This window comes from Carex rostrata, chromosome 4 (assembly GCF_964058835.1).
Source record: "Carex rostrata chromosome 4, lpCarRost1.2, whole genome shotgun sequence".
Taxonomy (NCBI): Eukaryota; Viridiplantae; Streptophyta; class Magnoliopsida; order Poales; family Cyperaceae; genus Carex; species Carex rostrata.
This window is the reverse complement of record NC_135921.1, coordinates 2,625,053-2,686,014: the sequence shown is the minus strand read 5'-3', so window position 1 is coordinate 2,686,014 and position 60,962 is coordinate 2,625,053. Positions and strand designations below refer to the sequence as shown.

The 60,962-nt window shown below is 32.7% G+C and overlaps 3 protein-coding genes across 6 annotated transcripts; all 3 read right to left on the bottom strand.

Annotated features, from left to right (window-relative positions):
• Positions 1-7,537: 7,537 nt before the first annotated feature.
• On the bottom strand, positions 7,538-9,867 carry LOC144552683 (ribosomal protein S5 domain protein). 4 transcript variants are annotated; one of them, XM_078300678.1, is made up of 7 exons: positions 9,548-9,867; positions 9,394-9,435; positions 9,174-9,289; positions 8,848-8,953; positions 8,719-8,772; positions 8,424-8,621; positions 7,538-7,850 (listed from the first exon to the last, which is right to left on the bottom strand). In XM_078300678.1, exons 1-6 carry the CDS (start codon positions 9,842-9,844, stop codon positions 8,463-8,465), a joined length of 774 nt encoding a protein of 257 aa, XP_078156804.1. In that variant the 5' UTR covers positions 9,845-9,867; the 3' UTR covers positions 7,538-7,850; positions 8,424-8,462. The 4 variants fall into 4 exon arrangements, with proteins under 4 accessions (XP_078156804.1, XP_078156806.1, XP_078156803.1 ...); XM_078300680.1 differs by having other exon boundaries at positions 7,538-7,785; XM_078300677.1 differs by having other exon boundaries at positions 7,538-7,583.
• A 22,045-nt stretch (positions 9,868-31,912) lies between these two features.
• On the bottom strand, positions 31,913-33,587 carry LOC144552964 (Putative AT-hook DNA-binding family protein). Its single transcript, XM_078301014.1, has one exon. It carries the CDS (start codon positions 33,146-33,148, stop codon positions 32,141-32,143), a length of 1,008 nt encoding a protein of 335 aa, XP_078157140.1. The 5' UTR covers positions 33,149-33,587; the 3' UTR covers positions 31,913-32,140.
• Positions 33,588-52,219: 18,632 nt separating this feature from the next.
• LOC144552682 (ubiquitin carboxyl-terminal hydrolase 17-like) lies at positions 52,220-57,667 on the bottom strand. Its single transcript, XM_078300676.1, has 11 exons — positions 56,968-57,667; positions 55,783-56,554; positions 54,852-54,940; positions 54,675-54,760; positions 54,412-54,577; positions 54,126-54,246; positions 53,879-54,036; positions 53,671-53,755; positions 53,305-53,517; positions 53,058-53,119; positions 52,220-52,913 (listed from the first exon to the last, which is right to left on the bottom strand). Exons 1-11 carry the CDS (start codon positions 57,354-57,356, stop codon positions 52,322-52,324), a joined length of 2,733 nt encoding a protein of 910 aa, XP_078156802.1. The 5' UTR covers positions 57,357-57,667; the 3' UTR covers positions 52,220-52,321.
• Between the last annotated feature and the right edge of the window lie 3,295 nt (positions 57,668-60,962).

Genomic DNA, 60,962 nt, shown 5'->3' with positions numbered 1-60,962 from the left:
TGTTACTATTTTCTAAAATCTTAATTACTTGTAGCAGAAATATATCATATATGGTTCAAAAATCAAAACTGAAATTCTAAATTTTGTGGGGAGTTGATCAAACTATTAGGAAGTTAGCAGAACACCTATTTTGTTTTGACTTCTAGACTAAGAACCTCTTAACATCCAAAATTAAATATTGTTATCTGTTCACATATAATTTGGTAGTTGTAGAATAACGTTGTCAACTTTAATTTCGTTTCAATTTTTCTATTTATTTATTGTTTTCTACCTGATAGTTGTTATTATTTGGCGCCACCAGGTGTCTTCTATCTGTTCTTGTTTTCAACATCCTGTTATTTCTGGTATAATTGAACAAATTTAGTTGAGCAACCTAAAAACCATTGCACCTCCTCCTTTAAACCCCATACTATAAATATTACTATTTCTCACTAACAATTCACACAGCACCACATAAAACTGAATTTGAAATATACTAGTTCGCAAATTTAGTATTCTGATTCTATCTTCAATTGCACTCATGGCTTTTCAAGCTTGGTCAATCCTGGCTTTGGTTTTATTAGCTTTAACAGCCATTAATGGAAGTTTTGCAGCGCGCCATCTTTCAGACACGACCGAAGGTGCAATGCCAACAACACCGAAGCAAACTATTACAGGTATTCCAACAACTTTGCCATCAATGCCTTCTATTCCAAAGGTCCCTATTCCTAGTACTATCCCCACTACACTGCCGCCTATTCCTGCCATGGCAGGCATTCCTAAAATTCCAAAGACAATTCCCACAACTGTACCAACCACTATTCCAACTACATTGCCTCAGATGCCTTCAATCCCAGCCATTCCATCTATTCCCACAAAAATACCCAAAGTACCCTTCCAGGTGCCGTCTATTCCGGTCCCACCTACCTCTACCAGTCCGTGAAAGATCATGATTCATGCACATGCAAGAGAGACTTCATATGGTGTTGGTATATATCTGTTTGGTGTTATATTTCGTACATATTTATGTTTCCTATTGTGGATTATAGTGTGATTAATTTCGTTCAATTTTTTGTTATTTCATTGTTGATATTAAAAAAAAAAAAAAGTAATTTGATTTCAGTCTGGTGTCTCGCTTATTTAAGTTGGCATTTTTTTATTATTCTTGGAATCAAATAAACTAGATAAGTTATAGGATGCTGATAAAATAAATCAGGAAAAAAAAATGTTACATACTTAACAGAAAGTTCAATTTTCGCATAGATAACAAAAAGAAGAGCGTAGCCAGCTTTAGTCTATATAAATTAGAACAGAATGCTTCAAAGAATGCATAAAGAGTACCACTAATGACGCTAAAAAAAACAAAAGAAAGTAAGTGCGAACTTAATTCAGACATAATTTTATATGCACAAAATGAAAATTTAGATTGTAAATGTTCCTTTCAATTAGAAATTCAACCTAGCATAGGAGTACCACAGTACCACTAATGACGTTCAAAAATGCCTATTTTCTGGGAAGCATGTATATTTTCTGGTTACATGTCTCCTTTTCATAACTACTAACAGAAACGAAGGGTTTAGAAATCAAAACTAAGGTCCCAAAGTAAACAAATTAGGCCACTATAGCATATTAACTGTCGAGTGAAATTTTCTCTATTTTATTTTCCAAAATATTTGATTTCAAATGTTAATTTTGTAAATGTTATTGTAGCTATAGGTCCTTTGAATGACATCAAAACACAATACCGTAAACGGGAATATCAAATTTTCTTTTCTCAGCAACAACCACTTTAATTCAAACCATCTAAAAAAATAAACTAAATTGAGCAAATTGAGGGAGCTTACCAAATGGAAGAGAACATAACCAACCAACATTTTTCCTTAATTGGCACAAGATCAGCCAACCCAAAGACCCCAACAAAAGGGTGTCAGAAATGCATTCCATAAATTCACACCAGTTCTTCATCACTTCATTTAATACAAATGCAAACAAACCTTAATAAAACTCTTCAAAATTAAGAATTTTTCTCTAATCTAGTGGCAAAGGCACATGGCTTCTATGTGAGAGATCATGGGCTCGAAACTCATAAAGTGAGGAAATCCTCTATATTAATACATAAGGGTTTGAAATGTATTGGGTGGCTTGACCTCCAATTCATATTTCAACAAAAAAAAAAAATCCTTTAAAATTGAACAAAAATTCATAACTCTTGACATTTACCAATGGTTACCCACTTACCCATGCCAAGTTTGCACTAGTTATTCTCCTGCCCCACTTATCCAGGAAGCAGCGCGTAGAATTACTGAAACATCAGATTCACCGGATGTTGTTCCAGCAACTCCAACTGCTGGCACAACATTCCCATCAATTCTAATACTGATCCAAAAATCCCTGGATTGCCACCTATGCCTAGAATCCCATAAACACAATACCTCTTTTAGGTTAGAGAGAGATGCTTATGTGATTCGCGAGGCTCTAGTGCCATGTATGCTTGTGCACCTTATATGTGTGTGCATTAGCAATTTATTCATAATAATGTGATTTACCATAAATATAGTATTTGATTTTTTAAGTTGTTCACTTGTGATTCTTGCTATCTTTTACATAAATATTCATCCCCCCCCGCGTTAGAATCTGTATCCTCTACGGTATTGCAGAGGATCACCCTCACTTTACGATTTGAGATTAAATCTCAACTGGTTTGGGATTCGGATCGCAATATTTTTGTGCTTTGCGATTCATGCCAAGTTAAAATGAATGGTTGAGATCTAGTAATTGTAAAAGATTCCCTTATCAGGTATTGGAGAGGAGAGGATGTGAATTCCCCGCGTTACACCTTATTTGTTAGATAATATTAGTATCAACAAACTTAGCATATTTGTTTTATAAACATAAAATCTATAGAATCAGCATACAATTATCCACATAGTGAAGGAACATTTTATTTTTTGAAAGTCAACTCGCAGAGGCTGCCGGGAGTGTTTCATTGCAATAAAAACGGGGTTCAAATACATCCTCTTACACACATATCTTCAAAGAAGATCTAAAAAAGCACAAAAAACACAACAGAACCCTGAAACTACATAAACAACTAGCTAATTTCCATTCGTACCAGTGACCCTTGTCCCAGTTACAGTACTGGTACAGATACCGGTACCAGTGGTGAAGGAACATTTTAAATAGGAAAAATATGTAATAAACAGAAAGTTTCAGTGAAATTGAAGTTCTTTATACAAAATGCTGCTCTTTGACGTCAAAAAAGGTGAGTATACAATTCCAAAGAGAATTACTTGAGAATAGTCGATCAACCTCTTATTATCTGTCAATGGCTGTACCAGCAATGTCAATTACTCCAAAAAAAAATGCAGTTATGAGAAACACCCAAAACTGGAGAGGCTGGTGTGGATTATGTCGCATAATTATCCTTTAAAGAACTCTATTTTTCGACCGCAACTAGAGTTGATTGCATCCTCCAAGTATATGCTTTCTCTAATCCGAATCAAATTTGAATAATTCGAAATTGTAAAATGATAGACCTCTATGTATTCACAAGTACTTTCAGAACATGTATATAGTATTTCAAATCAGGTTGAGATATGCAATATGTGGTTATATTAAAGCCTAATTAAATTATAAAAAAATACATTAAATTAAGGAGGTTCAGAGAAGACCACCTGTTCTGTTTGTTTTGACTTTATTCACTTGGAAACCTCGTCACATCCAAAATTGAACAAGTAATCTGTTCAATAATGTTAGCTGGTAGTTGTTAGAAAAAAAAAAAAATACATTCTCAATTAGAAGTGCATTTTTTCTATTTATTTATATCTTAGTTTCCTTGTAGTTGTCCTTGGATATGCCATTGCGTCACTTCAATCTTTTTTTTCCTCTTCAATCTGACGTGTGATGTATCTGAAATTTTGGTTTACCATCCCACAGACATTTGGTTGATCAACCTAAGAATAGTTGCACCTCATCCTATAAATGTCACCGTTTCCCCATTGCCAATTCACACAACTCACTATTTCATATATTAAATACAATTCTGGAATTTAGTACTCTCTCTTCGATTGATTGCACTCATGACTTTTCAAGTTAGGTCAATTCTAGCTTTGGCTTTAGCTTTAACAGCCATTAATGGAAGTTTTGCTGCTCGTCATCTTTTAGACACGACCGAAGCAGCAGCGGCGCCTGAGGTAGCACCAGCATCACCAAAACCGACTATTCCAGCTATTCCAACCACTTTACCACCAATGCCTTCTATTCCGAAGGTCACTATTCCTAGTACAATTCCCACTACACTCCCGCCAATTCCTGCCATTCCAACTACAATTCCCACATCTATACCAACCAGTATTCCAACTACATTACCTCCTATGCCTTCCATCCCAAGCATTCCTTCTATTCCCAAGGTGCCTTACCAGGTCGCACCTATTCTGGCCCCGCCAAGTGACACCACTAGTCCATGAAAGATGAGTATTAATTATGTGTGTGCATGTATATTTGAGAAAGTGATGGTGTAGCTAAAAATATTCTTGCTAGTTTGTGGCTTTATATTTGCTTGGTGTTGTATGTGCTATGTTCATGTATATGTTGAGTACTTTTGTCGATTATACTGTGAATTACATTGTTTCTTTCTATGTTATTTCATTTTTGCAATGAAAAGTGCTGATTTTGATTCAGGCTGAATAAAGTAATTAATAAAGTAGGAGCTGATGATGCGGAGAGGGTTTAGGGTGGGGTCTAAGGCGGAGCCAGACTTTCTGACTATGCGAGTCAATCGTGAATGGAGAACAATCATATAAAATTTTTATGCTACGAATGGTCAATTTACAGTATCTGTAGCATTTTACTCTATATTATATAACTGTGTATAAATACAAAAATTTAAACAAAAAATGAAGGTCAATTGACCCCCATTAGCTCTTACTCCCTCTGCCTCTGGGCGGGAGGGTTTTTACCCTAAGGCACAATGGGTTTTTTGGTATGGCACCAAATATTCGTGATTTTGTTTTTGGGGTTGGGGGGAATACTTTCAGCAACCGGTAATAGTATCGGCCGCGGATGTCCTGATTTGTTGTAGTGTATGCTAACATATATGGCCACATTTAATCATTAGAGAGAATGTTGCAATTGTATTTTCGGAGATGAGCCCAGATCGTTACATGATCTTGTGTATCAAGTGCGGATTGAATATATTCTAAATTTCTTTTGTTCCAATTTCTCTTTTAGTTTGGTAATCTGATTTTTTATTTTAATTAACTTATAAGGTTGGAGCAGTACCCTGTCTTATTTGCCGATTTGAAACAAGTAAAAACTACAAGCAATAGGGCAATGAGTCAAGCCGGCTCGCGAATCAATGAGTTGAGCGGCTCAATATTTCATAACGAATTGAACTCGAAACTAAAAAAAACCCGAACTCAACTCGACTGGCTTTTGAAAGAAAAAAACTCGGCTCGGCTCGGCTCATGTAAACACTTGGCTCGAGAAATAATAACTGCAAATGATATCTTTCAAATTTCCCAAAGAAAACAGAACATAACATAAGCTTTGATTGTCCCACAAAAAATAAAAAATTTAATTTGTTGTCAATCTTTTGATCGCCATCACAATAAATTAATGTATTTGGTATTATTCATTTATCAAACTATCCAGAACAAGTTAATTATATATGTTTACTTGTTACAATTTCCTAAAATCTTAATTACTTGTAGCAGAAATATATCATATATGGTTCAAAAATCAAAACTGAAATTCTAAATTTTGTAAGGAATTGATCAAACTATTAGGAAGTTAGCAGAACACCTATTTTGTTGTGACTTCTTGACTAAGAACCTCTTAACATCCAAAATTAAACATTGTTATCTGTTCACATATAATTTGGTAGTTGTAGAATAACGTTAACTTAAATTTCGTTTCAATTTTTCTATTTATTTATTGTTTTCTACCTTATAGTTGTTATTATTCGGTGCCACCAGGTGTCTTCTATCTGTTCTTGCTTTCAATATCCTGTTATTTCTGGTATAATTGAACAAATTTAGTTGAGCAACCTAAAATCCATTGCACCTCCTCCTTTAAACCCCATACTATAAATATCACTACTTCTCGCTAACAATTCACACAGCACCACATAGAAACTGAATTTGAAATATACTTGATATCAAATTTAGTATTCTGATTCTCTCTTAAAATTACACTCATGGCTTTTCAAGCTTGGTCAATCCTGTCTTTGGTTTTTGCTTTAACAGCCATTAATGGAAGTTTTGCAGCACGCCGTCTTTCAGACACGACCAAAGGTGCAATGCCAACAACACCAAAGCAAACTATTACGGGTATTCCAACAACTTTGCCATCAATGCCTTCTATTCCAAAGGTCCCTATTCCTAGTACTATCCCCACTACACTGCCGCCTATTCCTGCCATGGCAGGCATTCCTAAAATTCCAACTACAATTCCCACAACTGTACCATCCACTATTCCAACTACATTGCCTCCTATGCCTTCCATTCCAGGCATTCCTTCTATTCCCACAACAATACCAAAAGTACCCTTCCAGGTGCCATCTATTCCAGTTCCACCTACCGCTACCAGTCCGTGAAAGAACATGATTCATGCACATGCAAAAGAGACTTCATATGGTGTTGGTATATATCTGTTTGGTGTTATATTTCGTACATATTTATGTTTCCTATTGTGGATTATAGTGTGATTTATTTCGTTTGAATTTTTATTATTTCATTGTTGATATTAAAAAAAAAATTAATTTGGTTTCAGGATGGTGTCTCGCTTATTTAAGTTGGCATTTTTTTTTTCTTGGAATCAAATAAACTAGACAAATTATAGGATGCTGATCAAATAAATCAGAAAAAAAAAAATGATACATACTTAACACAGTTCAATTTTCGCATAGATAACAAAAAGAAGAGGCGTAGCCAGCTTTAGTCTAAATAGATTAGAACAGAATGCATAAAGAGTACCACTAACGATGTTTAAAAAAAAACATAAACAAAAAATGAAAGTGCGAACTTAATTCAGACATAATTTTATATGCACAAAAAGAAAATTTAGATTGTAAATGTTCCTTTCAATTAGAAATTCAACCTAGTATAGGAGTACCACAGTACCACTAATGACGTTAAAAAATGCCTATTTCCTGGGTAGCATGTATATTTTCTGGTTACATATCTCCATGTCATGACTACTAACAGAAACAAAGGGTTTAGAAAATCAAAACTAAGGTTCTAAAGTAAACAAATTAGGCCACTCTAGCATATTCATTGTCGAGTGAAACTTTATTCAAAATATTTGATTTCAAATGTTAATTTTGTAAATGTTACTGAAGGTCCTTTGAATGACATCAAAACATAATACCGTAATGAGAGCAGCGCTGGTAAAACCATTTATCCCACTATATCCCTACTTTAAATTGCAAACACCCCATTTGAATAAACAGGACTAAATTGAGCATATTAAGGAAGCTTACCAAATGGAAGAAAAGATAACCAACCAACATTTTTCCTTAATTGGCACAAGATCAACCATCCCAAAGACCCCAACAAAAGGGCGTCAGAAATGCATTCCATAAATTCACACCAGTTCTTCACCACCTCATTTAAAACATACGCAAACAAACCTTATTAAAATTCCTTTCAAATTGAGCCAAAATTCATAACTCTTGACATTTAGCAATGGTTACCCATGCCAAGTTTGCTAGTTATTCTCCTGGCCCACTTATCTAACGGTGGAAATGAAGCGGCGCACCGAATTACTGAAAATCAGATTCACCGGATGTTGTTCCAGCAACCCCAACTGCTGGCACAACATTTCCATCAATTTTAATACTATTCCAAAAATCTCTGGATTTCCATTTATGCCTACAATCCCATAAAATACCTCTTTTAGGTTAGAGAGAGATGCTTATGCGATTCATGAGGCTCTAGTGTCATGTATGCTTGAGATTGTGCACCTTATATGTGTGTGTGCATTTAGCAATTTATTCATAACAATGTGATTTACAATAAATATGGTATTTGATTTTTTAAGTTGTTCACTTGTGATTCTTACACTCTTTTACATAAATATCCACACACACACACACCCCCGCCCCCCAAACCCCAATCACGGTACACCTTTTTTTGTTAGATAATATTAGTATCAACAAACTTAACATATTTGTTGTACAAACATGAAATCTACAGAATTAGCATACAATTATCCACATAGTGAAGGAACGTTTTAAATAGAAGAAATATGTACTAAACAGAAAGTTTTAGTGTAATTGAAGTTCTTTATACACAATGCTGCTCTTTGATAGCCAAAAAACGGTGAGTATACAATCCCAAAGAAAATTACTTGAGAATAGTCAATCAACCTCTGATTATCTGTCAATGGCTGTACCAGCAATTTCAATTACTCTAAAAAAAAAAAAACAATGATGAGAAACTAACCCCAAAACTGGAGAGGCTGGTATGGATTATGTCACATAATTATCCTTTAAAAAACTCTATTTTTCGACTGCAACTGGAGTTGATTGCATCCTCCAAATTCTTCACTTTCTCATAATCCACCTTGAATGTAACCATTGTCGTACCATCATTGCCAGTATCATAGTCTTGTTTAATATCCTCGGCATGAAAATGTTGGAGCTGTTACCAAAAAGGCCAATGCCACTGAATTTAAGTCAATATTGCAAAAAAAATCAGATAATAAGCAATAGTATTACCACAAAGAACTTATTTTCACCTGATGATAAATTGTTCCCACTAGTTCAAATGGTACCTCCATGCCAACTCGAACCTGAAATAAACAATAAATTTATATATAATATAAACAAAAAAGAAGGAATTATAGTTACAAGGTTCAAGCAAGTACCTTGGGTTTAACAAAACAAGTTGGAGCTCCTTTCAAGCACTCCAAAGCAACACCTCCATAGGCTCTGACAAGACCTCCAGTTCCAAGTTTTATACCTCCAAAATATCTATAATAAAGCATGAAATCTTAAAACATCAACTGAATATAAACTCAGATTGTAATTGTATGCATAGTTGCTGGTGTAATAACTCAGTCTCTTGTTTCTGGAAGGGAAGCTACTAAATAGCTCTAATGGTGTTACAGAAGATAATTATTTAAATAAAATAGCTTTAATTTATAAACAGAGAGAGAGAGAGATGTAAACTACATATCATATGAGAAATTACCTAATTACTACTACCATCACCATATCAAGCCCAGAGGAAACAATTGCCGAGTAAATCGGTTTTCCAGCAGTACCAGAGGGCTCGCCATCATCGTTAGACCGGTACTGCTCTCCGAGCTACCAAAAGAGAAATTGAAAGCTGGCATCACAAATTCTTTGGTTCTTGATTTATATAGAATTGAGGAAAGGAATTTGAAAGAAAGCATAGATTAGACAGGTACCTTGTATGCCCAACAATTATGAGTGGCACGGGGATCCCTAACCTGAGTTAACATAAATCTTAAAATCAGATATTCATAATCATCATCAAAGACATACACATAACTGCTGACAGCTACACTATACTCTCTGAAAAGGGGGCAAAAAAATGAGAACCTGAGAAAGGAAAGACATGGCGGAGTGCTCGTCAGAGACGGGAGAAGCGATGGCAATGAATTTGCTCTTCTTTATCTCGCGTTCGAAGGTAGCTCGCTCGGCCAGCGTAGTGTACGGATCGGGCGAGGACGCGCCGGAGGAAGACGACGACATAGAGCGCGCGCTGGTCCCTCCTCCGTAGCCGCAGCCGCTAGGAGATGGTAAGTGTGAATGGAAGAAGTTGATCGGCGATTTGGAGGCGGAGTGTTGTAGGAGAGAGGAGAGGGCGAGGCGAGGCGGGATTCGTACCGCTGCCATTTGGGGCTCGATCCGCCATGAAATACAAGCGGAACTAGAAAATAAAGAGGTGCTGTGTTATTTGTTTTTTATCGTATCCATCAGTGGTGGTTTGGGCTTCTCCGCCTCTTCATTATTTTTGGGCCAATAGTATAGGCCCACGTTATCAGAATCGGACATTGACCCAATAAAAATCCGGATCAACTGTTTACTGGTCGAATCGAATCTAATCGAATCGGTAGATCAATCGGTCGTGACATTCACAGTCAATTTCTCTAAATAAAAAATAATAATAATCAGATTTGTTTTACAACTGCTATAGCTGATTTTAATGCTAGATCAAGATATCCAGTTTTATAAAGCAAGAAATAATGTTATAAATATTCAGCCTGTATATATATCACCACTCACCAGTGGCGTTAAGGAAGAGTCGACTGAGTTGAATAAAATCGATTTAAATTCAAATAAAATAAAATAAAAATATATATGAAAACCTTCTCTAGTGTTGTAAAACCCATTTCTCATGACCCTTGGCCTTGGGCACTAAAAACATAATAAAATAATTAAAAATCCCAAAAGCTTTGGCCACAGACATCTTCGATTCGTCACTCTCCTCTATCTCCATACAAACTTTTGAAATAGCCAATTTACCCATCAAAATATCATAATATTCAATATCCCCATACAAATTTAATATTCTTTTCTTTATTCCCATTTAATTATTTTAAAAACTAAATTGACCGCAATGCCCTCTAATTTTGAATGGAGATGTCCATTAATCTCCTCTTCCTCCCTCTTCCCTTCCTCTATATATATACTTCACGCTTCTATTAACTCATCAGTATCTCCAAAAAAAAAAAATTGAGAATGTTTGTTTGAGAAAAACAAGTTGATAAACAGGCTGCACGTATTCTCCAAGCAAAGTAGCCACGTACTTTCAACATTCTATGCACCTCCGAAAGCAAAATTTTGTCTTGAAAACAGTTCAAGAAATTACTCTTCACAATAATATACTAAAAAAAGTTGATGACATAAAATAACAAATTAAAGCCAAGGAGGGAGATCCGAACAGTCACCCCCTTGATAAATTAATTAAATTATATGTCTAATTAAAAAGAGTCATACTGAAGTCTGTGTTGTTGAAGAAGACATTTGGCGTCAGAGATCGTAAACAAAATGAAAACTGCAGGGGATAAAAAATACAAGCTACTTTCACGCTATAGCTTCAGGTACAAAGAATGCAAACACATACTATATACCTTTCATTGAGTACCAAGGCACTCAATTTTCGGATCAAAGAGCCAAAACTGATGTATTTTTTCAAATTTATGTGAAACTAATGGGTGCTGAGTCAAAGGAGGTACCTCAAATATTTTGGTCAAATTTATACCAGTCACAACAAGGTTTAGAGGATATTGGCAGGAACATTACAAGTTAAGAAATTAAGGAAGTGATTAACCAAATGCCGAACAATATAAGAGTCAAGAAATTAATGATAGAATTTCTCAAGAACTATGTAGATATAATCTTACAAGACATAGATGTTGTCTTTCAGATTGTCACTAATCAAAAAATAATGGACACTTCCATTTAAAATTAGACAGCGTGGAGTACAGGAAGGAAGGGAGAAAGGATGGAAGAGAAGAATAATGGACACCTCCATTTAAAATTAGAGGGCATTGTGGTCAATTTAGTTTTTAGAAAAAATTAATGGGAATAAATGAAAGAATATTAAATTTGTATGGGGATATTGGATATTATGGTATTTTGATGGATATATAAATTGGCTATTTCAAAAGTCCGTATGGGCACACTGGAAATTTTTCCTAAATTTATTACAATGGTTCGGATCATATCCATTTCTTTCTGAATCTGTATCCTCTGCGTTAACTCAAAAGGGAATCTTTTGAGTAAATAAATCTCAACCGTTCGATCTGTTTTAAGATTCATGCGGACTAGATCTGCACCAATATTAAAAGGCCCCTTATATTATAAGCAGTAGCCGGATTGGCTCCGTTTAAAATCAAACGGTTGAGATTCATTAACTCAAAATCTTTTTGAGTTAACGCAGAGGATACGGATTCAGAAAGAAATAGATATGATCCGAACCGTTATAATAAATTTTAAATCTGGTGTAGCAGATGAGGAGAGGAGAGTGATGAAATAGTCACAAGTAACTCGCACTATGGGATGTAAATTCTAGATGTTATTCTATCTTAAATAGTCATAAGTACTTTTGGGCAGAGACGGAGGGAGTAAGAGCTAATGGGGGTCAATTGACCTCCATTTTTTTTTTTTTTAAATTATATTTATACACAGTTTTCTTTATAATCTAGAGTAAAATGATATGAATACTATAAATTGACTCTCATTCGCAGCATAAAAAATTTATATGATTGACCCCATTCACGATTGATCCTCATAGTCAGAAAATCTGCTTTTGGGATGTAAATTCTATCTTAAATATTCATAACTCAGCATTTTGGGATTCGATTACCATACCGAACATATACCTTCAGACCACAGATACTAAACCGATACTCAGACCAAGGAACCGATCAAATCTGTGTGGAACTTTTGAGGATTGAATTGGTTAAGTAATATCAATTTTAATGACTATTTTGGTTAAAAGAAATTTACATTAATTCAAATTGTCAATATAAACTAAAAAAATATTAAAGCAGGTCATGTTTTTCGTATTAGACAGCTTAAATTTGTGTGAACCTATTTGTTTACGTATATGTGGTGAGAAGGAAAGAAACTATTTGGATCTGATCACTTTCTGTAGGTCAAAATTAGCTTTCACATATAGTTGTAGTTAAAATATTAAAAAATGATTTGTACACTAAGATAAGGAAGGAAATCAATATTATAGGGGTTAAATATTGTTGAAGATGTTATTTTTTTTTTTCTTTTTTTTTTTTGCATATTTTTGGTAGAGCTAACATGCTTGTGATGAACTAAAAAAAGTGGTCATGGTCAAAGAATTGTAGAAACAATAATATTATTAATATTAGTATCTGAAAATGATAGAGAATCATGCCAGAAAAGCAATACCAAAAAAATATCAATTTTATATTAAATTTAAAGAAAATAGCAATGTTATTTTTAAATTAGTATTAGAACAGGTTCGCCCACTTCTTTCCTATTGGTTTTGTTGAGAAAAATAAGATTATGAAGATTTATTCTCATGAGATGTTAGCTGGTTAGAATTTTGATTACCAATATCAAAATATGGGTTTTGGTGAGAAAAATAAGGTTATGAAAATTTATTTTCGTGAGATTTTCGCTGGTTTGAATTTTCATTTCCAATACCAAAAGAATTTTGCTCCATCTCATACTCTATATTTTATTTCATGGAAAAAAAAAGGGCTCTCTATATTTTTTTTTTTCAGAGTTGCCTCTTTGTAGATTTTCTTTCTTTCTTGTAAAATAATGCGCACAGTTAAAAAAAAATGTCTCCCAAGTTTTGTTACTTATTTAAATTTAAATTGAGTTGGCTAAGTCCCTTTTTGTGATTTTAATAGTAGTCAATAAATACTAAATTCAATTTTAGAGTCAACCCTCTAATTTAACTTGCATAAATACATAAATAAAATAAAATTAGTTAAACAAGCATAAAGAATTGATCCCATTTTTAACAACCATTGTAAAAATAATATTTTTATCCATTATAACATCATTTTAGTTTTGCAACTGGTGGATATCTAGTCGCACACAAAATAAAAATATGTAAATATAATTATTTATTACATGAAACATCAATTAAATAATAAATGGTATCAATGTGAACTTCATTATAAATTAATTATAAATAACTTTCATACATCTCACTATAAAAATATCATTTGACATAAAATAATATAATGTAAATTGACATCTAAACTTCTGACAGGTGATAATGACAATATATACAAGTTGCATTTCTATTGACCAAAATGATATTTATATGGCTATTGCCATAGGACTTGGGCATGTAGGATTGGCAAAATAGCAAAGGTTGTGAGCTAATAGACAAAATAGCTAAGAGGTAGCTCTTTCTCTAAATAGTCAATCATTCTACTTTAAAAGTTTAAAAACAAAAAACAAAAAACAAAACAAAACTGATCACTCTACATCTACAAGTACACCTAATCTTTTTTTGTAATATTTATCTTTATTTTTTTCCAAATCACTATACAACAAAATTACCCTACTTAATTTTTTTTTGTAGATATTAGCTATTTTGTATTATTGGCATATTCTTGTAAAAGTACCAGGACTTGGCTACGGTGCTATGGGTAGCTAAGAGGCCTCCCGTGCTACGGCTCAATATTCGACTTTTTAAAATTCTAACGGTCGATCCGAACCGTTCATCTTGTTCTCCATATTAATATGTGTTTGGAGACCAAATTTTACATTTTTTGGAAATTTTTTACTATTTTTTTAGATTTATTGAAAATTGCTGTTTTTCAGACAAATCTGGACCATAAAAAACAGCGATATTCAATAAATCTAAAAAAATATTAAAAAATTTTCAAAAAATGTAAAATTTGGTCTCCAAACACATATTAATATGGATAACAAGATGAACGGTTCAGATCGACCGTTAGGATTTTGAAAAGTCGAATATTGAGCCGTAGCACGGGAGGCCTCTTAGCTACCCATAACATATTAGCCAAATCCAAAAGTACCAACTGATTGATTATGCCAACCAACCTACGGAGCATCCATTCTATTTTCTCAGCTCTACACACATGCACACAAATTAAATAAAAGGATGAATGATAATGTTAAATTTAGGGAGGAAAAATAAAGAAGACTCTAATCTTTTACTGATTCTAAGCAAGCTTTTGAGCTCATCTTCTGTATAGCAGTTGCCACTGTTTGCCCATGGGAATACAAAGATTTATTGGTTAAAAGGAAAAGCTGATTAGAAACGTATTTTAACAATAATTATAATAATCTTTTGATTATGCAACTAGATTTTTTTCTTATATTATATCAGTCCTTGTTTAAACTTTAATTGCATCTTCAACCTTAAAACTATCATCCTTGGTAATTGCCACACAACTAATTCAGTGGTAACATATAATTATATATATACATTATTTCAGGATACACGCAAATAGAGAATTTTACAACATAATATATATATGTAAAAACGAAAATTCATGAGATTATCAACTTTATCTTGCCCTGTGAAAACGTGATTGTATTGTTCACTGTAAAAGATTTCATATAAACAGGGTCAGATCTAGAATTTTCGTGAGAGAGGGGCAGCAAAATAACTAATTAATTAAGTTTGAATAGTTAATCAGATTCAAACACATTAGCTAATCGGGCATTATATAAAAAATAATGTTCTAATTTTTAATTTCTAATGATCTGACTTCTAATTTTCAATACTCTGACTTCTAGTCCTAATTACCAATTAAAATTAAATAAAATATCAAAATTTTAATCTTAAATTTAACATTAATTACAAATTAAAAATTCAGAGAGGGGCAAATAAAATTTCAGATGAGAACAAAATTGATCCAAATCTGTAAATTTGTATAAACTTTTAAAATTCAGTAAGACACAGTTGACCCCTCCTGAATTAAGCTGGTCCCGCCTCTGAATATAGACCAAAATAATATACTAAGTAATGATAAGGACAAAGGTGACACTGTTGATATTCTTCTTTTTTTCTTTTGGTTTGAATTATTATAACCACTTCATATTAAAAACGGATGAGATGAAGTACACTAGGTAGTCTTGTGTTGTCATAATTAATTCTAGCCTATATAATATAAACGGCTAAGCATATGAAAAAAATCATACTTCTTCTAAAAACTCCATAAGAATTATGTCATTCTAAAGCTTTCAATTAGATAAAATAACGAGAGAGAATTAATGAGAGCTTAAGCTTTGTTTAGATATATTACGTAGATACTAGTATCATACCCGTGCGTTGCAACGGGGACATATTATAAGAAACAAATATATCAATGAAAATAATAATTATCTAAAAATTAAAACACATGTTAATAGAAAATTTATATGATTTTGTATTTTTAATTAACTCTAATCGTGATCTCTGATAATAATTTGATGATGTGATGATTTTTTTTTATTTTTAAGTACCAATGATATCAAATAATAGCTCGATTCGAATCTAATATCACATATCATACAACAATTCAATATTAACATATAATATGATATTAAAAAACATAAATAAAAAGTGTTATCGTGTGTATGTATAGGATATACACACACACACACATATATTATAAGAAAAAAATATATTCACACACGTTCTAATTTATATTCTTCCTTGTTTCCAATTTAGAATACACACACACACACACACACATTGATATATTCTATATCAGAAATATATTCTAAATTGCCTACACCAACATGTATAGAAACAAAGAAAGAGAAATAAGGAAATAAAAAAAATGATTTCCATTGTGATCCGTATAGAAACGAAGAAATAAGAAAACAATAAATAAGAAAATGGAAGGTGGAGTCTTCTCAATTGAAGATGTGAAATATGGAAAAAAAAACAAAAAAAAAAGGAAATAGATAAATATATCGCTAAATTTCAGATTTTATTCAATTTTAATTGTAACGTATCGTGTGGCAGCATATGTGGTGGATGTGTTTTTAACTAAATTTAGACTTCTATACATAAAACAGATGCATTTAATTAAAAGAAGACAAATTATCTAATTGGAGAGCTGAGATCAAATCCGAAGTTTCATCTCTCAATCGTAGCCGTTGGTGGATCGGACACCCAACGTGCTTAATAATATAATAGAGATATATATAGTTGCTTTAGCCTTAAATTATTTCAAAGCAAAATGTAATGTGTCTCGGTTTTCTACCTTTTTACCACCTCTAAAACACTTGGTAATAGAAAAATGTAATTTACTTCCCTAAAATTATTGTTTAGGCTCTCACCTTTATCTACTTCCGCCCTGCCTCTTAGGCTCTCCCCTTTCAGTGTGTGTGTGTTTTTCTTTTGCTGAAAGTTAATGGAGGTTGTATAATTAAGGACAATTAGTCGTACCTAATCAACAATACGGTAATATATAAAATAAAATAAAAATACATTTAAGAAGCTATGGGGATGAATGTGTGTGGGAACATATATATCATTGGTCAAGCTTGTAATTTTAGCTTCTGATGATGGTTGATCCCCCAAATACCTGAGGTGCAATTGAAAAAAATGGACGCTTCAGATTAATTTCATCTAGACCAACAGCTCAATTTAGTGGCTGTTTAGGTTGTAGGGGGTCTGCTTTGAGATTCGTGTCAAGTGAAATGAATGGTCCAGATTCACCACTAGCACCTCAGGTACCTGGGGTGATACATAGCGAAACAACCAAACAAGAAGACCTACCTACTCATCAAATCAATCTGATGATCGTAATTATTCTATTAGCAAACACTGCTTCAATATTCATGCAACACACTTCAAAATTCGTACATATCAAGTATTAACAAATCTTAAAATAAATCAGACAATTACAAACAAGTATCGAACCGATTTAGATCTAATGTCCATTGAATACTCTCGATCGGCTTCCCTCTACAATATCTAGTCTTTCTCTAACACCTACTGTATTTCTAGATGTAATTAATTATATCTTAAATAGTAAGCCTCGATTACTTTGCCGAACACATACCTTTGAAACTTTTTAAGGATTGAATTGGTCAAGTATTTAAGGACCAATTGATTAATTTATTTACTCTTACATTAATTTCACATTATCAATACGAAGCATAAAAAAAATATTCTTAAAATTTTTATATTAAAATAAAAAATGTTAGTAGTGTGATAAGTATTTTGAACTAAAAAATTAACAGTCCAAAATGATTCAATGAATTAATTAGTGTTGGAGCATTCTCAAGATATTGAAGTTTTTGAATGGTGATCTTTCAAAATCACAACTTTTGTGTACTTTTGTCACAACAAAAATGAGCCAGACAGTGCTTGCTTGTGTTTCCTTGTCTTTATATTTTTTTAAACAAATACGGTCAAAGCACAGGTCATGCTTTCCGTATCGGGCAGCTTACATTTGGGTGAAACTACTTCTTTATTTATTTGTATGTGCAACAAACTTCAATTCAAAAATTATTTGGTTTGAGTTTTCCTGTAAGACATACTTAGTTTTTTTATAGTAGTTTTGTTAAAAAATGAAATAATTGGTTATTAAGACAATGGAGGAAATTAATGTAGGAGTAAGAAGTAATGGATTAGATTTCCAGACTCAAATTAAAATGTTAGCAACAGTTAGGCGCATAGAATTAGTTAGTTTGTTAGTTAGTTAGCAACTAATATTGTGCTGTTAAAACAATTAGGCAATTATGTAATAGATGTTTGTATAGCTGTTATAAATACACCATGAGATCACTGTAAACATTTGAGTGGAAATAAAATAAAGAAATACTTCTCCTTTACTGTCTTCTAAATTCCTTTCATTAGACAAATATGGACCACTAAAAAATAACATTTTTGTAATTTACTTAATAAATAATAAAAAAATCAGTTTGATGTTCATCCCTATAGCATCTCAAATTACAATCTCTCTACAACGGAAGTGGAGGGCATCAAATGGATATTGAAACAAAATCAGTTTGATGTATGTTCGAAACTGTTAGATACACAAACACTGCTTTAGTAATTGTGCACGCTATTTCAAAATTCGTGCAGATCAAGTTTTTTTGAATTTTGAAGTGAATTAGATGATTCAAAGCCGGAATCAAACTTATTTATGATTTAGGTTTGATGTATGCTAGCTTCCTCTACAACACGAATATGTATATATCCATCAAGGTACCTGAATGAGTACAATGAGCTCTAATTAAGTTCCAACCGAGGGGTTGAAAATTGGTATGCAATATAAATATAAGAGGTTTGTTTTGAGATTCCCGCCAAGTTAAAACTGAGGACTCAGATCAAATTATACTCAATCAGGTGCTCTGGATCTGAATTCCTACAACACCTCTCAGTCTTTCTCTAACACCTACTGTCTTTCTAAATGTAATTTTATCTTATATAGTGGCCTCGATTACCATACCGAATACATATTTTCAAAACTTTTAAGGACTGAATATCAAGGAATAATTTTAGGATGTCCATTAGATTAATTTAGTGTTACATTAATTTCAAATTACCAATAAGAAGCATGAATTATTTTTTATTTTAAATTTAAAAATGTTAGTAGTGTTATAAACTTATAGGTATTTTGCACAGAAAAATTAACAGTCCAAAATGAACTAATTAGTTTAGGAAGTTTCTCAAGAAGAATTTTTGAATGACGATCTTTCAAAATCACAACGTTTGTGTGTCCATACTCTTAATTTTTTTGGATAAAATTTGATGAAAGAAATGTAGGTCATGCTTTTCGCATCGGACGGTTTAAATTTGAGTGAACCTACTTTTTTTTTATTTATACGTGTGAGAAAAAAAAATTAATTTAAAAGTTATTTGTTTGTGTGTCCTTGCTCTTAATTTTTTTTCAGACAAATATGATCAAAGAAATGCATGCAGGTCATGCCCTTCACATCGGACAGTTTAATTTTGAGTGAACCTACTTTTTTTTTTTATATATATGTGCGATAAAAAAAATTAATTAAAATATTATTTGGTTTTGAGTTTTTTTTTTTTTGTAGCACAAAAATAGTTTTTCTATAGTAGTTTAGTTAAAATATAAAAAATGATTGTAAACTAAGATAGCAGAGGAAATCAATATAGTAGGAGTTAAATATAAATGAATTGTATTTTGTGATTTATCTGGAACTTAATATAATAGGAGTCAAATATAAATTAATTGTATTTTGTGCTTTATCTGGAACTCGTGAGAATTTGAAAATAGTATTTTAGTTGCCTCATTAAATGGCATATGTAATAAGGAAGTGTTATTAATTTATTTATTTTTCAAAAAAAATTATATTTGATTCATTTAAAAAAAAAACAAAAAAATAGTTCATTTATTTCTTAATTTATTTTTGAAGTTATGAATTTTGATGTTCCTTATTTTCTTAAGTTAATTTAATGTCGTATAAAGCTTTAGTTTGTTAAGTTCATTCAATTCCTTATAATATTTCAGTTATCATAATATAGGTGAAAATATCTGGTCCGTATTCGAAAATTATGATATTCGATATTTAAATATCTGTACTGATACAAATATTTATTCAGATATGATTTAATTTTTAATTATTTGTATTTTATCTGTTTAATATTCAAACTTATCCGTATATGTAAAATAAAAAATATATAATTTTACCACTATTCTATCCGTATCTGATCCGTTTTCATCCTAGCTCAGACACAAGCATATATTGAAGGTTAAGCAAAATCAAATAATAGATTCTTAGTATGCAGGGGATAATATATTGTTTATTTTCAATAATATTCATAACTCTTTTTTAGTTTGATATATTCATTTGAAAATTTACAGCATTTAGATTATGAATAAAGATCTCAAAAACACTGCAAAATGAACAAAATCATTTCTGGTACCGTTTAGAGGGCAAATCTGTCCAACTTCTGCTAGATTTTTCAAAAATACCAAAAGGGTTTTCTTCATCTCTACCCTATATTTTATTTAAAGAATTGGACTCAAGCTTCTGCATTTTTTCTCTGTAATCCCTTAGCATGGAGTACATTTTGTTGCATAGATTAGTTATTTTTATAGGGAGCACCTAGCTATCCCCCCGTAACAATCCCTCATTTCATCCCTCAGTCATTAATTACTTCAATAACTACTAACTACTTAGGAGGACCACTTACTATTTGGGGATGTTACATTCCGAAATTTTAAAAACATGATTAAATTGTTAAATCGATCATTTGGCTTAAATAAAAAATTTAATTAACTTAACGATCGTTCAGAAATTTTCTGACCGACTAAAATGAAACTAAAATTTCGAAATATAAATAATGTATGAAATTATGTATAATAAAATTTAGAGATTTAGAAATAAAATAAAATATAGCATTAGAAATAAAATTATAATTATTCGGTAAATTAGAAACTTAGAAAATCCGTTACAATTCCTTTGTGTTTTTAGGAAAGAAGAAATTGATTTAATTAGATTTGTGTGAATAAATAAGTAATTGAATTCCAAATAAGAGTATAATTATACGAAATTATTCGTACAAATAAATTATATAAAAGGAGATTGAATTATTCGAATCTTAAATTGAGAGATAAATACACAAATTATATGTACAAATATAGTTACAAAATTTTATGAACTTTCGATTTGAATTTATGAAAGAAACGGAATTTAAACCAATTAAAATGGGACCATAATGAAATTCTGAATTGTTTGGACCTTTGGATTAAATCCAACACGAATCTTGAAGCACCCCCTTTAATAAACTCTTCTTCCTTCTCTCTTTCTCTCCTCTCCCTCTACCCGTGACAGAACCCCTCCCCCCCCAGCCCCGTCCCCTTTCCTCTCTTCAGCGCCAAAACCAGGGGGCTCCGTCCCTCCCCTCTTCCGTCGCCGGCGAACCCACCAGACCCGCCCCACTCTATCCTCTCTCCTTCTCGGTTCGGGAAACCTCACCACCCGCCCCCTCTTTCTCTATTCTTGCCTCCCCTCCCCTCCCATGAAATCCTAGAAATTTGGGGTTGAGGGTGTGCTCCGTCCTGGTGCTTGCTTGGTGCCGTGCTGGTGTTGGCGTGGTGCTGTCTTGGTGCTTGCTTGGTGCCGTGCTGGTGTTGGCTTTGTGCTGTCTCGGGGCTTGACTGGTGTTGTTCTGGTGCTTGGTTGGTGCTGAGCCGTGCTAAGTGCTGGTTGTTATTGTTCCGGTGTCGATTCCCCTTTCCCCTTTGCTCTCTCCATACCAGGCTAGCTCTAATCGGATAAATTATCGAGCCTCTTGTTCAATTGATTGTATTTTGTTGAGGGAATTGTAGTTAATTACACCTTTTTGCTCGGGTTGTTAATTTTCCCGGCAATTGGTGCTGACTTGAGGTTTGAGCCGTGTTCTTGATTTCTGGTGTGCCTGTTCTGATCTGACCTGGGGCTTGTTTCTATTTTGCTGGTCTCGATGGCTTGTTTTCCTGTGTGTACTTGGTTGCCTTGTTCTGACTTCCTGTTTTGCTGGTCTCGATGGCTTGTTTTCCTGTGTGTACTTGATGCCTTGTTGAGGCTATTTTGACATGTGATAAGGTGTTGTTGTGCTGACTTGTGAAGTGCTGGTACCAGTGGTACCAGCCTAGTATACTACTGGTATGATGCTGATTTTGTGTGTATACCAGCCTTTGAACTGACAGGGACCGTTTTGTGAAATGTTAAAAGTTTAGGGGTTGTTATGCAAATTATCCCTAGATGGTGTAAATAATTTAAGTGAAGGGGACAAAGTGTAAATTGGTGAAATTTATATACCTGGTCGGCCATATGTGAATTGAAATAATTGTAAAGAGGTCTTAAATTAAAATGTTGGTAGATAGGCTTTAAAATAGCTTGTTATGACCATATGTATGAATTTATGTGAGATTGTATAAATGTTAAGTAATAAAGAGGAATAAAAAGGATTGACACCAAAAATATATGAATTTCGTTGAGGAAAGTATAAAGAAAATAATATCACTCAAGTAAGTAGATAAATCATCGAACAATGATTTAAATTAAGTATACATGTAATATAGGCGTAGACTTGGTCGAACAAGACCTTGCGGGACACTTCGAGACGTCTGATCCTTAATTAAGCGGTACGCTCGTCGTAATCAGGTGTGGGATTCTTGGACTTGTTTGATACTTTATTTTCAGGAATTAAACTGTGTATTCGTTTGTCATGTTGAATCTCATTGATTGCATCATTGAATTGTGTAAAGCATTTGCATAGCCCCAATCAAATTAAACTCGAATTTATAAGACTTGAGTGATTTGCATGCTGGTATGGTTGTTGATTGTGTCGATCTATTATGATCTGATTTTGATTGAAAGTCACCACGAACTATGTATGTGAATGGATTTACGAAGTTAAGCACTTGGATCCAATGAATTTGCAAAGTCGGGCTGTATGCTGGCTTTGATTCCCAGGATCCTAATGGCCTTAGGTGAACGACCCTCAATGTTTCCCAGTACCGGTTGGGACGAGGGAGGGTGATTATGTTATGAGGTGTGAATTGGAATCGTGGGTGACTAATGTGTAACGTCTATGGCTCGGTGGCATTCTCCTACGTGTTAATGCATTTGGAAGGTCAATTGAATATGACGAATATTGGAAACGATTCTAAAAAGGATTTTCTTTGTGTGACTTGAACCAGACCTTAATAACTGTTAATCCAAGCGATTGCAGATGGGTGTCAGATAAAGGGTCCAGTTCGGTTGGCCATCTGTAGGTGTCAGTAACCCTACAGATGTGGGTTTGATAAAGGGTCCAGCTCGAAAGAATATCTGTAATTGCTACAAGCCCTAATGAATTGAGTTAAGCCAAAATATCTGTTGTGTTTGAAATTCATCTTGGAAATTCCGTTAACTGTGATTCATCTGATTAATTGTTGTCGAGCATATGCATTCCTTTTTTATTATGAATATGAATTGATTTGAATTGCTATTGTTGTATGGTTTCATTTTCTAATATGGAGTTTGATTGCAAGTCCAATAATCTAAACTGTGGCAAATTTCGCAATGAGAATTTATTCTCGCCCCCACCCTTTGGGTTATTTTCATGTTTATTACACGGATACAGCAGATGAGGATATTGGTAATGCATATAAAAGGTCCACTGCCTTGCGTGTATATGTGACACTTAATAAATATACGCGGCAGGCTGTCGGACCTGGGATTTGGGGTGTGACAGGGGACCACATAATATTTGAAAGATTTTACAATTGGTGCGCGCTAGTATTCATCTATAATGCATCAAGTATTCATATATAACACATCAAGTATTCATACCTAATATATCAAGTATTTAAAAATAAAACTGGACACGTTTTTAGAGGTGGAATTTTTTTTCTTCGTTCAATCTAATCAATATTTCTGACAATCGGTGAGAAATTTTGCAAATCTAAAACCACAAATGTTTTTGACATAATTTTATCTTTAAAATGAGATCCATGATGACATACTTTCGAGTTGTCCGTTGTACAAGTATTCATCCTTATCGAGAAAGTATTCATCCTCGTCGTGCAAGTGCAAATATAAAAACTAGACACATCACTCATCCATCTTTTACACGTTTTTAGAGGTGGTTTTTTTTTCTCCGTTCAATCTAACCAATATTTATGACGATCTGTGAAGAATTTTGCAAATCTAAAACCACGAACGTTTTCTACACAATTTTATCTTTCAAATGAGATCCATGATGACATACTTTCGAGTTGTCTGTTGCACAAGTATTAATATCTTGTCACGCAAGATATTAAGTATTCATTTATACACATTGAAGTATTCATTCTAAGACATCATGTATTCATTCATATATCTCTATTTTTTTTCAAAATTTGTTTTTATGTCATTTATTTAATACGCAGTGGCCTAGTTCACCATTAATAAAGTTTTGTTCTTTGCAAAACTCGCTACTTCATGAGAAAGGAGAATATAAACATGAAAGGGATTAATTGCATATACATATACAAAATTATTTTGATACGATCGACAGTGACGGATCTAACCCGGTAGAGACGTTCTCTAGTATTCATCCATACACATTGAAGTATTCATTCATACACAATGAAGTATTCATTCATATACGTTGAAGTATTCATTCCTAGCAGAGGCGTGCTTGATTGGGATAGAGTGACGGATGATCTCCGGCATAACGTTCGCTGGAGCAGGAGTAGCAGGCGTAGAGGGAAAAAACCGAGGCGAAAGTGTAAGAGGGATGGAGCTTATTGTATTTACCATTTCGAGGTGGGAGAGGGAGGGGATCTTATCAAAGGAAAAACGGAGGCGGAGGAGGCGGTGAGATGCGGAGGTGGGAGAGGGAGGTAGAGGCGAAGTTGAGGTGAGGTGTAGGGGGCGGAGGTGAGAGAGGGAGGTGGGAGGCGGAGGTGGGAGAGGGAGGTGGGAAGCGGAGGCGGAGGTGGTAGAAGAAGGTGAGAGAAGAAGATGGAGGTGAAAGAGAAAAATGGAGGTGGAAGAGAAAGGGAAAAAGAGGAAAAAAATAAAAGGTTGTTAGAAATAGTAGTTATAGTTATAGTTAAAATAGAAAGTTAGTTGGGAGATGAAATAGGGGATGGATAGGTGGGGGAAATTATAATTGCCCATTTTTATATTATTGGCATATTTTTGGTGGAGTCCACCAACAATGAACAGAAAAATAAAACGGTCATGTTTAAATTAATGGCAATATAGATTTATTCCAAACATTTTTAATTGTACTTTTTTTTGTTAATTTTTAGTACTTTCCTAGGAATTAAAGACAATAAAATAATAATAATAATAATAATAATAATAATAATAATAATAAAACATAATTACATTTTATTAATTAATTGCTTACATCACATCATGTAGAGCAATGTAGAAGAAAATAATATAAAAGGAATGACAAAGTACAAAGGTGGCACTGTTGAGATTTTTCCTGTTCCTTCCCAATTTTAATATTAATCATAATCACTCCATATATGAAGAATGGATGAGATGAAACCAGCACTACTGCTTTGTGTTGCCCTAATTCTAGCATATATTAATTCCTAAGCAGATGAAAACTGATACTTCTTTTTCTTCTCCAAACCCTACAATCCATTTATATACCTTCCCATCTATGTTACTCAGATACTCATGTATGGGCTCCGTACCCGTATCAAATAACGATACACGCCCAATACGTATGAAATACGCCAGCAGGCGTGTCCGATGAGCTAGTGTATCATATATTTTCTGATATGGTCTCCGATACTTGTTGACTCGCATTTGATATGCCTAAATACGGATCGAATACGCCACCAATATCAACGTGTCACGCCTCAGCGGCCGGGCCGGGCACGAGACGTAACAGAACGACATCCTCACATTCATTTGCTGTCCTGTCAACCTACGTCGCAACAGAAAGAAACAGAAATAATACGGAGTCAGCTACAAAGCTAAGTAACCAGTTATTTAATGACGCAGCTTCTCCATGATTAGCTTAATAACAATAAACAACAATTTCAAAATAATTGGATTAATCTACACAATTAAAATCAAATTATGTATGCATATTTAACATATAATATCAGTTGGGTCGAGGTTTTCAATAAAAGCAATTTTATTCCAGTTGGAATCCCTGAAACAAGCGATTTCCAATATTCCAGTCCATTAAAAACAATTTCAGTATATAGACCCCATATTCCAATCAAATATACCATTATAATCTGATTACCCAAATCAATACCCAATCAAAATCCAATCAACCATTCAAATGAAAAACTCATATTATAGAGAAGTCTGATTACCTGATAGCGATCAATTCAGAAATCCAATTTAAGTTACAATGATTGTTCAGAATCAATGTGATGTAGTCAGAATTCCAATGAGATATACTATCAAATAATAAATCAAAATCAAAATTGTATCACAGATAACTTTATTTCTCTCTTTCAGTTTTCTCAGTTTTCATTTCTTTCTTTTTTTGTTTAGCTTCATTTCGTTTTTTCCTTTACCCGTAAGAAGATGAGAGAAATAAAAAGGGATCAAGGTGATCACTGCATGGGAACCACGTGGCAAGTCAGCCACGTTGGCTTTCATCATTTTTTTTTATATTTTGCATATTAAGAATTAAACCCTCAAGTTTTTAAATTTCATAATTAAGTCCAAAAATTCATTTTAAATAAATAATTAAAATTACCGGATGTTACACAGCGTACGTGTGTGTGGACCGCGCATGGACCGCTACACAAAATTGTTTTTTTCAAATGCCAAGGAGAATCAAACTTGGGTTATACAGCATCAGCGCCAACATGCTTTAACTTTGCGCCAACTTTAATTTGTTGTTACAAGTCAGTAACTATGATATTTAATGTTCACTTGGTCTGTTGATTTCAGAATTTTGACATTTAATTTATATAATATAATTATTAAATTAATAATATAATTAAAATAATATATTTAATAGCCGTATCGTATCCCTAATTTTTGAAAATTACCGTATCGATGTATCCGTATCGTATCCGACATGATATCCGTACCTGTATCCATGCAACATAAATTTCAATTAGATAACAAAAAACAACAGAGAGAATTCATGAGAGTTTAAGCTTTGTATAGATATATTAAGTAGATGTTAGCCTCTACCAAAGCTCTCTCAAAAAAAAAAAGTAGATGTTTGCTTTAGTGTTGAGCTATATTAAAGCAAAATGTAAGTCTTTGGGTTTTAAGCACTTGACAATAGCTTTTTAGTGACAAAATTTTCTTTAAAAAAGAAGAAGAGTTTTTGTTGCATTTTGTAAAAAGATGCAGTTCATCATTTGCCTTTTTTCTTTGCAAAGTTTATGAATTTTGATATTTCTCCTTTTCTTGAGTTCATTCAATGCCATATAAAGCTTCAGTGGTCAATTTTTCTAAAGAAAAAAAAAATGGTGTATCCTCTTACCTTTCAGTTTTTTTTTTTTCCTTTCAATTTGAACGAATTGACCCAATGAGATCCATTGTAAAAATAATATTTTCATGCATTATAACATCATTTTAGTATTTCAGCTAGTGCGGATCTAGACGCACACAAATTACAAATAATGTAGATATAATTATTTATCGAGTAGGGTTCAACCATCTCATGTTTTTTATGTCTCAATCGTGTCTCACATTCTTATATCTGTTTTTAAACACTAGTGGAGAACATACAATTAGTGTCGCCTTAAAAAACCGACACTAATACTTTAGTATCGGCTGTTTACAAAAAACCGACACTAATAATATTAGTGTCGGCTATTTAGATGTAGGCGACACTAATAACTGAGAATTAGTGTCGGTTGTTTATAAATAGCCGACACTAATGTATTAGTGTCGGCTATTTATAAACAACCGACACTAATACTTAACAATTAGTGTCGGCTCTTTATAAACAGCCGACACTAATGTATTACTGTCGTCTTTTTATAAACAGCCGACACTAATTCTCAGTTATTAGTGTCGCCTATTTATAAACAGCCGACACTAAAGCTAAAAAAATTTCATTTTAAGTCCCGCGCATCTCTTTCAAACGCACGCCTAGGGTTTAAACATTCACTTCGCTTCACGCTTCTCTCCGATCTGATCTTCTCAGCCGCTTCTTCTGCGCATGCTTCACGAAAAGCGCTTCTCTCCGATCTGATCTTCTCAGCCGCTTCTTCTGTGCATGCTTCACGAAAAGGGGCGTAACTTTTGATCCGTCCGTCGGATCGGGCTGAAATTTTGACAGGAACTCCACAGCCCAAAACCGAATTAGAAACGAATCTATGATTCGTTTCACCATTCTGCGGGCTCAGATTCGCGATCCGAGTCTTCCTTCATGGACTTTTGGTATAGTCTTTATAATTTTAGAGTTTTTAGGGTCTTTTATGTATCTTTTATGTATGTATTTTCTGTTTTAGGGTTTGTATGATAACAATAAAGGGTCTTTTATGTATCTTTTATGTATTTTCTGTTTTAGGGTTTGTATGATAACAATAAATGAGCAATTTGGATGATATTTTATTTAGTGAGTGTTATTTGTAAATTATGATGAATTATTTGATATCTTTGTTTTATATATAGTTCAGCAAAAATATATGAGCATTCCAGAACAAAAATTTTCATTTTTAGAATTTTCTATGATTTATAGTGAATTTTTGAAATTTATTTTTTTTAAAAAAAAAAACATTAGTGTCGGCTATTTATTAAAAAGCCGACACTAATACTAACTTTTAGTGTCGGTTTTTTATTAAAAAGCCGACACTAATAAGTATTAGTGTCGGCCATTTAATAAATAGCCGACACTAATGCCTTACTTTTAGTGTCGACTATTTACAAAGTATTAGTATCAGCCCGATTAGTGTCGCCTAATGTCCGACACTAATACCCATAAACAACCGACACTAATTCCAAATTCTCCACTAGTGAAAGTTCAAACAGTCAATTCGAATTGCTCAACATGATCACCGTATTAAAATGTACTTGGATTACTATCTTTTTAGATAGGTTCGAAAATCTTATGAAAATAATAATAATATTGTAAATATTTTTAAAAAAATGCAAATAATTTTTAAAATTATAAAATGTGGTATTTAAGTATATTTTAATATAAAAATTATGTTGGAAAATTTAGATTGACTCTTTGAACTTTAAAATAAAAAATAAAAACATAAAACATTTCAGCCTTCTCTTATTTATTATTGTTAGGGTTTTCTTAAGGAGATGCCAGAAATAAAAGTAAAATAATATTATGAGGAAGCTTAATTGTATTTTTAACTTTATTTTTACTTAGTGTACAAATAAGATATATTTATAACAATATAAATCTTTAAAATGATAAGTCTATAAATAACATCTCCTAAAATATTCTAAACTAAATACTAAATTCTTACTCTTAATATAACCTACTAAATATATAATCTACTATTTTTTACATCTGCTAAATCAAGCATGATAAAAAATATAGAACAATTACATACAAGCAGTCAAGCATCAATTAATCTCAACGTCATTATAAAAGTAAATTTCATAAGTCATACATCTCACTGTAAAATATCATTTGACATTCACATAACGACTAGTATACTAATTTGGATTGCCATCTGAACTTTTGACCGGTGACAATGACAGTACAGATTGAATTTCTTTTGACAAAAATGATATTTATATGGCCATGGCCATAGCCATAGCCCATAGGCCTACATGCCAACCAAAGGTTAAGCACTAACAGACAAGATAGCTTAGGGGGCGGTTCTTTCATCATGTAAATACTCAATCATTCTCCTCCTCTAGTAAAAGAGTAAACACCTATCTCTCTACCTCCTATCTTTTAAATGTAATTCAATCTTAATTTATCATTAAATATGCACCTTGGCCTAGGGCCTCCATTAACATATATCTTTTTGGTACATCTAGTATTTTTTAAATATTATTTTTAAAATTTAAATATGTTTCTACAGAGAAATAGAACTAGCATTACTGCGCTAAGTCTGCAGTTTAGACATAATAAGATATTCTTAAAGACTATTTGATTAACTGTTCAAGATGAATTAATTGTTTTGGAACCATTATCAAGAAATTGAAGTTTTTGAATTGTGATTTATTTTGTAAATCACAACTTTCTTGTTCTATTTGTCACAACAAAATTGGCCAGAGGCGTTTTTGTGTCGCTGCTCTTGATTTTGTTCAGACAAATATATCAGAGGAGGTCATGATTTTCGTATTTGACAGCTTAAATTTGCGTGAACATACTTCTTTACATATATCTGCTAGAAGAAAGAATTCAATTGAAAAATTATTTGGTTTAAGTTTTTTTTTGTAGGTCATAATTAGCTTTCAATAGTAGTTGTACTTAAAATATGAAACTAACTGTACATTAAGATAGTGGAGGAAACCAATATAATAGGTGGTTATTTGTTAAAAAATAATTATTTTTAAATAATTGGTATATTTTTTTAATGAAATAATTGCGTGAGAGAGGAACTGAAAAACAAAAATTGTTTTGGAACTCCTACAGAAGTTGTTATTTGTGATTGAAAAAACTAATTATTTATAAAAAATAGTGTAATTCTAATATTATTTACATAAATATATACCAACAATGTAAAAGTTGTATACTACTGAGAAATATTAGTTTTATATTGCATTAAACGAAAATAATAATATTTTTTTTAAATTAGTATTATTTTTTGGAGGAGGTTCAAATTACTCTAATTTTTGTACATTTATTATACCTTCATTTTAATTTCTAATAATTAAAGTTCTAAAATTTATATGTTAAAATAAAACTATTAAGTGTGAATTATATTATTTTCTTTACATTTACATAAAAGATTATCACTTTGCGATTTTGATATTATAGAAATCAATAAGGTGAAAAATCAACATCTATAATTATTCACATCGATATATTTTTACAAACTCTTGATACTCATAAAAACAAAATCGAAATGTCGTAATTCTTTAACGATTTTGTTTAAACATTAAACTTTTAAATTTTTAATTATTATAATTAAAAAATAAAAACGTGATGAATACACAAAATAAAATAAAGACATTCGAATCCTCTCTTTCTTGTTTTGCATCCAGACACACCAACACTCCAACAGCATCAGCAAAAGGAAAAAAAAATAGAGATTGACAGATTGTGGAGTGATCATACTTTATTAGTATAGGACGACCGGAGAGAAAGATGCTACGCCTGGGGCTGGGGCTGGATAGGCTTTTTCTTTTTTTCCATAGATTGATACAAACAGCTTTAAGAAGGCCCAAGTACAAAATCTCTGCCTCGTCTTTCCTCATAAAACCCCTTCCACTATGTCACGCCTGAATTCTTCTTTTCAGACCATGCAATCCCAGCCCACCTCTCTCTCTCTCTCTCTCTCTCTCTCTGCTCTCTGCTCTGGATATTGATATGCTTTGCCTCTCTCTTACCTTACCATCATAAAGAAAAACCTCCCATGCTTGATTCGTACGACATGCAACAGGTTGTTTAGAGAGAGATAGCGTGACAGTGACAGTGACATGAGAAGCTTGGTTACAAAATTGAAATCTTTCATTCTCTTTTCTCATCTTTGCTTATTAACACTTTGAATCAAACCAACCAATCAATCAAGCAAATATATAATATATATAGGTAAATAGGTCACCTCGCGTGGGTATCTAACTGCTGTACTTGTTCTGCCTATTCCTCTGAGCTTTAAACCCTATCCACTCATTTCTCACACACACCCACCCACAGGCCACACACAATACATACAAAAAAACAAAACATGAGCGGGGCTACTATGGTCTATGGTACTACTATACATTGCGGATATTCCTACTATTAATCATTCAACGTGATCATGAAAATAAAAAATGTACTTAGTGACTAAATTTTACTATTTTTTATGATGAATACAAAATCAACTGTTTAGACTTTTTAAATGAAAATATTAATTTATATTATGGATCAATCCGCACTATAGATAGGACTGTAGCCTCCCTAAACAAAGAAACGAAATATTTCTGTTATGAGTTGTAGCAATGCATTATGTTAAGAAGATCGATTAATTAACTTGTTTTGTTGTATCTAAACATGAGCTAATTAAATAATTAACAACGATGATTAAAGCAGAGAAAACCATATAAATTAACAAAACATCTTTCAAGTTTCAACTCCCTACCAAAGTAAAAAAGAGAAAGAAATTAACAATAAGCATACAATCAAATTAAGCATCTATGACCTAATGTATGATTCTAATAAGGCGGTGGATGCGGTGGCCGAGGCGCCGGTGCCCAGATGACATCGGAAGGAAGATGGCAACTGTACATAGACATGACGCATGAGTCGGCCTGATTCGGGCCCGGCACGTGTGGCGCTGAATGTTCCTGCTCACGTTGCGGTTCTTCCATCTGATATGCCCGGCGTTGCATGTGGTGTTCCCGGTCTCTTTCATGGTTGTCCCTCTCAACCTCCTCCCCTCCACCAGATACTGAAACCGATACCGACATGTCATCCTCAGCCGGTAGCCTGTGAAATGTCGGGTTATTAAATGCTGCAACAACCATGATCACCGTCCCTGCTGTAACAAGCGGTCCAGCAACAGTTCCTCCAATTATCTGCCCATGTGGGCCCGCAAGCGATATTGACATCCCTCCATTAGCGGCAGTGGGTGGCGACAGTGCTGACATGGCAGGAGGTAGAAAAGTAGCCGAGATAGATAGTATCTCAAATCTCCCATGAAACACTATTGAACCACCTCCGCCATTCGGTCCAGTAATCGGTTGATGAAGTGTCACATTCGAAACAGCACCTGTACCAGCTAAAACACAAACACCTAGATTCCTTCGCCGAGAGAACTTCCCGAGGGAATCAACAATATCATGACCGTTAGGAATCTCTAACACATGAGGCCGCATCGCAGCCGCAGGTTCAGCCTCACGGGTTATGACCATCGGTGGTTTCGGTTTGTTCTTTGAGCCCGGTGGTCTACCACGGGGCCGCTTTACAACTTCTATCGTGGCGCCATCTCCACCTTGTTGCGGCATGGCAATGAGTTGTTTGTTCTCGTCTTCAGAGTTCCTCGGCTTCTTGACACTGTCGACCTCAGCCTCGTCTGAGAGGCATTCTCTCTTTTGTTGCTGGAATGCGGGACCGGGACGGGGGCCAGGGTTGGGATTGGTGTTAAAGGGATGGAGAAAATTGTCTTTTCTCTCTATGTACTTGTCTTTCATCTTAGAAGCAAGGTTGCTACTAAATAGCATTAAAGGTATTGAGATGTGAGATAGAAAGAGTGTGTGGAGATACTGCGAGGTTGAGGGTTGAGCTTCTGTGGATTGAATAATATTTTATAGAAAGTGGATTTGAGTTGTCTATGTATCTATCTAACAAGTTTGGTTCTTTTGGTACATGGTTGGGCTTTGAAAGCAAGCAAAGGAGGAGAGAAGGAAGGGAACAGAGAGAGGAGGAAGGTGGGTCCAGTTGGTGTGATGGATCTTGGAAGAGAAAGGATGGAGCTATGCAAATTGTGAAGATGGTCTAGAAAAGGAAAGAAAAAGAGAAAGGGAAGGGAGATGAGATGAGATGAGATGGGTTGGTGGAAGGTGCTTTTCTGGTCGTTTTGTTCTCACCTCTATATGCAAATTGTGCAAGTTGTAAAGAGGAGAAGTTTGAAATGCAAAAGGAAAGAGATGGAAAGAAAGAGTTTGGATGGATGGATGGAGAGAGAGGTGATAATTTGCCAGACTGAACCGGGTCTGATGGATAGCGACCTGCCTTGTCAATCTTTTTTTTGCTTTTTGTCTTTTCACCTCTCTCTCTCTGTCTCTCTCTCTCTCTCTCTATTTCTCTCTCCTATCCTAGGGGCAAATGGCGGTAACGGGTTTCTTGAAGAGTTTGAGCCTCCTCTGAGATTACTAAATCTATTGCAGAGGTATTGAATTATAAAATTTGTTGAGAAAATATTAAAAATGAGTTTGACTATTACAACATCACTGTCATTTCAATCTATATAACACCAACTCTAAAACCTATCAAATCGACTTCAAACAACTAATTCAAACCGTTCAAACCGATTTACATTATGAGTGATGCGTTTACAAATTTTTTTTTTATATTTTCAAATTATTTTAGTATCGAATCAAGAGATAAAAAAAAAATGAATGTATTAAAATTAACTTAAAAACTCACACATTTGACCGCTTGACTTAATACTAAATAAATTCAAAAAGTTATAAATTTTGCATGTAAACGCACAACTAATAAAGTAAATCTGTTTGAACGGTTTGAATTCACTGTTTGAAGTCGATTTGATAGGTTTTAGAATTGGTGTTATATAGGTTAAAATGACACTGATGTTATACTAGCCTAATTCATTATAAATTCTACTCAAATTCATATAATATAATCTTCATATGAAAATGTATTTCAAGACTAAATTTTATATTTTTTTTAGAATTTATTTATTATATTTTTAAGTAGATAGAAAATCTTATGATCTCAAAGATTATGGATCATCTGAAAATAGTGATTAATTTTCGTTTTCAAGTACATTATTATATGGAGATTATATTGAGTACTTTGAGTGGATTGTTTGAATTTAAAAATAAAATAAATAAATTCATAGCATGAATTAATCTAAGAATTACAAAATACCATAACCTCACTCATATTACAAATATTACCAGTATAAACAAGACAGGTAATCAGATCTTATGATGATCAGTGAGTTCAAAGATGTAATAGAATGTGCTCAAGTTGAATGGTGTTATACTTGAATAAATTATTGAGTATGATAGATATTAATATTTATGATGATATGCTTCAATGAAGTAATAATATTATCAAATATAGTTTGTTAGTTGTTAAATCAAGGAGATGTCCATTTTTATTTTAATGAAGCAATTGAACACTGTAATCTTTATTAGTTTTGTATATTTTTTTTTTTCATTTTGATTAGTTTTAGAATTAAAAAAAATACTCTAGCAGAAGTTTCTGCATTAATACAAATATACTGGATTCAAAATTCCATAGTTTTAACACACATTTTTTTTCCCTTTTAATTAAGGACATTATCGTTGTTTGGTTGTAATTATTTTTTCTACTTTAGAAAAAAAAAATAGTTTTTTTTCCTTCAGAAAATGGACATGAATCGAGTTTAGTTATTATACATTGTTACATTTTGTATTACTACTTGTATTTTAATTTAACATAGTTTAAATCTGTTTTATTCTGTTATCATCAATAAATTTGTTCATCTCTACTTTTAATATAATAAACCTAGCACAACCGATGGTTACTCCAATAGAGTTATGAGTTGTTTAAAACATATATTTTTTTTAATTTGAGATTCATCTTTGAAATGATAATATTTTAAACTTGAATACCACGTGTTCAGCAACAACAACAATGATTAAATTTTAATCTGTGCTAAAGAGTTCATGTCCAGTTTGTCTTAATTCGTGAGTAAAAATAAAAAGTTTTAATTTAGTGATAGAAGTGTCTTAAGACTCATGTAGGAGATTAAGATATGAGTAAAATGAGGCTAAAAAAGGTGATCTTAATTCTCGCTAAGAATTCAGTGTTGGGTAGAATTAAACGACTAAGAAAGTTAAAAAAAATTAAAAAAATAATTTTTAAGAAGATTTAATTCTATGTTGCTGAATAACACCAAAGTCAAATTCTTAATTATTCTAAAATCTACCTACGTTATTTTCATTGGTTTGAAGATGTATTAATTGCTCTTTTTGAAAAAGACATAAATTTATAATTCAATGCTGAAATTGACTTTGAGTTTTTTAAAACGTGCTCTAAAAACTCAGAAAAAAGAAGAAGTCAAAAGTAAGGAGAGGAAAAGGATAAGAATGAGAGTTGCTCTTAAATTGAAGATAGAGATTACATGTTTATTTCTGTGTTTTAATTTTAGTTTTTTTTTCTTATAAGTTATAACAATCGAGCTGTTAGCGAGCGAGTTACGATCGATCCAAGAGCTATTTTTAGTCACCCCTACTTATAACACTAAAAAAAATAGTGTTTCATACTTATCAAAATAAATAATAAAGAAAATTTCAAAAATTTCAAAATTCAAAATAAATAGTGTTTTATATTAGACAATCCGATTATTCCTCCTTTTTTTTTCTCCCCTTGTTGAATTTCTAAAGCACGTCAACTTCTATCCTAAAACAGAAAAATTGCATTGTTTACAATTGGGTAGAAAAGCAGAGGTCAAAGGCTATATAGAGATAGAGACTGTCGGTTACTTGCTAGAGCACATATGATAATAAAGACCTGGTTGAAATGTCATATTAAATTTAAATCAGACAATGCCAGTGTGCAGGATGCGCCTACAATACAATACAATTCAATACATGCATCCTTTCACGCCAAGGCAAAATTTAAATCCTCAACAAATGCATTCATTTCATTTCTTCTTCATCATCTTTTATTATTATATATACTAAATATTGCACTTTAAAAAAATAACACAACACATTCAAAAAGTTGGTCTATGTCAGCGTAACACAAATTACAAAAGTCAGCACCTTTTTTTATTATTTCAGGTTATTATCTCCAAGTTAACTATCAACACTACATATTTCAAAAAATAAATAAATAATTATTAATGTTGCAGATTAACAACCGAATGTACAAATAATAAAATAAAAAATAATAAAGTTTATAGCTCACCAAAACCAAAACCTATCAAATTGGCTTCAAACTACGAATCTAAACTATTGAAACCGATCTACTTCACGAGTGATATGTTTACATGCAAAGTTTCTAAATTTTCGAAATAATTTAGTATAAAGTCAAGTGGTCAAAATTAGAACATTTATAAATTAATTTTAATATATTCATTTTTCAACATTTTTTACAGTTTGAATTTATAATAAATTAATTAAAAAATTTAAAAACTTTACATGCAAATTTATCACTAGTGAAGTAGATCGGTTTTAATTTTAACGGTTTGGATTCGTAATTTGAAGTCAATTCGATAGTTTTAATTTGGAGCTAAGTTTACCAAAAGCTTAAGAACACCCTAGTTGTACTCAAGTTTATATATATACAAAATCAATGTTTCTGGACTATCCAAAAAACAATAATTTTGTACCTATCTAAAAAAAAGTAAAAAAAAAAAATCAAAAATATAAAATTTGGTCACCAGGTAAATGTTAGTATGGAGTACATGTTGATCGGTATGAATCGACTGTTTGGACTTTAAAAAATGAAATAAAGAATATGAGATACGATAAAACATGAAACGCTTGTCAACGAACAAATGTAATATAAAATATTATTTCTACAACTATACAAGCATTAATAATTTTTCAATAACAATTTCTCATTTTAGTGAACCTATGAAGCTATATATGCTATGATTTGTGTATGTTTTAAGTTGTGTTATATCATTTCCATTTCTTTAAATAGATAATATGGACAAATTAAATGTGTACATGCTGTGAGGAAGTGACTCCCTGATTTCTCCACGTTGTGTTGGTCCAAACATGGGGGCCCACCTGAGCCTAATCCAGCTATGCATGGCTCCTACAGCACAGTAGAAGATAAGAAGCTAACGGAACCATTTTGCACCGTCTGATCAGTTGATAAACGGCTAGATATGCATCCCTGGTTTCTGATAAGGTTGCCTTTGCCAGATGAAATGGGAATATCTAGTAGTCGGCATGGAGAAATTATAAATAGAGGTAGATTAGTGTTAAACTTAAATGCATACATAATTACATATATATATATAGTATAGACTCAGAGTCTCAGAGATAGAGATTTGGTTGAACATGCTATGCTGTTTTTGAACAGTATATTGTACTGTGATGTGGTACAGAAAAGTATCTAGACCTGGGACCTTAAATTTTAAGAGTTTTTTTCATAAACCATAATTGAAAAATGGATTCTTAGGGAACCAATATGATTACAATTTTTTTTTCAAAAACCATAAGAACCGTGGGAACCTCACGGTCTGGCATTTTTTTTTTTTTTCCAGGCCGTGTGCTTCTCACGGTCTTGCCAAATTTTTTTTTTTTTTTTTTTTTTTAAAAAAGCAGATTTTTTTTTCAGACCGTGGGGTTCCCACGGTCTCAATTTTTTTTTTTTTTTTTTTTTTATAAAACAGAATTTTTTTTAATTTTTAAATTTTTTGTATTAAAATATTAGAAATGTTGAATATGTTTCTTTGAAAATAGATGAAATACAATATAATTTGATTTATTAGAAATACTGCAATAAATAACCCGGATCAATATTTTTCAGGTCGGATTTTTCGCGGCTGTAAGAAAAATTAATATATTTATTTATGTGTTATTAGAAAAAAATAAAAATGCTTAGATTCTGAGTTATTGATCCCGGTTCAAAAGTCATTTCTAGGTAATCCAGAAAATATTGTGATCTTTCTAGTAAATTTAATTTATGAAAAGTTGTATCTATTTTTGAAAATAATAATAACTTTTAAGTTATTTAATAATTGTTATTCAAAAAGAATTCTCAAAATAGATATAACTTTTTATAAATTAAATGTCCTAGAGGGATCACAATATTTTCTGGATTACCTAGAAGTGACTTTTGAATCGGGATCAATAACTCAGAATCTAAGCATTTTTATTTTTTTCTAATAACACATAAATAAATATATTAATTTTTCTTACAGCCGCGAAAAATCCGACCTGAAAAATATTGATCCGGGTTATTTATTGCAGTATTTCTAATAAATCAAATTATATTGTATTTCATCTATTTTCAAAGAAACATATTCAACATTTCTAATATTTTAATACAAAAAATTAAAAAAAATTCTGTTTTATAAAAAAAAAAAAAAAAAAAAAAAAAAAAAAAATTGAGACCGTGGGAAGCCCACGGTCTGAAAAAAAAATCTGTTTTTTTTAATAAAAAAATATGTTTTTTTTAAAAAAAAAATAAAAAAAATAAAAAAATTTTGGCAAGACCGTGAGAAGCACACGGTCTGGAAAAAAAAAATGCCAGACCGTGACGTTCCCACGGTTCTTATGGTTTTTGAAAAAAAAGTTGTAATCATATTGGTTCCCTAAGAATCCATTTTTCAATTATGGTTTATGAAAAAAATTCAAATTTTAATGGTGAGACTTAGATATAGAGAGAGAGAGATCTTTTACTTTTGGTGTTTTACTGAGTCTCTCTCTCACATGGATCATGTTTTCAAATTGATAATTGCTTCTTGTTTGCGGCGGTGGGATGCATGCATTGCATGCTACGTTTAAAATCTAGGCACATTTTTAATTCTTTATTCCGAAAGTTATAAAATTTTGGTGCTAAAGAATTTATCTATGTAAAAGGCAACGCATTTCATAATAGAGTAATTTTTCATTTGTTGATTATATATGTTCTCAATAACTGAAAATAAGATAAAACTATGGAAAAGAAAAATAGGGAGAAGATGAATGCATATTCTCATCTGAGCTTCTTTAAGTAAAATTTTCAGCTCTAATTTTTGACATTTTCAAATTATTAATTAGTTTAATATTGTTTTCAGTGGACAAATAAATGTGAGTTCTTCTTTATTTTAATTCAAAAGAAAAAATCGTTAGTTTTATTTATTTATTTATTTTGAATATAAGTTTCTATTAACCCTGGCATTTATTTATTGAAAATTGAACATGCATCTCTTTGTAAAAAGGTGGAGTTCGCCGAGTTTTTTAAAAATACCCAAATTTATAAATATTTTTTATAAATAATCACGTTTTTGTCAAAATTTTATTTTTGCCCAAACCGTACAGATTATTTACGGTTTGAATTTTTTTTTTGATTTAAAAATTCGAACCATATATATTTTCCTTACGGTTTGAGTTTTTTTTTTTTTTAGCCCAACTTTGCACCTCTGGTTAACATATCAAAACACCTTCAAAAATCATGAAAATTTACCAACATGCATTTTTGACTTCATAGAATAAGATTGTGAAGTTTCATGCAAAATATCAAAACAGATCGTGAGATATCGGCTCTCAAAAATTGCCCGAACTGCTGAAGGAGTGCTTCTGAGCCCAAATTTGCACCTTTGATTAACATATCAAAACACCTTCAAAAATCATGAAAATTTACCGACATGCATTCTTGACTTCATAGAATAAGACTGTGAAGTTTTATACAAAATTTCAAAACAGATCGTGAGATATCGGCTCTCAAAAATTGCCCGAACTGCTGAAGGAGTGCTTCTCAGCCCAAATTTGCACCTCTGATTAACATATCAAAACACCTTCAAAAATCATGAAAATTTACCGACATGCATTCTTGATTTCATAGAACAAGACTATGAAATTCATACAAAATCTCAAAAGAGATCGTGAGATATCGACTCTCAAAAATTGCCCGAACTGCTGAAGGAGTGCTTCTGAGCCCAAATTTGCACCTCTGATTAGCATATCAAAACACCTTCAAAAATCATGAAATGCAAGGTAGGCGAAATAAAGAAACTAATTGGTATCCTTGCAGGGTCCTGCCTACATGCCTCCACTCTGCCTGTCAAGCACCTAACCGATATAGCCCTTCGGATTACCATTGATAGAGAGTTTTTTTTTATATAGTTTTAGTTCAGTTTAGCTATGTTATATTTTATTATGTTTTAGTTTTATTTCAGTTTAGCTATATTATGTTTTATTATGTTTGAGTTTTCAGTTTTGTTATGTTTCATTATCTCACGATATGTTCTGAGATATTGTATGAAACTTCACAGTCTCGTTCTATGAAGTCAAGAATGCATGTCGGTAAATTTTCATGATTTTTGAAGGTGTTTTGATATGTTAATCAGAGGTGCAAATTTGGGCTCAGAAGCACTCCTTCAGCAGTTCGGGCAATTTTTGAGAGCCGATATCTCACGATCTGTTTTGAGATTTTGTATGAAACTTCACAATCTTATTCTATGAAGTTAAGAATGCATGTCGGTAAATTTTCATGATTTTTGAAGGTGTGTTGATATGTTAATCAGAGGTGCAAATTTGGGCTCAGAAGCACTCTTTCAGCAGTTTTGGCAATTTTTGAGAGCCGATATCTCACGATCTGTTTTGAGATTTTGCATGAAACTTCACAGTCTTATTCTATGAAGTCAAAAATGCATGTCGGTAAATTTTCATGATTTTTGAAGGTGTTTTGATATGTTAACCAGAGGTGCAAAGTTGGGCTAAAAAAAAAAAGCAAAAACAAAAAAAAAACTCAAACCGTAAGGAATATATACAGTTCAAATTTTTAAATCAAAAAAAAAATTCAAACCATAAATAATCTGTACGGTTTGGGCAAAAATAAAATTTTGACAAAAACGTGGTTATTTATAATAAAATATTTATAAATTTGGGTATTTTTAAAAAACTCGGTGGAGTTCGTCACCATAATTATATTTAGAACACTAATTAAATTATCATTCCATCGAGTTATAATTAATCACACGGTGAATTGAGTTAAATTATACATTGCTGTATGTTGTTATACCATTTCAATGAAAAAAAAAATGTGTTGTCATACCATAACAAATTATATATAAAAAAAGTTTGAAGGTAACTAATTATTCATATGGTTACTGGTTAGATCAACATCATCATTAAATGCAAATTTAATTATATACACAATGTAATTAAACAGCACAAGGCAAAAATCCAATAGCACTTTGAACCGAAATATATGTCATTGTTACAGCATAGCAACTAATTATAATGAATTATTTTATTTTTATCAACAAATTCTCCACCTTTTGTACACATTACTTTGCATTATTTTTCAAAATAAGTTCTTCGGTATATATAATATACCTCATACTTTTTAGAAAATAACAAGATATGAATAAAGTTGTGTTGTTTTTCGAACAAAACATGAATAAAGTTATGTTCTCTTTCTTTGCCTTGCGTTGTTGTATCATGATCTGTTTTTCATATATACAAAGAGATCACTTGATAACTATTTATCTTGATAATTATTACAAGAACAAAATAAATTGCAATAAATTACCATATCTATAAATAATGATTTTTGGTGCAAGTTTTGTTATTCATCAAGTGATTTTAAATTTGAATAGTCTGAAAATTAACGATTTTTAAATGCATTAACAAACAATATTTAAATTACATGATACTTCATTTGTAAGCTATCTATACATCCAGCTATATATTTATAAATTAATTTTATAATTATCTAGCTTATTTGAACTATTACAATAGAGGAGGGCTCAAATGCTCTATTGTTTTTTGCTCCAATTATATTTCACATCTTAATTTATCTCCAATTTTATAATCCAAACAGACAATCTAAACCACTCAACATGATACCCATATTAAAATGTGCTTGGAGATTAAATTTATATTTTTTTACAAATTATTACTATTTTTTAAAATAGATAAAAATTCATTGTTTTTAAATGGTCTAAAAAATAGCAAAAAAATTAAAAAAAAAATATCAAATTTGATCTCCAAACACATTTTAATGTGGATATCGTATTAAGCGGTGCAATGAGATATGATTGGCTGCAACTTATTCAAAATAGGTAGATTAGTGAAAATTTTGCAATAGGAAATTTAATGTGCTGAGATGACCTTGTAAATATTACTCTTTATTTTGTTTAATACAAAGATGTCGGAGGGCACCTTGCCCCTGACCTTCAAAAAAAAAAAAAAAAATGAGGTATGATTGGGGCATCAAAGTAATGAGGCAATTGAATCCTCCTCTAATATAATATTGTAAAAATATTTGTCAACTGTCCTCTCTTAACTTTTGTTGTTCGGTCCAAATATTTAATGCCAGGCCCCGTTTAACACACAATGTGTTATGGCACGACGAGGAGGGATGGTGGTGGGGCCGTGGGGGGAGTGGGGACAGCCATTAGATGGCGACGGCGTATGAGATGGCGTGGTCCTCATGGTCCACGTCGGCAGCATCTTAGTCAAAAGAAAAAAATAAAAACTTAGAGAGAGAGAGCATAGAGGTGCCAAGGACATAACATGATATGAACATGTTTCTTTTGAGCATTATTAAAGAGAGAAAAAACTATGAACATGTTTTCACTTGTTGGGGATGGAAAAGGAAATAAATCTGCTACTATTCTATAAAGAGAATTGTAGGGTCCTAAAATTTCAAATTCATTTTTTTATTTTTTGAATTGTACGAATCTATAGAAGTTGTTTTTTATGTGCGAATTTCAAAATCAGGTGTGCTGCATTTCAAAAAGAGAGGATGCTGGTTCGATAAATACTCTAGATTATCTGTGGACCAAAAAATTTACCTATTTGATGCTTTGATTGATAAATTTAAAGAAACAAAATTAAAAAATAACTATAACAAAATGTGTTAGTTGAGGGCTTAATACCAGTGTTGTAAATAACAGTATGCGGTCGTCGGACGGAGAGAGTACTACCAAGCGATTAATTGGAAATAATCGGGAATGGTCGATCATAATTAGAAATAAGCGGTTGATTGGTCGGAAAAATCCATGACGATTTGATCACCGCCAACGACTAATCAGCCAATTAATCAGCCTAAACAGAAGTTTTTTACAACACTGGCTAATACATATTTAAGACAAGCTATCCAACACGGACAATTTTTTGGTTGGAGATACCATTTGGACCTAATTAAGAACTAGTTATGTGATTTTTTGTTTTTTAGGAGGTCGTAAGCAAATTAACGATGCAAAAAACAAAATTGTTTCGTTAGTGGGTTATTGGAATAATTCGGATAAGTAAAATTAGATTGAAATACGCATATAAATTGCAGAGGCAGGCAAAAAAACTAATTAAGAATAAGCAAAAAAGCCAAGTTACAAAATTCAAAACTAGACATTGTCTATCCGGTGATATCGTAGCTCCGCCCCTGCTCACTTGTGGTATATTGACCCTCATTTTTTTATATTTGTGTACGATTTTTTATATAATTTAAAGTAAAATATTATATTATTATAATTAAAAATTACACAAATTCGCCGTCTCTAATTATATGGTTAGTTGTAGGAACATAATTGTTGCATGCATATTTTTTTATTCTTTAGGACACTTTATAGTTGAGGACCTTTGAGGTATAGTTTTCCAATCTTCTAAAATGTTATGGACAGTAAAATGCCACATAATAAAAGGTAGTGTAGCCGCATCAGAAAATCAGTACTTCAAATCCGTTTATGCTAAAGTACACCTGAGATACACATTCTATTGGGGGTCCAGTGTCTCTGAATCGCTTTCATTTCCTCAATTGGCCAATTTCATGTGCAAAATAAAATAAAAGTAACAATTAAACAAAAAATATATATTCTTCAATAATTATTTTTAGTTGACACCAAAACGTAGGGTCATAAATTTTGACCGTCTTTTCCAAAGGCAAAAACAAATGGTCTGGATTATATGTTTTATTTTTGTGCTAGTTTTTATTATTGTATAAAAAAATTCATAGAAGGATCTATTTTTTTTATTATTACGTAAAATTCTTGGATTAATAAATAATAATTACTCAATTATTCAGAGTGATACTGGCTGTTGCACAATTAATTAATACATACTTGATCATTGCGGAATGCACAATAATCTATTAAATTCTATAATTAATCTCATATATTAAAGGCAAAAAATAATTTTTGTACATAATCAAAATAACCATTCTAGCACTTGAATAAATTTTGATGATGTTTGAATGCAATACATATCATGCCAAAGAATTGATTGAGAAAAAAACATTTCTATGTTTTAACTACAAAATACTACAGGTACATTCTATGCATTCAAAGTATTGAGCTATATATGGATTCAATTAGTCTAATTGGTGGACATTCCTAAAAATCTATTTTATGACTATCAACAATTGTGTGACAGTTAAAAGAAAATTTTGTTTTTTGAAAGAATAATATAATTATGTCTAAGAGGATAAAACTAAAAAAATTAGTCGAATGGATCATAATATTAGAATGAGGTTCAATTTTAAAATTATCAGGGTTCTAAATAATATATATAGATGCGCTATAATTTTTTAGACCTTAAAAGATATTACGCTATGAGTCGTAAAAAAAATTTTAACTATATTTTTATAGACTTTAAAAGATATAGCTCTATGTGTGTGTTTTCCGAAATTTATTATTTTAATTAATATGTTCAGCCAACATAACTGAGCATGTGTTTAAATTCCGTACATTTTTAATACTTTTTGAAAGAATAAATATTTATTTTCTCTAAATTTCGGTATAAACATTCTACGACATTTATATTCTAGATAATAATTTTTGTTAACCTTTTCATAAGACACGAGATATATATGTTATATGGCTCCGGATCCTCTAAATTAGCACAAATTTAACTCTGCATCGGAAGCGTCTAATTGTCCACAGACTTTTGTCAAGTATTTGTCTATAGATTTGACTTGCGCGAATACTGTAAAACTACTTCTATATGATGTATAATTATACAATATATCATATAAAATATATCAGTTAATCACAAAACATTCAGCAACTATTTGAAGTGGTCCCATGATAGTTAAAAACAGATTGCAACTTGCACAACAGGACAAAAAAAATTGTACTTTTAAACTGTACTTTCAGAAATTGCAGTTATAGGAAGCTATTGTCAGTTAGTGTTAGTTATTAGCAGTTATTTTGACAAAAAAATGATAAAAAGGCAAAATTAAATTTTGCGATTATTTTTTTTATTCTTTTTTCTCTATTTAATGAACACACAAATAAATCATCAAAATAATTAATACTGTATAATTCACCACTTTAACTATAAACATAAAATGTACAAACTATAAAATTATAGACATGCAAAATTTACAGATGAAAGCGATAAAATAAAATGTTGAAAAATATCAAGTTAAACTGTGAAATCAAAAGGTAAAAATTATAAAATTACAAAATTATAAAATTTAAAAAATGTCAATTTTCAATACTGTAAAATTGTAAACCTAAACTATGAAAATAGAAAGTTTTACAACAATGTAAAATTAGCAGATGAAAATGATTAAATACAATTTAAAAAAAATATAAATTTTCAATACTGTAAAATTATGAATTTAAACTGTAAAAACAAAACATAAAAACTATAAAATTTCAATAATGTAAAATAAGCATATGAAAAGAATAAAATAAAATGTAAAAAATACAAAATTTCAACTTAAACTACAAAAACAAAACATACAACTTACAAACAATCAATACTGTAAAATTTCTAATTTAAACTATAAATCAATTCCATGTATACTGTAAAAAATTTAAATCTAAACATTCATCCATCATCTGTTCAACAAAACCATAATATTCACCACACACAACATCTGTTCAACACAAACTATAATATTCACTACAAAATAGCAAACCTAATTATATCATTCAATATTCATAATAGCATCAAAAAAACTATGGAAAATAAGTTCTACATTAAAAACCTCCTGTATTCATTGTTCAAAATGAGTAAGAAGCCTCGTCACAAATACCACAAGTTCTTTTGAGATATCATCCTTATTCGCTAACTTTTAACTTGTTTTAATGACTCCGGTCCCCACCTTCTAATGGCCTCTCAAGTTGGCTTATTTAAATCTGTAAAATAACTGATACATCCTATAAAACTATTGAATGAAACATGTAAAATAACTGATACATCCTATAAAACTATTGCATGAAACTATTAAGTATATCTTATAAAACTGTTAAGTATATCATGTAAAATATTGTACACTTAAGACCATCTCAACAAGTTGCAAATTCAATCCATGATATGGTAAAATATATATATATATATGAGGTGGGATCGGATAACACCGTTTTTTGGTGTCATCGGATGACATTGTGCATTTTCAAAGTTTTTAAAGTCCAAATAGTTGATCCAAACCGTTCAAAATAATGGATATATTAAAATGTGCTTGCAGATCAAATTTTACATTTTTTGGAATTTTTTGCTATTTATTAAGTATTTCACAAAATCGTTATATTCAGACCGTTGAATTTTTGTACCCATCTTAATAAATAGTAAAAAAATTTCAAAAAATGTAAAATTTGATCTGCAAGCACATTTTAACATATCCATCAAGTTGAACGGTTTGGATCGACTGTTTGGACTTTGAAAATACACAGTGTCATCTGATGTCACCAAAAAACGGTGTCATCCGATCCCTCCTCTATATATATATATATATATAGAGAGAGAGAGAGAGAGAGAGAGATAGGCTAATATGCTTTCGGTAGCATATGGGCGGCAATACACACGGTCAAAATTTGAAATTTCAAAATTCAAAAAGTCGATCTGAACCGTTCATCTTGTTCTCCATATTAATATGTGCTTGGAGACCAAATTTTATATTTTTCTGAATTATTTCACTATTTTATATATATATATCGCGTTGACTGGATTTCTCCAGATCTAAAGTGATATAGGTTAAATTAACTACTTCAGATTGAATTGCTAGATCTAGAAGTTAATCAGACGCATACCAGTTCTTGTAGTGGCAGTCAACTCTGTCTTACTTACTTCAGTTTGAATTTTGCCCTATCTGAAACAGTATAGGTTAATTGATTTCAAACGTTCTACTAGGGAGGATGTACGTGTCAAAGGAGGAGTTGAAGCTGTAGCAGCAACCTCACCAAAGTCTACACCGTATGCGGAGATAGAGGAGATATACGGGATGGAGGAGACGAACTCGTCGGAGAAAGAGCGGGAGGTGGAGGGGGAGATGTAGTTAGAGAGGACTGAGGGAAATGAGGAAGGTCAGGATAGGAGATGATGAGATCGAAATAAAAAAAAAAAGGAACGGTTATTCAGGATGAAGATTATTAAATACGAAAATTGGAAGCGGACTGTTAAAAAAAAGAAGTTAACGACAGTTTAAAATTTATCCAATTAGTGTTGTGGACAAATGGTGAACAGAAGGCTGTGGACCAGAACCTTTTTTCAAACTTGTAATGTACGGAGTTCATTTAGGCCATGTTTGGTTGTGGAGTAAGAGGTGGAGTAAATCCCTTACTCCACGCTTAAGGAGCCAAACGAGAAGTAACATAGGCGGTTTAAGATGGAGTAAGATTTGAGCTAAACCGGAATAACTTACACTACCTAGAGAGGTGGTTTAGCTTATTCCATCAAACATGATTAACTTACTCTGGTTTAGTTTAGAGTAAGAAATTTAATCCGGTTTAAGTTTACTCCACAACCAAACATGACCTTAATTGTTAAGGGTTAAGACGGATTAATTCATATCCTCCCCGATACAGTAAAAGAGAATTTTTTAGAATTAGTAGATTCGTTCTTTTAGCCTACCACAAATTTTAAAGGAAACTCCAAGAGACACCAGATTAAACAAATCTGGACTGTAAAATTATCAAGTTCACTGTTCAATACCTGAGAGAATACTTATCGATCCGGATTCATTACGTAAAATTTAAATTTAAATTACTGCTAGTGATATAAATTCACCACATATGTAGTCTATAGATCCGGTGAATTTATGTGTGCTACATCAACATCATCATCAATTCATCATGCATGCCTACATAGAAATGGACCCACAAATTAATTGAAAATTGTATTTATATTACTCTCTAGAGAGTGTCAGACTGGTGGTAGTTAAAAGTTAAAACTTAATGGTTAACAGTTAATAGGCATGCCATGCATTGAACGTAGCCGCCGAAATTGACGGCCCTGATTGCGACATCACCATTTCAATTTCAAAGTCCCTCTCACGCGGTCGTGTCGTGTCGTGTCATTGTGTCAATCCATAACACGCAACGCAACGCTAGCTCTCCACCTTTCTGCGTTACAACGTCAGCGTTCCTGTTTCACAGCTAAAGGCATCCTATGATCCTACATTCCTACTCTACTCTCTTTGCATTCACATCCGCACCAACACAAATCTCAAAACATTTACAAACTGTTTTTAAACTGTTTCTGTTTGTTTGTTTCCTCGTTATTTATACTTCATATTTCGGCCAGTTTTATCCCGTTTTCTTTTCCCTGCGTATAAAAGTTGCTCATGTTTGAATTTTTTATTCCGAATTAAGATAAATTAAACTAATTATGTTTGGTTGAAATTTGGTGAAGTAAACTCATGAATGAAGAGAGGAAATTATAACATAATGTTATTCTAACTGTGAGATTCATAGATGAAGTAACTTAATTCAGATTAACTCAAATGTTATTACATCTTACTCTTTCAAATTTACTTCTCGTTTGACTCCTTAAAAGTAGAGCAGAGAGTTTACTCCACAACCAAACATGATCTTAATTAATAATACAAAATCTCAATTTTATAAAAGAATGTCAATCTTTAATCTTATACTATATCTAAAGTAATGCAGTGCAACAAAAAAAAAAATGCATTAAACATAGGAATATGTTGAGCTCGTCCAGTATCAAAATTAAGAAACAAAATATATACTTTTATTGTAACATTTTTTTTTTTTTTTTTTGAGAAAGGAGGTATAGCTTTCCAAATGTCAAATTTTATAAAAGATCCTCCATCCGGATTTTTAATTTGCGCCACACAGAAGATAATATCTTTTGCAACTAAATTTAAGACTAATATTTTTTTATTTTAATTAATATGCACTACAATCGGTAATAAAAATATATATATATATATATATAGGAATATGCTAGCATGCTATGCATAGCATAGAACCCCTTCATGCAACGGCTTGGATTTCAAGTTTTCAAAATCCCAATGGTCGATCCGAACCGTTCATCTTGTTCTCCATATTAATATGTGTTTGGAGATCAAATTTTACATTTTTTGGAATTTTTTACTATTTCTTTAGATTTATTGAAAATCGCTGTTTTCAGCAAATCTGGACCATAAAAAAACAGCAATTTTCAATAAATCTAAAGAAATAGTAAAAAAATTCCAAAAAATGTAAAATTTGGTCTCCAAACACATATTAATATGGAGAACAAGATGAACGGTTCGGATCGACCGTTAGGATTTTGAAAACTTGAAATCCAAGCCGTTGCATCGAGGGGTTCTATGCTATGCATAGCATGCTAGCATATTCTTATATATATATATATATATATATATATATATACACACACACACACACATTATTGTGTTTTTGCCCTTTAATTTTGCAAGGAACTTATTACATTTTTTTTATTTTGACAGTACAAAACTTCAGAAATCAAATAAGATTAACGGCCTCCATTTTTCGTTGGAAACTTGAATTTCAAAGTAATGAAATCTAGAATTACGATCATAAATATTGGATCCCTCCACAAAAGTTAAGTTGAGAATTGTTTGTAATTGGTCATAAAATATTGGATCCCTGATTTCCATGTGTTTAAATAAACCGCACCAACAGTGTTGCTCCCCTTCTTTTTACCAAAAATCAGAGGGGTATTCATTAGCAAAACTGGGTAGCAAGGAAAGGTGGGACGTTCTGGGTTTTACTTTTCCTATTTTTCTGGTTCCGATAATGTAGCTGTTGTTTTTTTTTTTAAAAGGCCTAAGGGCTTGTAACACGCAAAAAAAAATAAAAAAAATTTGACGCTCTTTTTTTTTGTGAAATGATATGAAATAGACTGATTTAAGAGAAAATTAATTCAAGAAATTAATAGACTTTCTCTAAAAAAAATCATTATATCTAGCAGCCATAGACCGACTAGAATTTTAAAAATATGGAGGAGGGCTCAAATGCCTCCATTACTTCATGCTCTAATTATACTTCAATATTTTTATTTTCAATTTTAAAATTCAAACACACGATCCGAACCACTCAATATGTTATCCACATTAAAAAAAAAATGACAGGAAACCAAATTTTATATTTTTTGCAATTTTTTTACTATTTTTTAAGATAGATACAAAATTATTGCTTTTAGATGGCCCACAATTTTCCGAAAAACATTGATTTTGTACCTAACTTAAAAAATAGTAATTTTTTTCCAAAATATATAAAATTTGATCTCTAAGCACATTTTAACGTGGATATTATCAGGGGCGGATCTACTGTAGCACAGGGGGGGGGTCAGTCGCCCCCCCTGGATTTCGAGTTTTAGTGGTGATTTATTGGTAGCGATCGACTCTGCCCCTCCCTGGAAATTTTTTTGCCACCCTTTGGGTGTTTGAGTTGTAATTCAGGTTAAATTTAGTGTTAAAATGAAAATAATTTTTTTGAATTATGATTGGTAATATTAATTATAAGTTATAGGATTATAAATTATAAGTCAAGGTGTTGAAAAAATAAGTCAAAACATTATTTTTTTTTATCGAGTATTCAATTAGTTAATGGGTTTAAATCCGATTCGATATTTTTTTGCCCCTCCCTGGCGAAAATCCTGGGTCCGCCCCTGGATATTATGTTGAGCGGTTCAGATATTTTATTTGGACTTTGAAATTGAAGATAAAAATGTTAGAGTATGAGGCATGAAGCAATGGATCATTTGAGCCCTCTTCCTATTGATTTATTGTGAATGAATGTTCAGAGTGTAAAATGTTTGCAACTTATTTTTAATAAAAAAAAAAAAAAAACTGTTTGTTATTTATGACTGTGTTTTTCTTTTAATAAAAAATTAAGTAATATAAACCATGGAGATTTTCTATCGGCAGATGAACTCCCTGAAGGCCTAAGGCCATGTAAGAACCCAAAAAAAAAAAGGTGAAATGGATCTTAAAACTTTTATTGTACAATTTGAGCCCACTTTACTAGCATAAAAGTCCGTTAACCCGATAACATTGCCTTCCATGTAAAAGTAAGATCTAGAGAATTCAAAGTCTCGAAAAAAAAATCAAGGACTTTGGGCTTTAAATAACCTTGACATCTTGAAGCCCGCATTACATGAAAAATACCCAATGCTGGGTAAAATGAATTAGCAGTAATTTTAATATTTTAATTCGTTTGGACTGTTTATTTGAACTTTTAACTTCTGACTTAAAGGCTTTTTACATTATTTTTTATTAAATCTTTCATTTATCAATTTTGATTTATAAGAAACCGTTTTAACCGTTAAAGAGGGAGTGGGACACGGTCTAATTGCCCATCTTCCTTAAATTACTCAAAACTTCTCCCTCATTTCTTTGCCACTTCTATTCACTTCTTTTGAGCAATTAGAGTACTTGTTAGCATAACTGAACTGGTAATAGTCGTATCAGATTCTCGGTGGATCTGACAACGATACTTTTACTTGTACAGTACACAGACAATAGAGTCGAAATGTATAAAATATGCGACTCTTACCGTCTTACACTGCACAAAACCAAAACAGCTTTGTCAAGACTTCTCCCTTTGTCACATACAAAACACCCCCATAAAAGCTGCTTTCTTGAAGTAAACATTAGTTAAAGAACACATCTAAATATCTAATCTAAGAGATGGTTAGGAGATAGAGCACTTAACACCTGCCCTCAGATCTCTCTCTCTCTTTTTTTTTAATAATTTTCTTCTTTTCATTTAATAACATAATCATACAGAGGCTGCTAAATTACTTATTGTTCTTCTTTTTTTCTCTCTACAAACCCAAACCCTACGAATAAAACGTCTGGGCTGACCTTTCCTTTGTAGGCCGTCGCAACAACACAGCCCCTTTCCCCTCGGAGGGGCCCACTGCACCCCAGTCAGTTTCTCTCCTACTACTACTACTACTATATCCCGCAAACCCAGTTCTCACAACCCCACTATCACCGCCACTACTGTCAGTATACAAAAACGAACCAGAAGTCAGGTTAGATACCGGGTTCAAACCTGAATCCTCAAACTGCGGGTTCGGGCCGCCAGCTGAGAGGCCTGAACTCATCCGATCTGAGTCACCAAAAAAGTAATCACCGTAGGAATGCTCATCGTTGCTAGTTGAATTCCGGTTGCTGTCAACACTTGTCATGCTCTCAGTACTCATGCTGGTGGACGAGCCCTCATCAGAGTTGCTGAAGAGAGAGGAGTTGTCACTGGAATATTCAGACGGGTTGTAGGGCCCGTCTTCAACCCGGTAAAAAGGGGGCTGATGAGGGTTTGGGCCTGATGAACCCCCTAGGTTAACAGGCCTGGATTGTTTTGTTTTTCTTCGCACCGGGTCGATTGCCATTGCAATGCGCACAGAGCTTGGAGCCCTAGGTGAGCACCTGACATTAAAGTTTGGATTAGAAAGTGATCTTTTACTCTAGGTCTGATTAAAGCTAAAATTAGGTTTAATTAAATGTTTGGTTCCAAAATCAAACCCAATTTTTATCTCAGCAAAAAAGCTTCTGATTTGGCAATCCAATTACCTGGCATAGAGAAGCAGGTATGCACATTTGGATAAGACAGACTCAAGAGAAACCGGCTGAACCTGAAACGAACCAATCAAAATGAAGCACCTTGTAAGAATTACATTAGAAAAAAAAAAAAAAAAATGGAAGTCCCTTTAAAATTCTTTTACTAAGTGGACTATATGCATAAAGCTCATATTCCATCTATATCCTAAAAAGGAATATAAATATTATCTGTGTTATTTATTAGGGTTTGGGGCAGTACCATGCTGTCGTCGATCTCATACCACTTGCCATGAGTATCTTTCACATAGCAAACATAGTGGCCAGAAAAGGCAGCATTATTGACATCACGGTGAACCACAACAGCATAGAGACTGTAGACAGGTGACTTGTCATCAGTGCCACTCATGTACTGCGCCAGATTCAGGTGCTCTGGAAATCGTACCAGCTTATTGATCTTCCCAAACTTGCCCGACTGTCATATATTCCAAGAGAAACTAAAATTATTAGTTTTGTATATCCATCAAGTTCAAACTACTTTTGTATGGTTATACGACTATCATACCAAAAGAAATTTTTATACAAGCACAATTAAAAATTGGTCAGAACGGAGATAATTAAATTGTACCTGATATCGTTTCAGTGCAATGGTAAGTACATTCGGAGCCTCCAGTATGGTCATCTTCTTCCTTGCACGCTCATATGATTTGCATCTGCACCCAAGAGAAAGGGTCAGTTGTAATGATAAGTTATAAAAAAAAAAAAAAATAAGCATATCACTATTGGCAACATAAGGAAACATTTCAAACTAGAGAGAATAGAAGAGTATGATGTACCTATTGCACTGGTACTTGTTATCTCCATCCAAGATCTCAGAAGATGTGAACTTCACCAGTGCCTCTTCTAGAGTGGTAATGTTTCCTTCTATAGGCACTGTTAAATCCATCATCCTTTCGCACTGCTCTGAACTCTCTTGGCACTTCATACACCTTATCTGTACAAATTGGCAAAAGAACACCATTTAAAAAAATTCAATTTGAAACATACACCACAAATGGATTAAATTCAAGGCAGGAAAGGTACCCTGGAGCGCAAATAACCCCCAAATATTAGTTGCACAAGTGTTGTTTCTTCAGCTAGCCGGTTCTTAGCAGTTATACCAGCTTCCTTGATGCACACTGACTGCATCTTCTCAATTACATACCTATAATGAATATAAGTTTCATTTATTCAAATTCATAGCAAGATTCCTATAAGTAAATACTAATGTTCCTTCTTACAACCTTCTTTGTAAGGAGTTCCACTGGTAGCAATCTAGCATTATTTAATTCATTACTGTACATGTAATAAAGTGACAGTGTTTACATACTTCATGAATTCATGTGCATCTTCTTCTCGGCCAAGGCCAAAGGGGCTCCCGGCATTGCTCAGGCCAGATAGAATATTTGCTGGTGACAAGCTCCATTTATTCTGTTTTCCCTTTAAAACAAGCCTCTCAAATTCACAAGTGAAGCACCACTCTGTTTTTAAACCGCCTAAACAGGAAAGAAGAAGTAAAAACAGAAAATTACACTTGGATATAGAAATAAGAAAATGGGTAAAGCTTAATGGTAGGAGAGAGAAAATGCGTACATTTCTTAGTATGAAGCCCCTCAAGAAGATAGGCTGTCAGGGGGCGAGTAAATGTCAGGCATTGAAACACGGTATTCGCATAACAGCTGGACGATGAAATTAGAGGAAATTTACATTAATTGTAATTGCAATAATTAAAAGAAATATAGAAGTAACACCAACTAGACAATTAATTACCTGTTACCACAATTGGCTAGCCCAAACGGCTGCAAGTCTGTTCCGTCACTGTTATAGAGCTTGAGAAAGAGGTCATAGGGGAAAAGCATCTGTTGCAATTAAAATGTAAATAAGTGGCTTAATATCCAGATGAGTACATTATTACATGCACATAATGTGCATGCACTTAGAAATAAATCAAAAGCACTTGAATCCATTAAAAACAATATGCTTCATAATTTGAGCCAATTAACAACAGCAAGTGGAAGGTTCAAAGCGAGGCTAATAATAAGCTTGGAGTGCAAGATTTTTTTTTTTTGTGTATTAGAGGGTAACGCTTCTTTTGTAATAAGATTGCAAGGGTTCATAGCAATTGCTTTTAGCCATTTAGGAAGAAACAAAAGTAGGAAATAATAATATTACCGGGAGAACATTTGCAAAAGAAACTTGTAAAATGATTCTGCGATCAACAAAATACCCCATTTAAGGCTAATTCTCAATCAACTAAGCGCCCTATAATTAACAGTATTTATTTCAAAACTAAAGCAAACCGCAGTGAGTTTAACTCTTCTGTACTTTTGAACACTGAAAAACAATTTCATCCTAAACCCTTTTTGCTGACACTAGCTGCATTTTCACGAGCCATTTTTTTCATACAAATTTTTGCATAAGCCTTTTTTGCAATTGTTTTATATAAATAACATTTTCCCAAAATCAATTTGTTAATTTTCCTTTGTACCTAAACAAACTTAAATACTAAAGTTTAAACTTCATCTCCAAGTCAAAATTGTATCTTCAATAAATGACACCAATTTTCACTAATTTTGCATTGTCTATTGAGTTTGCTTTTTGAGATGTGCAGCTCATCAAAGGTTTATAACATATATTACAGAAATTAAAAAAAACAATTATTAACACGACTGAGATAGAATATTGAAACTTTAATGCGTACCAAATCAGACGGGTAATGCCTTGTTATTTTAGAAAGGGATTGTTGCTTGACAAAGTTCTTGCCAGATGTTGCCGTTCCATTTGTCGCACCACTCCCATTTTCCAACGGTTTAGTAGCAATTCTGAGAGCTTCACCAACCCTTTTGGCTGAATCTATCACGACAGAATGCGCTCTTCGGTGTGACACCATTTTATTAGCTGTAACCTCCCTTACCAAACTTTTGGTGCTTTTCAAAGCACGCTTTTCAGTACCTGACCCGCTATTGGGAATCACCGGTGGTGTCGTACTGCCAAACTTAACATGCTTGTCTGTTTTCGCTTTATTATTTGCTAAAAGTTTCTCTTCCGGTGGCCTATTAGGAGGAGACCCGACACTGATGACTGGGGCCACAGTGGCAGTTTGCAGCTCTTCAGTAGGGACAGTTGTCACTTTAATAGCAGATACCTCCGGTCTAGATTTATTGTCACCTTCTGTTTCATTTGGCGCACCTTCTACCTTGGAATCTGCATTAGTTGTGCTCGACAAATTGTCGGGTTCCACCAATGAGGGTGCTTTGGTAACTTTATCCTCAGACAGTCGAGAGGGAATGGGTACTTCAAATTTTGGGCTGCTGTCAGATGTGTTTGGGTTGTCAACACGTGCACCTTTTGAATTTGAAATTGGATTTGGCGCGCTTGCTTGACCGTTGGGTTTGTTGTCGGTTTGAGTTTGTGCCTCACGGCACTCGTCCTTGTGACCTTGTCTCCAGTGAATAATTTGGCACTTTCCAGAGCTAAAAATTTACACCAATATTTGGAAATTAGTAATTCAAAATCAAGAGAACTAAGCATAATACCTCAAGCTTTTTGAATTACCAAATCTGGATTTGTCATTTAGTTGATCAGATTTTAATTTTGTATCAAAATGAAAAGACTACAAATTGCTCCTGAATTCAGATATCAAATTAATTGATTCTTCAACAAGTGAGTTAAAAATAGGGAAAGAAATTATTGATACCGAAATCCATGATCAAATTACTACCTAAGCCCCAAATTGAATTTTTTTTTATGGAGAAACCACACAGTAACCCTAATTCTAACAATCCAATCACAATTGCCACTGATCACAACTAAATACCGACAACAACACAATAACCTGAGAATATGCGAGAAGAAACACAAAAATCAAACTAAAGCTAACTCATACCAGTATCTGACAGCTTTGCACCGCGCACATCGGGTTGTTGTATCCCTAAAACAAACCGCACAAACAGCTCTCTTCTCAGTCACCGGTGGAGAAGGGGCAACAGTCGCATAAACAACCGGCTGAGGCATATCCGGACTCGGTGCATCATCGTACACCACAGACGGCGGCTGTGGTACCCACCCAGACTTCCGCATAATCGAGGCCGAATACTCCCTGTAAGCCTCCATCTCAGCTCGCTCAGCCTCGGCAGCGGCCAGGTACGCCAACCGCTGCACCTCCTCCGCCCGAGCAGCGGCGTGGCGCCATCTCCGACGAACTAGAAAGGCCAACACTGGGCCCAGAAAGAGGAGCACGAGGGCCCACCCCAAGTGCCCCCCAGTATCCCCCATTCTCAACCAGCGCCTGTCACCGCACCTCCAATCATAGATCTCTTTCCTTGCTTCCTTCGCCTCACCTCATGCAACAGCACAGATCGCTTCTCTGACCGGATCCAATAAAAATTTACAACTCTCCAACTCTACTTTCTTCTATTTGATCACTCCAATTTGACACTAAAATCGCCTAATTTCAAGGAATACAGGAAGGTGAGAAATAAGGAAAGGGAGAGAAGAAAATGGAAAAAAGGAGAGGAAAGAGAAACTGGTAAGAGATCAAACGGACGGATGCAAGATGTTTCCTTATCCGGCGGCCAGAAGAAGACAAGGTATAAACTGTTGGTAGCACTAGGAAAAGGAATATCGAAACCAGATAGTCAAGTTATTCCTGCGGACCACTGGAACGAACTGGTTGTGCGGGTTGAGGTAGAGAAGAGGCAAGGAATTTCACACACGCAGCCCTCCTAGCCTAGGATGTTTATCCCCTTATTCTCCCATCTCACAGCCGTCCGATCAAAATCATTCGTGGAATCGACGGTTCATTTAGAGTTCGCGTCTTGTTATTCACGCAATGGAATCTTCCCTATTAATATGTGCACGTAAATTATACTGTCCAGGAAGAGAATCCGCCCGCTAACTCCTGTAGAACTAAAACATCTACACCGTCCGTCATTGTCATTGGATCGCATATTATGAATTATGCGAGAGTGGAAATGGAAAACAGGTGGCGAGTCTAGGGAATGACGTCTGAACCAAGTCATGCGACGTGCTGAGATGCTCTATCATTGACCGTCCGATGAAGAGATCCGGATCAAGCGTCAGCTAATTCGGACCGCTGGATGATCTATTTGTCGTTACCGGGTCGGATCGTGCTGGACTCGGACTGGGACTCGAGTGCTGCGTGGTACCACGTCGGTTTCGAATTTAAAAATAGCTTACGTGGCATTTGTATTATTTATCTATCGGGTTACTGATAAGGCAATGCGTATCCTCTGCATTAACTCAAAAGATATAGTCCTTTAATATTTAATATTAATGTAGATCTAGTCTGCACGAATCTCAACGGAGATCGCGTTATCTTAGGCGGTCGGGATATGTAAAGGCGGCAGCTTAACCGATAGATAGTAGAGCTTTATTGAGTAAAGAATATTATTTCGCATTAAATGGGGGATTAGCGGTGCAAATCACGTCGCATGCTTTGTTGTACGGATGTTTATCTCTTCTCCTTGGATTTTCTGTGGCTTTGAACTCTGTAAGACTTTAAAGCATCAAGGTCCAACCGTCCAACATAGTCACAAGATTCACAAATTAAACCCGAATTAAACCCGAATAATTCATTTTTTTGGTTATGCCGAACCGAACGCCGAATTATTTGGTTGACCGAACTTTGACTGATTTAAACCCGAATAATTCGCAAATTTTACGAATTTTTCCCGAATTTTACGAATTATTCGCGGATTTTTTCCGAATTTTTCCCATAATTTTTTTTTTGGGTCTCTTGGGGACTAAGATCTCTGATCTGAAAAATTCTGAATCATTCCCTAATTATACCCGAATTATCTCCGAATCACGAATTTTTGACTTCACCAAACCGAATCCGAATAATTCATTTGTCACTATACATCCGAGTAAGATTTATTTTATGGGACACACGTTTATTTATGGTTAAATTTACCGTCATTTTTTTTTTTCCAAAATTGAAAACATAAAGTGGTGTCTGATATTGTCAAATGCTATTTATATTTTTTTTTTGTAATTTGATATTTATTTGGTAACCCGTCTAAAGAACGAAAAAATTACTTTTAAATGAGTCAAAATTATTCTAATTTCAAAATAATACATGTATTGTTATAATGCAATAAGTATTACAAATAGGATTGTCTCTTGGATTTAGCTCAAAATAATAATATGTTTATTTCAAAATAAATTGAATTGTTACAGTGAAAATTATAAAGATCAATGTAATGAAAACAACACGGTTAATTGTGTGAAAGTACGTAAATAGAAATACAAGCATATATTGTCTCTTAAGATATAACTTTTAAAATAGAGTTCAAATATTGTTCAAAATTCTAGAACATTTACAATAAAAAAAAATTGTTAAAAACGCTCAACATCTTCATCATCAATTCATCATCTATATATTTATTTTCTTTTAAAAATTAAAATATAAACTGTAATGAACTTTTCAATGTTTTCATTGAACTTTGCTTGTTCCAATAAATAATAATAATAATAAACAATTAATTTTCATAATTTTCTTTTTTGTGACCCAAAAAAAATTCCTTGAAATATTTACATCCCCTTCCAATTAACATATTAATTCTAGAATCAATTATCTGCATGCACCTCTTTTTAGGTATACTGAATTCAATTAACTTGTTTAAATTCCATATATTTTCTTCTAGATTTCACATCTTGTCTCTCTGCAATTAAAATAAGAAACTGAATCAGTTATATCTATTTCTTTTGAGGTACATTGAATTCAATTAACTTAATTAAATACAAACAGCTAATAAGATAAAGGACAGATCCAGTTCCCTATTTTTCTTTATACAGTTGGTATATCCCTATAATTAAAGAATATATTAATTTTTATTTGCTTATATATCATATATCTAATTAGATATAGTCAATATTTCTCTAAGATAACAGAAAGGAAACAATAACAATTCAAATGAATATTTAATTCTCAATTTGCTGTTGTATGTAAGGGTGTTCAAACGGTCGGTTCGGTTAAAACCGAATTAAAATTATCAAACCAAACTTTTTTTCGTTTTTCAAAATTAGAATCGAACTGAACAAACCGAAATAAATTTTCGTTTATTCGGTTCAAACCGAAATAAATCTATTATTGTCGTTATTAATGAAAATTACACATGTTCATACACAAATTGTACAATTCCATACAGAATATTTACATATTTTAAAATATTTAAACTAAAATAAAAGAAAGTAAGCAATGATTGATCCAAACATAATATAAACCATACTTGAACAATATAATTCAGTCGGTTCGGTTTAGTCGATTTTGAAAAGTCTAAACCGAACCAATCCATTTAAACCAAAATAATTCAAAAATTCAACCAAACTGATCTATTTGAACCGAAAAACAAACCATTTAAACCAAAAAATTTTGGTTCGATTGAAAACCAAACCATTTGAACACCCTATGAATAAATAAAATAAATTTGTAAAATACCAATTAATGATTTGCATCATCAATTACTATAGTTCCATCATGACATTCATAAAAGCTATACAGATAGTTGGTCCCTACAAAATCAAATGCAGTAATTAAATAGACAGCATTAAATTCCCAAATCAAATATTTCCAACGTAGACTATTGACCAAACAGATTCTGCCAAACTCATTACATCAGCAAAATACCCTTTTATTGTACCGGACAAATCTCATATGGTAAAATGGTAATTTTTTCATTTTTCAGATTAGCAAAGAGAAATGGGCAAACTCTGTTATTTTGTGCATGTCGGTTTATGTTCAACTATTCATATCCAAAGTTCATAACCAAAATTAATTCACTTCTCAAGTCCGAGAATTGCTAATTTTGGTTCGAATTAACTGCCACAAGAAATTACATTTGTGGTAAAAAAGTAACT

Coding starts and splice junctions, on each gene's coding strand:
- LOC144552683 (XM_078300678.1), bottom strand. CDS start 9,844: ATGGCAGCGGTACGAATCCCGCCTCGCCTCGCCCTCTCCTCTCTCCTA. Junction 9,290..9,393: donor ATAATTGTTGGGCATACAAG/GTACCTGTCTAA, acceptor CTCTTTTGGTAG/CTCGGAGAGCAGTACCGGTC. Junction 8,773..8,847: donor CTTGTTTTGTTAAACCCAAG/GTACTTGCTTGA, acceptor TGTTTATTTCAG/GTTCGAGTTGGCATGGAGGT.
- LOC144552964 (XM_078301014.1), bottom strand. CDS start 33,148: ATGCTATTTAGTAGCAACCTTGCTTCTAAGATGAAAGACAAGTACATA.
- LOC144552682 (XM_078300676.1), bottom strand. CDS start 57,356: ATGGGGGATACTGGGGGGCACTTGGGGTGGGCCCTCGTGCTCCTCTTT. Junction 54,941..55,782: donor GGCATTACCCGTCTGATTTG/GTACGCATTAAA, acceptor TAATTGCAACAG/ATGCTTTTCCCCTATGACCT. Junction 52,914..53,057: donor TACCTGCTTCTCTATGCCAG/GTAATTGGATTG, acceptor CTTTAATGTCAG/GTGCTCACCTAGGGCTCCAA.